The sequence below is a fragment of the Brachyistius frenatus genome, unplaced genomic scaffold (genome assembly GCF_029030835.1).
Source record: "Brachyistius frenatus isolate BFR_SWC_R1_liver_20210118 unplaced genomic scaffold, ASM2903083v1 Contig_63, whole genome shotgun sequence".
Lineage (NCBI taxonomy): Eukaryota > Metazoa > Chordata > Actinopteri > Embiotocidae > Brachyistius > Brachyistius frenatus.
The window spans coordinates 200,489-272,577 of NW_027210662.1; the positions used below are offsets into that span (position 1 = coordinate 200,489).

The 72,089-nt window shown below is 40.4% G+C and overlaps 1 protein-coding gene across 2 annotated transcripts; it reads left to right on the forward strand.

Moving 5' to 3' along the window:
• Window positions 1-10,012: 10,012 nt before the first annotated feature.
• Window positions 10,013-52,846, forward strand: rtn4r (reticulon 4 receptor). 2 transcript variants are annotated; one of them, XM_069706469.1, is made up of 3 exons: window positions 10,020-10,107; window positions 10,332-10,555; window positions 50,781-52,846. In XM_069706469.1, exons 2-3 carry the CDS (start codon window positions 10,534-10,536, stop codon window positions 52,160-52,162), a joined length of 1,404 nt encoding a protein of 467 aa, XP_069562570.1. In that variant the 5' UTR covers window positions 10,020-10,107; window positions 10,332-10,533; the 3' UTR covers window positions 52,163-52,846. The 2 variants fall into 2 exon arrangements, with proteins under 2 accessions (XP_069562569.1, XP_069562570.1); XM_069706468.1 differs by having other exon boundaries at window positions 10,013-10,555.
• The last annotated feature ends 19,243 nt before the right edge of the window (window positions 52,847-72,089 follow it).

Genomic DNA, 72,089 nt, shown 5'->3' on the forward strand with positions numbered 1-72,089 from the left:
GTGGAGGCCGCCATCTTGTAGCTCTCCAATCTATCGGTATGAAGTCAAGCTCAGCAAATATCAACCAACCGATACGAATTCACAACAGCAAGGCTTAATCAATCAATGTCCAGTATTCCATGTAGAAATAAAGCATGCCCATAATCAATGGTTGTGTTTTGAATAAATGCAACAAATGATCAAAAACATCATTTCAAGTGTTTTTTTTTAAGTGCAGAAATGAAGTGTCTTTAAAAGCTGATGCACATTAATTTTGCACATCCTGAAGTTGTGTTCCTACAAAATAAAATAATGCTACTGATGAATAATAGCAATTCTCTCTACACGAAATGACCCACAGAGTCACAGAAATGCTGATAAATGGTGTATCTCTGCGTGGCGCCCGGCTGTGCAGATGGCAGGTTCGTCAGTGACTGCAGGGCATGTGACGGGTGTCACGTGTTGACATGTGAGTCATCAATCACTTCTGAATGCTTTGAGAAATGACACACAGGCAGTAATAGAATACAAGTCAACACCAGGAAAGTTGGACCATTTTCAGTGTATTTTTGTCTTAAAGTGGCACAATTAATCAGTGTTTTCCATATATACTCCCTGGGGCATATAATGAGTAATGTAATATATTTCAATTTCATTAATTTTTACAGTAAGCATGAAGCTTATAAGTGCTTTGTGTGATGATAGAATAGTGTTCTACTTCAGTGAACATGCTACTTGGTGTAGGAGTTATGATTCCACGTATAATGTTGTGAACTGGTTTTAATGTAAATATTGGCAGCCATAACTTAAAAAAAACCAAACAAACAAACAAAAAAACATTAGTTCTGCCTGTCGTGAAATGCAAACTAGCCCTACTTGAAACCAAAACAAAAGATCTTGGATTCACCATCATCCTGTTACTTGGATCTCCAAATAGATTCCTCAGGCTAAACTCCTCATGACTTTCAATCAATTTCGTAGGCAAAGCTGTGCAAAGTACATTTAAGTGGATGCATCCTTCCATGCTCAGGGCTACCCAGCTTCCTCTTTCATTTCCTACTCAGGGCTACTTTGAAGCCCTTTGTACACGTGCAAGTTCCTTCAAATGGAATGGACTGCCTCATCTGAAATTCATTTGGGCAGAGTACCTGTGAAATGGGTAAGGTTTACACAGTGTTTCTGCGGGTGAGATGCATATTTATATGTTCTGCTAAGATGCTTTTAGTTTAGCAGAAAGAACGTGAACAGTTCTGACTGGACTGGCAGATTACTGACAATCTGAGCAATATAGCATGTTTTTTTGTGGTTAATAATTGTGCGAGGGCCATTCTTTCAGTAGCTACGGGGCTACAGTCTTGATGCTTAGGTCTTACCATCTAAGCATCAAGCTTTAAGATGTAAGCTTTAAGAAAAACAAAGATTTAGATTTTTTTTGCAAGATTGGTTCTACGCTTTCGCAGACTCTCGATATCTCACAGGAAACCATAGTATTCAGAAATATTTAACAGCCGACAACATTTGAATTAGACCGTGGATATGCCATCAGACTTTATCAATCCTAGTCTATCGCTGTGCAATACATGTATGCCACACATTATTGATGTCACAGTATGATGCCATCTGTATACGTAAGGAGTAAAAAGATCTAATTATATGATTTTACATCATAAACTCAGTAGTATTTGAATTTTGAAACTGGACTGAGATGGATTGAATGATCTTCAGCCGGTAAAGCTCTCTGAAATCACTTTGTGCTGTATCGTGCTAACATTTTCTGAAAAGGAATGACTTTAGACGGTAATTGTCTTGAGGAATACAACAAATCTGATTGTGCTGTGAAAAAGCACTGCATCATTGCACACTCCTTGTGATGCTTTCCCCCAGACTAATACAATGAGAGAACAGGAAAAAAAAAACTGACTAAGCTCATAATCCAATCTGTTTCTGAACTACAATGAGATCTCAGCTTGTACAACAGAAGCCCCGAAACAGCCTGGAATTCAGTGACAAATCTGAGACTCCCCTAATAATGTGATAGGTGGTGCAGAGTTTAACTGTCGTGTTTTAACCACTTCCTTTGTTCCAGTTTTGGAATATAGTTTCTGTGTCTCAATGACTAGATTTTGGACAGTTTTTCAGTTTCTAGATTTGAAAAGATCAAATCAAATGAGGGAGCAGTTGAAGTGAAGTTGGCGGTAGAGATTACGCTGAGTGAGGTGAGGTAATTTACTAAATTCCATTGAGACGTGTGTAATCGACTTAATCTACCATAGAGATGGTATTAGACTCCTAAATAATCTTAGATGAGAAGGATTTACAAAGTAAGGATCTAAGAGAGTGGTACCTCAGCTGGTGCTTGTCAGTTAACCTTGTTTTTATCTGACCTGTAGCAACTTGGGATCCAAGGGCGAGCAATATGGCTTAATTATGTAGGACTCCATTGTTCTGAGTTGTTTCTGTGTTCAGGACTAATTGTCCTGCCTTGACCTGTGTCCGTTTCACAGTAACACTGCACAGACTACATAAAAGACAAGTGTTTGATCTCAAGAGTGGTTGAGGAGCTTGTTATTAAAATGCTATGACCACACAAGAATATATCCTTGTTCTTCATAACAAATCAAGCTTAAATTAAATAAACTCGAGACCGGGTTCACAGTGAATGGAAGACTACGATAATGTGTTTAAAATATAATATTTAGGAGGTTTTCACATGACTTGAACAGAACACTGCTTTGATTCATTACTAAATACATTAAGGACGCCCACCTCAGCTGTGCTGTCACACTAATTAGCAAATGTGAGCATGCTAACATGCTAAATTAAGAAGGTTGATGTGATAATCAGTGTACCTGCAGAACATCAGCATGCTCGCACTGCCAGCGTGTAGTTGACTTACTATCACTAGCCTTTATGACTTGATTCATATGGCATGTCCCAAATGCACACTACATTCTACAAATAATACAATATTACATACTAGTTCTTATAGTGCACAAAAAAATGAATGTATTTTATACGGACAGGAAATGATAAGAGCACAAATTTCAACGTTAATCAAACTATAACTTTGGAATGCCACTGATGAGTAAACAGAACAATCTTCCCAGGCTGTCTTTTTTTGTAGCTGTCGGCAGCTTCTCCGTTGTTCATTTGTTGCAGAATTGTACCCATTGACAGCATATTCAAAACTCAACTGTATGTGGTTCAGACAATAGACTGTACATAGAAGTGAATGTAGCTTTACTACCGAGGGCCTCTACGGGTTGGTTCCAAAAAGGCTCTGCTTCCATAGACTCCCATTCAACTTCTCTCATGAAATACAAAGTCAATCTCTTTTTTTCCACAAGTTGTAATGGTGTCATTCATAAAGCCATTCCTTATTCGTTTTCTGTCAGTCCATATGAAAATAATCCCATAGTTATTTAAATATTAGGCATCAAAAAGTGGTATTTTTTAGGGCGTGTCTGTTTGGTTGACAGGCCTGCAGTCAGGTTTCTGCAGTAGGTGAGCTGGTGTTATGTCCTCTGAGATCGAGTCAGATCCACCTCAGCTTATCCAAATATGGCAAGATGGCTGGAGGCTTCAGAGTGGCAGTTTAAAAACCAATGGTTGACGTCACGATTGGTTACCGCTTGGTACAGTCACTGCATGGTTTAAATGTCCTTCATTTTGTCCCGTTTTATGTATGAACACAACATCCTGACAATCTGCTTAATATCAGTATATAGAATGGATTGGGAACGTGACTCCAGTCTTGGTCATTTTCACTGTTATCTTGAAAATTATTATCTTGTACAATCCAAATAACTGAGTCCATTTATGGTCTTAAGGAAATAAACTCTTGTGTTTTTAACAACCCTATGTCCTCTGCTCTGTAAGGTAAGAATGACAAAATTATGCAGGTGTTGTTCTAACCTTTTAATATTTCTGCATAAGGCATCAATGTAATGTATCCTTTGGAAACAATCGACCTGAAGCCTTTTTTTTAACTAATGAAAATATGAGTTTGTGTATTTGCCAACAGATTCTTGAAAGTTTGAGTTTTTTTTTTTTTTACAGACACATTGGTGACCCAATCAAAATCGACCCACAACCTACTTTTGGGTTGCAATCCCACCAGTTGAGAACCAGTGCACTGGATAATACTGCATTAGTGTCAAATTTGACCTCCCATAAGAGTGAAAAGCAGGATGTCTTAGGTTTAGTTGAATTTGTTACTTAATGTAAGTGACGTACTTATCTTGCTACGATGGTTTTTGTGTTTTCACAGACTTAAATATCAGTTGTCTTGGTGAAAGTCCCATGTTTGTTCCATCCACCCACCCCTAAACTATTGGACATCATTAATCTTTGTACTTTGTCACATGATCCTTCCTCTTGACCCTGAATTTACATGCATGTCCTTTTCACGCCAAGGTGATGAAAAACGTGACAATGACACGTTATCCTCTTGTGAACTGACAGATGTATTTCACAGTTCGAAGTTCAGGATCTGATCTGGAGCTGTGCTAATCTCATTAAATGCTCCCAAAGGCTTAATTTGTACACCAATCTGTAGCTCTTGGAGATTTCTTGCTAGCAGGTAGACAAGCACATCTATATGCAAAGTCCTGATCTTCTTGCTCCAGGTAATAAGATGTCCTCAACTGCAAATGCATATTTTCTCACCAAATCTATGTGGTCTTATTCTCATGTTGGGGAATTTCACCTTACAAAATTTTCAGAAATTATTTTTTTTCCTATTTCCTGAAGAGATTATGTACAGTCACAATGTTTTGTACCAAAAAAGGCAGCAGGAAGAAGTCATGGCTGACATCTTCTATCTGTGCTCATATCACCCAGTAGACAAGATCAAATCCACATGAGACAGATGCACAAAGCCTGTGTTCAGCCAAGCATCACTCTTTATTTCTCTCTCTATCGTTCTTATTTTCCTTTTTTTTTTTTCCCCCTCCTTTCCGGATCTCACTTGAAAAGGAAGAGAGAGAAAATCAAGGTCGGGCAACTGAGCATGTGAAGTTGCAGGAGAATAAATTTCCACATACTTGTCCTTTCCGACCCACTGACAGTCTCAAGGAATGAAACCTTGCCAAGCCAGGTAATATATGACTAGTGTAGACGCATGGCATGTTTGCATGGGGGCCCTCCTTCACTGTCCACCTTCCTTTTCCTCTCTCCTTTCTCTCCTCACTCACACGTGACACTCACATCAATGTAGGAAGTGATGGGTAGGTGGGTGCTTCATTTATCAGTCAAAAACAAATTCACATGGTCAATGTTTGAGTAGAGGGGAATCTTATTAAAATGGCAAATGGAAAGAGAGGAGAGGGAGTGAGTGAGAGAAGCAGAAAGAGTGAATCAGCATAATTACAGCTTAATGCAAACAACTCCATATTGTCTTTATTCCAATGAGTTAATGAGGTTACAGACTGGAGAAAAAAAAACAATTTCATCACTGCTATTGTCTTCTGCAGGCCTCCAAGGAAAATGAGCTGTCACCCGATCTTAATGGCAACAGAGTTTTCACCCAGGCCAGAATTAATATCTGACTCCCAGGCCTAATGATCAGGAGCTGGGAGAGCAGAATGGACTCTTTGTCGTGCAAGTTTGGAGAAGAAAAGTGGAGAAAAGCACACAAAAAAATACATACAAATAAGAAATGGCTGGCGCAGAGAGTAATGGCACTTGTGAAGGAATACGATGTTGTGATTGGATTCTGCTCCTCAAGGGCCATTTTAATTCAAAGATGCACCATCAGCGTGACGATCTGAAAATTAACAATATTCTCAATGTGTTTCACTTTACACTGAAAAACTATATAGAAAGGCATAATTAGTCAGTTGTGGTGATAAAGTTGATTGCAGCTAATGTCTCTGTTGATGTCCACCATGAGCACCTTATATAATACACATCATAAAGAACTGTTTAGTTATTCAGCATATGCATAAATATCCATAAACCAAGTACAATGTGTTCTTTATCTGTAAAAATGGTCAAACACTGCAAGAGCAAGTATGTGCACACACATACAGCATACAGTGTATATGTGCACATGGTTTTGGAGTGGTATCACCAAACAGCTGTTTTCTCTGAGCTGCTGGAGCAGCTGAGGATGTAATCTACATATCTTTGGGGTTAGTATTTCCATTACCACAGTCACATTACAGAGACTTATCTCCTTAACTTTATTCACACAACTTTTATCTTATTTCAATTAATTTTGTTAAATACATTTCTCTGACATTACAGATATATTACAGTAGACAGCAGGCTAAAATACTGCTTGTTTTTTGTGTCCTTATCCAAAATGTCTTATTCAAGTCAGAGAAGGTGGAACCTTCTTTAACAGCTTAAAACACACTTTACATAGTTCTTTCTTCTGAGTACTAGATGATTTTTTTTCCTAATGTTATGATAATTGCTTCTAAACATACTGTAGAACTCATCTTTCAGAGGATGGCTGCATAAAATTACACATTGCATCTGTTTGGGGTCTCAGGCCACAGCTGTAAAACATGGTTAAATTAAATGGATTTTCACCTGTTTTATACTTTTGGTTGCTTTTGACAGTTATTTTTTATGCAGTACTGCCTCCAAAAAAGTCTGCAGGACTCCTCTTATTGCAGGTTTAGAAGAAGGTGGAACAGGAAATTAGCGCTTTCTGATACTGACTCCCAAAAATAGGAAATTAATATGCTGGATAACTGACAATCACACACATTCTTTATCTACAGCTGTGTATCTCCATTTACTATAGATTACATCACTCTGTATGTGTGTGTGTGTGACTGTTGTTTGTTTAATGTGGCCAACAGGAAAAATCAACACATTTCTTAAGAAATATGCACAGAATTACAAGACCATGAAAATAACCCTTATTCCAACAATTAGTGTTAAAAATCAAATAAAAACAACATAGCATTGCCTTGTCCTGCTTTTACCTATCATATTTCATAAACACATACTGTGAAACTCAGCCAGCAGGGATTCCCTCCCTGAGGAGGATTTACATTTTCTTTCTTTGTGCAGACGTTTTTTTTTTTTTTTTTTTGGTCCTTTTATTAAATTCAAGCATTTTCATCCTAGCTGCCCCACGCTGTTGGTTTGTCGGGGAAGCTGAAAAAAAGTGGTATTGCCTAAAGTGCAAAAATGTACTAATCCAGTTTAGTTACGGACTAACGATGGCTAAATGCATCAGAGAATGTGTTATGAAGGCAAACAACTGTCTCTCTGGTACCATTCATAAATATGTACGTAGAGTGAAGAGGACATAAGGAATGTTCAGTCTGACTTTTGACATACCAGTAACAGGAACCACCAATGTTGTGTTCTACCTGTTCAGTTTGTAATCTAAACTGAGTTAAACCCTAGAGTTTAGTTTTCATTCATACACTGTGATTAACACGGACTCTACTGTAGTTCCTATGGCAGTGGGACACAACTAACTTTCACATTACCAAAGGAAGTCATTTATGCCCCTGTTCTCCTTTTGATCTGTCAGACTTGTGATGAAAAGAATAGTAGAGCCTCAGCCTAGGGATCCGCTGCCTTTGAGACTCGACAGCTTGACTCATTTCATTACTGTCATGAATTAAAGATCCCCAATCTCCTTTTTTCCATTCGCATGGCAATGATCTGCCCTTAGTTAATTTACAGTCGCTCGTTGTGCAAAGCCTCCAGCCTCAAAGCTCCCATGACAATTTACCTGTGTCCTTTTTACTTGCTGGCGCATATCATTGTGATATACTATAATAGAATGAGTGGGGGACTCGGCAGTGAGTGGGCATGTTGTATAATGAGCAGGGGGAAGCATAGTAATCAGCTGCAGTGCAACCCTCACTTCCTGGCATATGGAGACATCTTAACCACTGAGCCAAATGAGTATTTTTATTTTTTATTTTGCCAGGGATATATTTAGGAATGGTTATACTCTGGGAATGTCTTGTTGTGGCAAATTTTTTTGATCATGTCAACATTGTATAATGTGTCTTAATTAAGACCCTTTTTTTTATATATGCAACTCATGTTCTAATCTGTTTAATGATGTTTCTGTTAAGAGTTATTTACCCTAAAACAAAAAATATGTTTTTCAACAGAAGTATGTAAACATGTCTCCAGAACTGGGTCACTCTGGAATGCAGTTTCTATAGTCCATAATTCTGTGCAGTAAATAAAATGTTGCGCTCAGAAATGCACACATTTAAGGGCTTTCTGTTGCCTTCCACTCGGATTAATTGTTATGATAACTGTTCATCATTATCATATTTCTCTCATGTGAAAGTCCTTATACAACACATCAAAGAGGCTACCTGTTACCGTGCACACCGGGACACAAAAAGGCATACAAAAGCATGGCATGATTACACACATACATGTGTTTGGCCACACGGATGCATCGGGATAAAGCAGGGAGAGACAGAGACAACTGTGAAAGGTGACAGCATTTCCTTTCTCACGGGGTGACCTCGTTCTCAGTGGGTTGCCTGTGCCGGCTTTGGACTGTGTCTCCACTGGCCATCTGTCCCTGCCGGTCTCCACTGTGAGCAAACACCGGGGCGAGTACAGCTCTCACTGACATATTCTGATGGTGTGATTCAATATTGGTGGTAGTTGTAAGCTTGGGATTAGCTGACTGCATCCCCCATTTCACTCGACTAAACCACCCACCTGGCTGTGGTTTCCATTCACCTGCTCCCTGTGGTAATCTCTTGTATTTTTTCCTATCTCAATATACAATTTATACTGCAATTAATGCAAGCATTTGATTTTGTTCCAGTGTAGTGTCTGTATGTGTTTCCATTCAGCAACTAAACTGCTATTCAAGACTGAGCAGTGTGAGTGCAATTTGGAATTTCCCCAAAATCTATAATACATGTATCTACACTCCAGATTCTCTATATAGGATATGAAATATATAATCAACATAATATCCAAAGTAAATTCAATAACCTGTCTGCTGGAGCATACAAACACATTCACAGTGTGATTCCTTGTTGTCTTTTAAGCGAGGAGGGAATCATCATCCAGAGAGCAACTTCTCTGTCTGGTGCTGGAAGTCTTATTTTTATGTCTGCCGGTAGGGGGCGTGTGGTACCTATAGATAATAGCCCGGCGCTGTGACTCCAATCCTCCCGGGATTTCAGCAAAAAAACTCTGCATAGGTACAGACCGGAGCGACAGTGAATTTGTTTTCGGTCCAATCAGCATTGACACTGTGCGTTTTTGCTGTCCAATAGTCTAATCACGTTGTTAAAGCAAACATCTAATGCATCTAAAAGGAATGTATAATGTTGAACTCTGTGGACAGTTTCATAAGAGGTTATGAGAAATCAATTTAAATGGGGGAAATAAAGGGATTTGCAGTGTTTTAAAGTAAAAGAAACAAACAAAAAAAAAACTATTATGAAAATAATTGTATTATTCTTTCCGTCCAGCATTCCAGTCTTGGATCTCAGGTTTTTTTTTTTTTTTTTTTAACAACTCCGCCGTCAGAACAGCCAAACTGTCCCACCAGCAGACCCTCTGCCTCTCCGCCGTCTTTTGGGGATGTTTTCGTATTCATGTGCGTGCCTGGCCGTGTCCTATCCAAAAGGATTCGCCTCACGTCACCTCCCCACCCACCCACCCACCAACATCTCCTCCTCCACCACCACCACCACCAACCCACCGCCCTGCACATAAAACATTCATTACAGCGCAGCGCTGCAAGAAATGTCTGTCTGAATAAGTCATCAAGTCTCACATTCACTCTCATAATCTTGATATTCCACCAGTTATGTGACATTCTAAGTTTATCCATTTATGTTTTGTTTATTTCAGAGATTTATAATGCATATTTGGTAACGATAAACATGGCAAAGATAGGTATCCTTTTCTTTGTCATGATTGATGTGAAAATGATACTTTGAGAATTCATATTTTTTGCAGCGTGATACAGTCCCATAAAACATTCATCTTCAAATGCTCTCCCTCTTTCTGTCTCTTTCCGCCAAACGCACCTCGCCGCCCCGCCCTCCCTCCCTTCCCACCTCTCCACGGTGAACGCACACTGACGCGCACCAGTGCGGCCGACATCCGTGCTCACACACCACACACTTTTCTCCGTGTACTTGGGAAATATACCACGGGGTAAGTGATCGGACTGGATATGTGCTGCGATTTCAAAAGATGGATTCAATACTGTTTTTTCGCCTGTGTCGCTGATTCTTCGCTTCTGCCTTTAACACTTTGAGCTCTTCTCCGGAGCTGTTTGCGCGTCCTATATTTTGGGGAGGTGTCGAGTCTACTGATCCCAATTTGGATGTTTATTGTTGACTGTTTTTTTGAATCCCTTGTCCACATGACTGAGCCAGGGTGCAGCCGGAGACGTCGCTCTCCACTCGGGAAGACCTACGGCTAAAGTTTGAGGGGTGCAGGGGTGCTTCAGTCTGTCTCCTGGATTTGCAATCAGCCATTAATTGCAATAAACAGCGGATATCCGACCTATCTCTACACACGTTGGGATTCATTCGACTTGGATTTATTCAGCTTCTGGATTTCAGCCCCATCCAAACCATGAAGACCGTCATTATTGATGGTGAGTACACATTAGACAGCAGGACATCTTTGTAAAGTTTTCACATTACGCAGACATGAGGATCCCGCTGCTTTACTGCGCATTGATAAAATCCACAACGGTGCGGTGACACCGCTCTGTGGAGAATAGACACAACCAAATATAAATCAGGTGTCCTAATTGGAGTTTACTCCTCTGGCACCCCCGCTGTTTGGTTAAACTAATGCAGGACTGACGAAAGACACACAAAAACACACCTTTAATTTGCGCTGTAAGGATTTATCATTTTAATTTTGTATCGGAGTAACAAGAAGCGCAAATGGATATTGCGGCTACAAACGACCTTGACTCATTGGGTCCTAATTGAGTCGTAATTCAGAGCAGATTTTGTGCGCGCGCCTCACTTTCTCTCTGTGTATGCGTGCGTGTATTAGTGCGCGGCGAGTGCGCGTAAGAGGCCATATATTGGTTGTGGCGGTGAATATGCTCTGCATGATATCGCAACTTAACCCGGGCATCCGCTTCAGCCCGTCTGGACGCTGTGGGCTGAGCTTTTGATGAAGTCTGCAGATGGTCCGCTTGGCGGCCCAATAATCTCGCTCGGCTCTCCAGCTCCTTGGCATATAATTGGTGTTTTTGTGGCATCGTCCCACTCAGGGTGCCGCCCGAGTGACAGCAAACTGGGCCTCGTAGCTTTCACCGACTGGTCTTGGAGCTATTCTAATGAGGGCAGGAATGCTCTCCCATTCCCGCCAGAAATGGCTATGAATTTAATTTCTTGGCAGGAGCATGGTGTAGGCTGTGTGAATGAGTGGTTGTTTGCGTGTGCGCGCCCACACATTAGGAGGGGCAGGGAGGGAGGACGAAGCACCTGGCACGACAGTGTGTGTCTTCCTGCACCTGATTGTACCCAGTGTGTGTTTTGTAAATACCGTGTGTTTAATGCGGTGCAGAGAGAAGAACATTGACATGGCGTGTGCTGTTTAATAAGCAGCACCGTGATAGATAGATAGATAGATAGATAGATAGATAGATAGATAGATAGATAGATAGATAGATAGACAGATCGACAGATCGACAGATAGCCTTAGTACATGTATGTAACATGCAGTTTCCAAGAGCTTGTGGAAAACCCCCATTTCCACCCCGCCCCACCAGTGCATACACTGCCTCAGCACACACACACACACACACACACACACACACACACACACACACACACACACACACAGCTTATGCAACATGCTGTACACACTCTGTCGTCCTCACGTTGTTCATTACTTGACTAAAACTGCAGGATTATGGTAAGAAAACCGCAGATTATTGTGGGCCTACAGAATAACTTTGCATTTCACAACTAGGAAAATCAAAGAGGCACATCTGCTTGTGCATTCTCTTTGATATGTCACAGGGTGATGCAAATTCAAGTGCACACCCCTTCTTTGGCAGAGAATGGCTCTGGGTCCCTCAGACCCTACAGGCAAGTTTTCATCATCCGACTGCTGGTGTGATTTAGCCTCTGACACACACCTATGTCTGATTTGTTTTTTTTTCCCAGCTGCAATTCTTATTGGTATCCATCTTTCAGGCTCCTGATTAGGCTGAGAAAATATGGCTTGTCGTGTCTTGTGTTTAAAGTGTCAGAGTGAGGAGGGACTTTAATTTATACTCTTTTCACCCAGTCAGCATATGATCAAATGCGTCTGTGAGAAAGCTGTTGCTCGGGGGTGCTATTGCTCCCTGTCTACTGCCAAGCAAAGCCAATAAAGTCCAAATGAACAGATAAAACCATTATAGTGGAACTGAAAGCTTTCTCTTCGTAAGTTTTAAACTACTACACAATGAGGGCATTTTTTTTTTCAATTAGTTAACTGTTATTTTTTTGGCAGTGTCTTGCCAAAAACTCTGCCCTATTTTCTAAAATAGGCCAGAAGATGCAGCTATCTGAGTTGGCAAGATAATAGTTTAGAATGTATTAAGTCATAAAAAAAGATGGTGCACATACACACGTTAAAAAAAAAAGAAGAGAAATAACAATAGCTGATTTGCATAGCAGCATTAGGTGGGATCAAACATCATGAAATTAACTGACAAGGAGACCCAGCATCTTCTGCACCCTGAAAGAGAATGTGAAATTGATCCATCTCTGTGTATGGGTGTTTACACAAGCGCAGGGGGAGGGCTGGAAGGGATAATGTGTGTGTGGGTGTAGTGTTCTGTGAGTTTATGGGGAGTTCTGAGGAAGGGAGAGGCAAGAGAGAGAGAGGCACTTAGAAATACATTTTCGAGTAAAGGTGTCCGTGCTGAACGGATGCTTCAAGCAAACGAGAGAGGAAAACAATTTGTAGGATTATTGGGGATGTTGTTTACATTCTGGAGAGTTTGAGTGCAGTTTATTCCTCTTAATTGGTCACGGTCAACAATGAGACCAATAAAAGCACCACTTATCTCATGGGGTAATCAGATATAGGATTTTTATATGGATTCCTACAGTATAGACCATAATATATCTGTGATGGCTGTTGATCAATGTAACTGGTTTATTGATTACTCTGCTAGATGTGGAGATTTCTGGCTTTCATTTCTATTTTTGCTTCTGGTTTTTCATGCTCCCTTCCTCCTCAGTCTCATTTATTCACCTCTTCCCAAGTCTTTAATAGTCGAGGATGTTGCTATGAACAAGCGCTTTAAGCTATGAAGACTAATAAGTCTCATTACCTGAACCAGAGACCTGCGCAGCTACAAGAGGAGCCGGCAAGTTAATGTTGATCATGCTTTTGCAGTTCCTCCTGGTCACCAATAGAGGTTGATAACAGTCATAGTTTGGTTATTGTGCCTTTGGGGTGAGGTTTGGGGCATCAATGTGAGTCAGCACAGACCATAAAGAGAGCAACAAGTGGTTCCTCTTCAACCCAAGTCAATGATGGAGGTAAACAGAAGTCTTTGCTTGGGAATTCAGGTGTATTCAGCAACAATACACACCTCTGTATTGCCATTGGAGGCATTGAGGGTAAATACAGACAGTTCCCCCCCTTTGGCTCCAAACAGTGCAGACAGCAGTCTTGGTCTGCTTTAATCTCTGTCTTCTCTGAACAACACTGCTTTTTTTGTTTTGTTCCATCACAACAAAGTCCTCTTCCCATCCAGCTCCTCATTCACCTGTTCAGCCAGATTTTATATAGCAGCAATTAGCATAATAAATTGTTTGATAATTGGTATTGAACTCTTGCTGGAAAGAGTTTTAATCCCGCTAATTGTTTCCAAAATGTAAATGTTCTTGTTATGCACTATTGGGTGATATAATAACATCTTTGGGGAGTTATGAATTAAAACAAGAGGCGCTAGTTTTAAGACGCAAGAGTTTTATGTAATGCATGACAGCAGATTAAAATAATATATTATAAAATGTTATCACAGTCTATTTCCCATTTAATGGACATTTTATTACAGTTTGGCATTTTGTTATGAATGGAAAAATATCGTTTCAAATTTGGGTTCTTTAATGATGGTGTCATATCCAATTTGTTTAGGACTATAATTGCACAATCAGTCACAACTTACAAACACAAAATACGAGAGTGAGTGTTAAACAATTTGTGATCCACTGTAATCTACTGTTAATTATTGATTCGCCAATGTTAAAAGGATGAAGATGTCAATATTGCGTGCCACAGAGCTCGGTGGTATTAATTCCTTAGTTACAGTGACAGACCGCAGCAGGCTATCTGAGAGTGGATCTGCTGTGTTCACTGCATCCTGATGAGGACGTTCCTTCAGGGGCTTCTTTTAATTGGCCGCGCCCTTCAAGTAGCACTACATTTGTTTATACAGTACACACACACACACACACACACACGCACGCACGCACACACACAAATACATATACAGATTCCCACTGATACACACACAGGCATGTTGGCCTCAGATATCCTTGGAACCATCCGCTCTAGGTTATCCCAGTCTCCCAGCCCTTCACTGCTAATCAGCAAGACAGAGGAACTAAGTGGATAAACGAGCACAATTCTATTTGTTTATACAGAGGAAGCTAAGGGGCGAAAGCACTCGAAATGAAATACACTATTCCCCCAGATTACCAGTCCTTAATCCTCTCTGTGGGTTATTATTGTACTGTCAGAATATTTGGGGAGACAAAGAGCACTGCAGATTCGACCCCCCCACTCCTGTCCTAAAATGAAAAAATAAATAAAAATAAAGACAAGTGCTGGCTCTTGTCTCGAGGAGGGTGTGGGAGAAGAAGGAGGACCAGATGAATTGGTGTTATGCAACTTTAGGATGGTGATGCGGGTGGAGTCTTTATGGGGGGATTTATTTATGCCTTTTAACAAAAATCCATTCTGACACTATCATAATCCTTTAAAGGTGCCTACGCATAACAGAGCAGATCAAACCCTCCAATATGCCTAACCCAACCATTAAAAAAAGACAAGAGAAATTTGCATACAATATGCAGTTGCATCAGAGCTGTGTTGACACCAGAATCATGAGACAAACCGACTGGCTGAGCCGGTAAGAACACAAAAGCCTCCCCTCCCAATGGGAGTGGAAATGCATCTGTTGATTCCTTTACACGGCACTAACATTATAGTGCTGCAGCTCCCAGCATGCACGGGCAGAGCTGGCTAATTTGTCGAACACACTGCCTCTCTCAATGTCGTCTTTCAATCTGCGGTTTCACGGATTGTTCTCGCTGCGTCCTTTGAACTCGCAGTGCCCACTTTCCTGTTTGTGTATCCGTGAAAGTTGCATGGTCGTTCTAATCCTATTGCGAATGCAAAAAGTGTGCGCTGAGCCGCTCGAATGTTGGTGACGCTGATTATACCACAATGGGGAGGCTGACTGATGGCCTAGTAAATTGTTAATTAGACAGAGCAGAAGCTGCTCTTAAATTAGACGCATGAATGGAGCTGTTGTCAGCCTTATAAGTCAACCCTGCTCCTCTTCTTGCAGGCTACAGTGCTACTCAGATAAAGTGGCTGGCTGATCCAAGATGTGAGCAGTGTAAGGCCAGAGGTTCACACCAAAACACACACAGATAGACACTGCAGAGTCAGATAGAGTTTTCAGGTTAATTCTATCCGAATCAAAGCTGTCTTGAGCAGTAATGAAAATATAATGAACCCAACAATATCAGAAAGTATTTCCTGCCTGTTCTGGAAAAAAATTCAGCTCTAGTAGATAAACACAAATGACATTTTTATATAATTAGACACATTTTCTGACAACCTGATGTGAAGCCTGCACCGAGTGAGGCTGCTGTGGATTTACAGCAGGACTACAACATGTTCAGCTGAAGTTTTTCGAGGGAGGATATCCTGAGGAAGAACCTTAGATTTTAATTTTTTTTTTCCTCCAAGCATAGATAAATATTCCCTGGTATTTTTAGCCATGTTGATCTCATTAGTGGTAGTGACGCAAAATGAACTCCCCACCAATCCTTCTGATCATACTGAGTGAGTCTGCCGCTTGTTGTGAATAGCTGGCAAACCCGACAGATGGGAGTTGGTGTTTTGATGCAGTGTCTTACTGAATCCTGGGCAGCGCGTTGTTTAAAAGCCAAGGGGTCACCTCTCTCCACTGTATGCATTGTTGGAATCTATTCTTCTTCTTCTTCATCTTCATTCAAAGTGAACTTCTGAAAGATCACTTCAGGGTGTTTTATGTGAAGGACAAATACTGTGTGCTTAAGACTGCATATACTAGCAAGAAATGAACGGGTGGTGAGAAGGGAAAGAAAAAAATCACCTTTTGATGGCTAAACATAAATTCAACAGACCGACAGACTGGCCGACTAACAGCCAGACAGCCAGCCAGCCAGCCAGCCAGACAGACAGACAGACAGATAGATAGGTACTTCCACTTAAGACGTGGTAGAACAAAGCCTTTCAGAAATTGAGTGACGGATTGCACTTTCCGTCACGTTGCAATACATTCACAACAGTAATGCACCTCCCTGTGAGCTCGGTAGTTGGAAGGTGAAATATGTATGGGGAGCCCTTCAAAAGAAATAGGTCATCACTCCTCAGCTCAGGCAAAATTGATCTGTTATAGATGTGAAAGCTCATTCCGTAGGTGCTAAACATATATGATATATACCCATTCTGGCGGCTTTCTTCGGTGGCCGATACCTTTCTTTTATACACACATCAGTGTCCTCTCTGGCAGGTGGGAGTAAAGGGATTTGTAGGGCAGGAAATGCATAATCCTGCAACTACTACGGGAGGGATGGAAGTTTCTAAACATACTCACAAGCATAAAGGTGGAATCAATGAAGATCCCACTCGTCTGCTGCACTAAGAGCAGCCTATAACCTTCAGTTTGAAAGAACAGTACTCCTGTTTATCTGCATGTAATTGGACAGGGCTGCCCTTGGAAAGCAAAACACAGTAGGAATGAAAGGCAACTCCCTCCAAGCTAAGATGTAAGGTCTCTGTTTAGGGATGTCGGTGTGAATCAGGTTTTGCTCTCAGTCATCTCCGGGGCCCAAAGTAGGTTATCCTTATTAAAATGCAAATCTTACAAGTGCACTTCATCTGCACCCTCCTTTTGTCCCTGTGGATTGTCTACCAAATACATATTCCTTCCGATTCTTTGCAATCGTTCCTTTACTCTTGCCTTCTCTCACTCCTCTCGCATTATCTTGGTAATTTTTCTTCTCACTAATTCCATTACTGTCGCACCCACATACACATTGTCGGTCATCTTTCTGTCTTCCCTCTCAGGTGTAAATGCTGATTATCTTGTGTAGATATCAAGCCACAGCAAATTAAATGTGACCGCAGCTAGCCTGCCAGGACGTCCATTATAATGATATCTGTAATCTGCTGGGCTCAGGGGAAGCGGCGGGGAGGGGTGGGAAGATAGAGGGATGATGATGGAGGGGGATTCAGTATGGATCCAGTGGTGGCTGGCAGGAAAGTAGCGAACAAGGATTTCAGCCACTGATGAGGTTTACATGGCCCATATGTCATCCGTGGGTTTAAGTCCTGGGTTTAAGAACCAGCGCACCATCCGAGGCTGTAACAACATCCTGAGCTGAGGTTATGAACTCGTATGTCGAGTGAGTTTTTCTCTTGATTCTGTTTTTTTTTTTTTTTTTTTTTTTCACCACAAGTGTTACTTGTTGCAGTGTTATTGCCATAGACTGTATATACAAAATGGACATAGTGCTGCGATGTCAGCCATAGGAGGATTACTGAGGAGCGTTTTATAAGTGCAGTTCTCTGGCCGCCGCCATCTTGGCAGTGCCGGACCCTGCCTTTCTTCCAGTTAATCCAAAAATAGGCAAACAGGTAGTGCCGGGGTGGAGCTGTGGCTGGCCGAGTAAATCCCGGTTGTCGAAACCTGCAGGCAGCTCGCCAATTGTCATGGCACCCACCTGTCACTCAAAGCAACCCTTTCATTTATTTTGCCTGAAGTCTTAATATGAATGGAACGGTTGAATTATATAAACATTCACCCCTCTTATGGTTTTCATAAATGTTGTAAAACTTCTGTACTTTCTGTACCAGGCTGTACACGTGTTTATTTCTGCTATAAAGTTGGGCATTTTAACATGTGAAATGACCAAGAGGGTTGAATCAAGTCTTAAGTTCGGCATTTCAGTTGTTGCCAACTTGTTTTTCTGGAACCAGAAATGATCATATTTGGACGTGCTGGGATCTGATTCCCTCTCCGAGGACAGTACGCCCGCCCACCGTTGGCAAAAACATGACTCTACCATGGGCCTGTCAATCAAATAGACACGCCCCCAAACATACCGCTTTTTGAGGCCTAATATCTATATAATGATAGGGTTATTTTCAGATGGACTGAAAGATAACTAATCAGCAGGCGTGAATGTTGTGAATGACACCATAATGACTTGTGGAAAAAAGCTATTGACCTATTTCATTGAAGAAGTTGAATGGGAGTTTTGGAGCCAGAGACTTTTTTGGGCCAACCCCAACCAGCCCTCGATAGCATTGCACTTCATGGCCTTTCGTATCAGTCTCACTTTTCAGAAACCAGAAGCTACGTCCTCTTTTACAGTTTATAGAATTGACTCACTTTTGAAGGCAGCCTCAAGGGGCCATTGGAGGAACTGCAGGTTTTAGCACTTCCATGTTGGCCTTTATTTTCAGCCCAAGAGGTTCCCACTTGGTTTCCCCACCATAAATTGGGGTTTCAAATCCTTATCTTTGCATGTTCTCTTTTAAATTATGAGTTTCAGGAGTGTATAATGACGTTTGTTTGCTCAACCATGTTGACAATCAATGATTATGATAATTACCCGCTTTTAGTATTTATTCCAACCAACACTGCTGCCAGGTTTGAAAAATGCATCACTTTTTTGTCACAGATGTTTTTTTTTTTTTTTTTTTTTTTTATGACGATCTCTCTGGGTGTTAAGAACACCAAATATATATATTTTTTGTCTTTAATATGTTAGAATTGGTGATAGTGTCTCTGTATCCACCTGCATGTAGATCCCGCAGTGCAGAATTTTGACACGTCTCTCAGCCCATACGAATAGGCAGTAGATATGTGTAAAAAAAAAAATTCCCATGAAATCCCTTTGACATTGAGGTTTGGAGAGCACAAAGGAAGAATTGATCTGATGAGTAAAAAAGATTGTACCGGGAATATGTCACTTGCAGGCGCGTCAGCTTGGCTTGCTTTCCACACCCTCTAATCTAAAATGGTGCTTGTTTTCATATGCCTGTACATGTTCCCAGTAAAGCCTGTCATCACAGCAATTATTCCAGGGAGAGAGATGAGCGCTGCCAACACACCATCGCGAGCTGTAAACAAATTATGCTGAGGGGTCCTGATGATGTCTGTGTGCGACACTAAATAGTCTGAAACCAATTCTGGGGTCCTCAACCAGCCGGCACTCATGGGAGTGAAACTGCGCCATCACCGGAAGACAATAGACTATTGTAGCAAGGCCTTCCAGATGTATGGTGTATCTGGGATATATTGTTTTTTCGTCTTCCCAACCAGTGATGTACTGCTTTTTGTCGGAGCACTGGAACACACCTGTGACGCGCGCATATACGAGCACACACACGGGCGCGCACATTTTTGGCTTGTTTCTATTGTTGTGTACCCACTGTGGAGGCTAGTTTACAAAGCCATTAGTGCAACCTAGATGTTTTTTTAATTTAATTTAATAAAGTCATGCAAATCTCAATAGTTGTTCCAAATTACTTACTCAAAGTATTGTCCAATTTCAGTCACAAAATGTTTCTGCAAATACTTTACAATAAAAGTCTCATTAAGAAATGAAGGGTTTCTGTCTGTTGAAATGAAAGAAGGCTTTTTTTTTTTTTAAATGGATAAATGGAGTATCAATGCACTTAACAAATGTAAATGAATTGCATCCGGATCAAGAGAACTGTGAAAATTGTATTTCCTCACTCAAAAGTGTTGGAGCATGGTTTCCGGTGCGCTCCAGCAGCCCTACACCTACGTCCCCAGATGTATTGACTCATTTTGCATTTTCGTCCCTTTTCTTTGGATAATGAGTTTTGACAGCAGGTCTTTCCTCTGTTAGCATGAATCAAAGTCTGAAAATGTATGAATTTTCGAGAAGTAGTCGATGGAGATACAATTGCCAGAAGTTTCCATAAACACAATGCTATTCAACTTGATGGCAGTAAGTCAGAGGAGGTTAATTTTATTGACATGATATCATAATTAGCTGAACAACTGTAGGCTTGTGTTTGATGAGTCACGTGTCTGAGCTCGTTTGTCTTGTAGAATTTTCCGGCGGTTTTCAATAAATCTTTCAGTGGTTTTGCCGTGGGTAATTGACAGGTTATGTTTTCTCCCCCTCTATCGCTCCCCTGGAAGGCATTAGCATATTGAGTTTCGTACCTGACTGTGAAGCGATTCCCACCATGACTTTAAAAGGCATTGCATGAATAGGTGGCACATTACACCACAGAGAAATATGAGACGTGAGAGAGAGCGCGTAGTCTTTCTCCACTTTTCCTCTCATCTCATACACACTTCAGCAGGACAAGCTTGACATCTGTGCGTACACAGGTACACACACACACACACACACACACACACACACACACACACACACACACACTGGCTGCTGCTTGAACCACCCCCACCCCACCCCCCGTTGCTTGCTGACTCACACAAAGTTTAACAGGCGAGGCCGTATTTTCAGGAGGGGTGAGTCGGTTTGTGTCACATTCGCATCTCCTACAGTGAAGTCTGGAAGAAAACAGCCATGAAATAGTTACACCTTCCCCTCCAAGTTAAAGACACCTGAACCTCCCCCTTGTTTATTGTTGCTTACTCTACCGTGACACTGAAATTAGGGCTGGAAACTCTACAGAATCTGATCAGCAGTTCAAAATCACACCTGGGAATTCAGCTATTGGACTACTGGAGTAACAGAAATCAAAGCAGAAGAGCAGTTTTCATCCAAAAGTCAATACCAGAGTTAATATCTAATGTCAACAGCCCATTGTATCATCAGATGCATTTCTGAGCAGGTTAATATATTATTTATAATATTATACAGGTTTTATTTCTTGAAGATAAAAGAGGTTTTCAAGGTTTTTACCCACATAAATTACCACCAGAAGGAGGGAAAAGAGCTGTAATTCAAGTGTCCTTCCTGTAAATATCTTCTTATATATGCAAGCCTATGTAATGTAGATAAAGTATGGTTGTCATGTAGAAGACGTGTCATGCATATAAATTGTGTGCAGTTTCAACATCTTACAGGTAGTAAAGAACGTACAAAGTTGAATTACAAAACACTGCTCACATATACGCATCTTTTTCACAGGTAACCTTTAAAAATAGTCTCAAGTGGATTCTTTGGCCCAAAGAGCTTTTGGTGACAAAACAAAATGTTCGCTTATTTTGAAAAGGTCAGTTGAAATCGACTGTCTTTGTACATTCATTACATGTGTGTTCTTTATTGTTTATTGGAGAGCTTTGGTGGAAGATTATAAACACTTTGAACGGCAGATTCTTTTCTGTTCCTTCGTACAGAGGTTTTATGTAACACATTGTTATAATGGCAGTTATTAAAAGCAGATAACATTTTATCTGTGCCTGGTCAGTTTGTGTGCAGTGAGGACCTTCTCAGGGTAGCCAAATTTCATCTGGATGCCCTGTGAATAAATCAACATATTCTGTACATTCAGAAATCCTACAGGGTCACTTGTGGTATCACAGTATTTCCTGTCAATAGATTCGATCTGCACCCAACATTGTATTAGAGACCTGTTATTTCAAAAGCTATAGCATCATGCATTAGAAACCATAAACAGCCATTAGCTTCCTCCAGTGTGAAAGCACTGCACCTCACCACCGGCCAGGCAAGGCATTACTCAGCAAATGGAGACTGGAGACTGGAAACTTTATTGCAGATGAGTGGATGAAAGGAGTATAGTTTACTGACATAGACTTTTGTTGGGCTCTCTTCCTCAAAGCTTCCTCGTTTACTGAGTCTTCTGTTTTACTGGGGGTGCTTTTATTGGGCAACCGAAGCTAAAATCATCTTGATATTCGTGTTGGCAGAATCATTCTGGACATTTTTCACTCATGAAAGACTGAAAACACAGGCTCAATATACGCTGCACCTCTTCTCTTTGTCTGTCACGTCAACAAGGACATGTTTACTTTATAATGACAAGGACCTGGCTCATGATAATAAGCCCTACTGATGCTTCATCAGCGCCGTGGAAACTTTTTCCACATTATGTAACTGACATTGAAACGGCTCCTCTGTAAGGATTCCTCTGTCGCTACAGCAGCACGCTAATTGTCTGTTTCATATCAGAGCGGTGACTGAGTGCTGCCTGTATGTGATACCTTCTTTATCACTGAATGGGTTTATCCGCCCTCTACCATTGCTCTGCAAACCACCCTCCTGTGCACCACCTTCTTAGTGAGATAGAGTTGGAGCAGTGCATATTGGGACTGTATTACAGTATCGACTCCCCATCCACTTACCAGGAGAATCAAGCTCCGTTTACGACTAATTAAAGCCATTAAAGGGGGCACACGCTAATGCATTTTTGCACAGATAACAGGAACATGGGCAACACTGGAAGCCAGCCTCATTTTACTGGCAGGTCAAGATGAGAGTAATTAACTGCATATTAAAGTCACAGCGTGACGCGTTCGAGGCGAGTGAAGTTGGTGGCTTGGGTGCAAAGTGCTGATATGGGTGTCATCAACATTGTGACAGATTGCTTCTCGCACTTTTTAGCTCAAAAGCTCTCCTTAGGATCCTTCAAAATATACATGTCTATAATGAACAAAATTATATCAAATGTTTTGTTAATGACAGGACTAGAGGAAACGGTGAATCCGTTTCCAAGTAGTATTCCTGCTATATTTTTACTTTATTCCAGCCCAGTAGTAATAAGAACATGCAATAAGCTTGCAGCAAATAAAGGTGGAAACACAGTAGAATCACAGTATATGCTTCAAGAGCTGATGCAAAAGCTGTTTCCAAATGTTTTACAACTACTACTGCTGCTTTTGTAGATTCTCATTTGTATTGCAGTATTCGCTGAAACTCTGCCTCACTTTGGAGCAATTGTCAAGAGTAACTCTTGGGAAAAATTATAGCTTACATCATCAACATTTACATAAAACTGTCTGGCAAGTTTTACCCCTCATAGTACAAGTTGTTTCTACTTTATAACATTTTCATGATCTGCAATTCTAATGGAGGATTATGCAGGTTAAATGCACGAAGGTCTTTCATAATGGCATGCTGACATAGTTGATAATGCCCGCAGCCTAAGTGTAGAAAGTGTTTTAGTTCCCCTACTTGGTATACACATATTCCTATCATAGAAACTGCGATGGGGGTTAATCGAAACCTTTGAAAAACCCAGCCAGACAGGTGCGGTCTGTTTCTCTCTGCAGGGTGGGATGTACGAATAAGCAGAAATTACATAGATAAATATTCAGATGTCCATATGTTGATTAAAAAGACAAAACAAAGCCTGGTTTCTGCCACAAGGAGCAAGATGAAAGGCACGGGGCTTTAAGAGTTCCTCCACCTAAGGTAAGCTGTTGCTAAGCTGAGTCTGCAGTTATCTCTTATCCACTGTGCTGAATACAGGAAGAGAGGAAAGGGAAGGGAAAATAAGGGCTAGGCATTCTGTTGCCAGATTGACTCCATCTTCAAAGAGATATTAACATAGCGCCAGTTTCCCTTTTATCTTCCTTTAATTTCAAGGATGCCAGCCCAAATTAAAATGCAATGCGACTGAAATAAACCTAAAACATCAGAGACACAAAGAAAGGAGAGAAGGAAGGGAAATTATGAAAAAAAGGATGACATGCAGGTTGGAAACACTGATCTGTGAGCAAGACAACATCTCTCTCATTCTGCACCATCTTGGCTCGTATTGTCTATTCTGCAATTGTCTACATTTTATCGCATTGAACCAAATTAGGTCAGATGATGTTCCCGTTATGTAAATATAGAATACTGATATACAAATTCGTTCTAAATAGTTGCAGGTCAATACTTTTATTAAATAGCTATCAGGTTCATTAACATTCACAGATAATGTCATGCTAGATTAGACTTCATTCAATTTTAGCCCCACTAAATGGGACACTTTGAGTTGTATTGTTATTTTTTTGCTTATTATTTGAATGTTTGGTGATAGCATAAGACAGTAAAGCTATTAACATTCTAATAACACTGAATTACATTACTTCCTGCACTGCTTTATTTAATTCATTGAATTCCCAGGTGACAGTGCTACTTCATTGGTACGCAAAACAGGCTCCACACACACTCCAAGTGACTGCTGTAATGACTGTTTTCCATGCAACTGAAACTCCAGATTTGCAGCTGTTCCCCACTCAATTTGTTTAAAAAAAATGAGCATCTGATGAGGCAATGTTTCTTGCAACTTGGTCTGAATTCCAAATAGAGGTTTTAGATGAAGTTCATACAAATCAGCGCAGGCTTCTTATAGTCTGTTTGGATCAGCAGGGGAAAGAAAATGGCCTATTCTGGATAAAAATGCCACCACACAACAAAACATACATCTGCAAGACAAAACCCTCATTCTCTGTGTCAGCCCAGCTCCATATATATTTCATCGGCCCTGCGTCTCTTTGAAAGTTTCTTTTGTGTGCTGTGTTTGCATCTCTAAACTTGTAGTCAATTTTAACCATGTCCCTTTGGCAGGGGTATACATCTTTCTCCCTTCTCTGCAGAGCCAGCCAGCAGCATAATGTTAGAGATCGAGTGTCACAACAGCTTCCTGAGCTTCTCAAAAGAAGATTTCAGCTGCTCCTTCCCCATGTGACATCTCTGTCACAGACATTGCATGTTTAAGATGAAGCAGGGAATAGAGGATCTTGGAGGATGATGTAGCAGAGCTGGTGATGGCACAGAAGATCACACTGCAATAGAGAACTGTGGGAAATGAGAAAGATGGAGAAAAAGAGGAGAAGCATGCATACTAATGCTTCCCTCTGCATTCTTGTCTCTCACTCACTACTTTACATAGGGGGCTTTACTTCAGCTGTAGATTCCACTCCATTTCGTTTAATGATGGCTCCTATACAATATTCCTGCTTCCATAACTTCTCCTCCGAATCACTCTTGAATCACCGAGCTCAGGTTGTTTCCTTTCTGTGCCATCAATCTGTCATCCCAATTCCCATCCAACTGCCTTCACCTCGGTGTAAACCTGATAGAGGTGCGCAGCCTAGAAGTAATTTACCTATGGTATAATGTGGGTAATAACTGACACAGCATATTGACTGGGCTAATTGACTTGGAAATCATGGTAGTAAGAAGATAAATAAGGCGGTGTCTGAAGTATATTCGTGCCATTAGCTTCATACTGCACCACAGTGAATACCGGAGGAGAAGCTCAGATGGGTTATCTATCTAAGAGGAGGTGATGAAAACAGATGAAGGTGACTGATGCTGACTATCTCTCAGTTTGGGAGAGGTGGGGTTACAACAAGTGCTTTTTAAAGTCCCCTATAGCCATATGTAGACAGTATTTTAAGATACACCACAGGTTCTTCCATCGATTTTGTCCTTAATAATGGCAATATTGATTGATTTCATATTAATTACAAGCTGGGCCAAAGGGGATTGTTTCACATGTCTTGTTTTGTCTGACTAAGTCCAAAGAAATTGAATGTACTGTAATGTTAAAGCAGATAAAGCCTCACAAATTTAAAGTGTCTTCGTGCTTCGTTATTGCTGATGTCTTTCAAACTGCACAAGTCTCAAAGCCCAAGAAGAAATCACCCTTATGTTTCAATCAGGGCTGTTATTTTGGACTGTGTGGCACTACCTTCAAAGCCACAGGAGACATCCTTCAACTATTTTGACATGCTAAGTACTTATTATGACAAATAAACATAACCTGAAGAGTAAAATTAGTTGAATGCAACTTTAAGTCTGCAGAGGCTTACTTTTCTGTCACACTTTCTGTCGTGCTGCTGGACTCAAGAGGACTCAAGCCCAATTGAATAAATACCAGATTTTATTTACACCTCAAAATCCTTTTGCTTGTTGAAACTGGAATAAACATTGGCAGAAAGGTATTTTTAAACTAAATGTGCAGTGTGAGAAGACCTGACTTGACTTTTGTAAAAAAAAAAAAAAAAAAAAAAATGGCATCGTTTAACTGCAGGGTTTGATGTTGGACAGGAAATGTCAAAACACAGTTCAGAAAAAGTCAGAGATTGGCATGGGACCTCCGTCTAAACACATCCACACCACCAACACAGCTCCTCAAAACAAGCTCCAGAACTCCTTAACGACACAAAGGCAGTGTGCTTCTAAGTAGCTCACAGACGCGTATTCAGATTTTGGGTGACATCTGTAGTCAACAGGTGCCAGAACACAGCTGCTGCTGCTGCTGTGACTCGGCTGCTCTGAAGTTGCCCTGGGGAGCCTAATGCCAGAGCTGGTTTGGGCTCATCACACGTCCCGTTCCTCCATTTCTGCAAAAGTTATTTTTTTTATATGGCAGAAATGAGACGTGACAATGAAGAGTCGGAGGGAAAGTAGAACTGGTCTGATACTATCCTCCTTTTCATTCAGGAAATCACATTGCATTTGATTTCTAAGCAGATGCTGCTGAGAGACACTTCAGAAAAAACAGCTTGATTTAAGGAGATAAAAATAAGGTGAGCTAATTTTAGAAATAAGGAAATATTTGGTTCTCAACAGCAGTGAAACACCCAAAAGTTCTTGAGGGTATAAAAACCTGTTGACCCATCCAAATAAAAGAGAGGGACAAGGTCTCCATTTGGCTCCTTTGGTGCCTATTTAAGGAGCCGCCAGTCTGTGCTCCCTATTTCATCTGAGCCACGGAGAGGCTATTGGAGTCCACATGATTGATGTGGTCTCATCTCTCAGGCTGTCACGCTCGCCTGATGAGCAGATACTTTATCGACTTTGTTTTTGGGAGTGTGTTGAGTCTCACCACTCACAAGAAAGTGTAAGCTCTTTAAGAAATAGACTCCAAATAGTGACCTCAGTCCTGATCTTCAATGTGGTGATTTAAGTGTAAGGTTCCATCAGATAAGTTCTTCTGGAAGGATTTTAGTCTTGAGGATGAGGTAGAAACCAGCACATCCTATTGATAGAACAGGAAATACTGCAGCTTGAACAATGGCATTTACTAAGGTGACAAGCTTCCATTGATGTTTACTTTTGATGTGGAGTTTGTTTTCACCTTCGCTACCGGCCCCATTCTGCTGCCAATAAGATCTAGCCGGTCAGGTCGCAGTGAATATCAATACCGCAAGCTCGTCAAAGAAATAACTCTCCTTTTGTATGCACACATATGGAAATGCCAAACAAGAAAGTATTTCAAACACAAGCGGGCCTGATAATACATTTAAATATACAAGCGGATTTCCTGGTTTTGTTTGCTTATCCCTGCTTTGTGCTTCAGTTTAGGGAAAAGAAATATATATATATAAAAAAAAAAAAAAAAAATAATAATCCACAAAGTCTCTCCTTCCCTGCAATAAGGTGATGGCTTTGCATTTTCACTCCTAAGCTCCGCCGGCTGTATCAGAGGGCAGCCTTCACAGAGGAGATTGTATAACCCCATGTAATAAGCCTCCTCATACATAAAGGGCAATTGCTTATCTTGTCCATATAAGACCCGTTGGTCAGGCTGATCTGGTGTACAGACATTAGGTCATAACCCTCATGTCCAGTTGTGTGTTAGAGAACCATCTCTATGGCAGAACAAGCTCGAGCGAAAGAAATACTGTGGAAAAATCCATTGAATTGAACGCTTCCTTATGTAAGAATCATTTATTCCCATGCACGTTTTCCCCTTTTGTATCTTGCACTGTGTAAGACAACCAATTTGCTCCACTAAGGGGAGTGAAAGTCTTAGATAAGAGGTCTAAGTATCAGCGGGGTTGGCAGCATCATTTGTCTTTGCTCTGTTAAATCATAATGGGAAAACATAACAAAATACTAAAAGTAAAAAAAAAAAAAAAGAGGTAGAAATCAGCAACTTTTCATTAGGATTTACAAGGACATGGCCTTCGATCACATCACGCTACCAATGGTGTTTGGTCTGTCACATTCCTCCTTGTATTTACAGCACTGCTTCTCTGGATGACTCATTAAAGAGTATTTCATTCTGCCATTTAATGTAACAACTTTAAATTGTAGAATTTTCAATTGTGAGATCAAACAACCAAAATAAACAGATTGTTGTTGTTTTTTTTAACAGAGATGCTTGCATGTAGGTGTTTCCCGTCCCAAACCAAGAACTGGCTGGCATGAGGCAAGACTTTTGACTGGAAGCCAGCAGTGTAGACGGAGTTTACAGCGTTATAATTTCCAGTCTGCAAAGCCTATGAAAGGAGGAAGAAGAAATGAAAACACCACAGAGTAGCACAGTGATAATATTGCACCATTCAATGCAATTGAAGGGCCCCAAGCCCTTTTCTTGCTGTGAGGAGACATTGCTGACCACTGCTCCACTGTGCCACCACTAATTTATAAATTAGTCCAAATAAACAAGGTCTCTGTCGTCTGGGCTTCACTACAGACTGGATGACCCTGTGTCCCCCACCATCTCCAGCTAAGCAGCACACATCTGGCGTCAGGCTCTGAGGGTCGACGGCCTTGATGTCAGGCTATCCGTTGACACTCTGTCCTGACCTGGAACTTGTAACCTTAACATTAAACCTTCGCCCTGGTCGCTCCCCATTCGCTCCCTGTTCTCTTCCAGTCAGGCAGGCAGGAAATTGAGGGAAACGGCTGCATTTGTACAACTGGCAAAAGTAACAAGTGATGAGCCCTTATATTAAGAAAAAGAATATGCGACATTACTAGTTATTGCCAAAAGTAGTAAAATTACAAAACACATAAATTGAACCTGTGTTGGAAGTAACACCTAACGCATTAATCCCAACATTGGTTTCTACATAAGTGTCTGTATTTGTGTATCAACACCACGATGAAGGCTTCCAGATGAAATGTGCTGGTGTCAGCCATGTAATATTAAAGGGTTTTCATCATTATACCTCTAGACTCTCGTGCCTTGGATTTTTCCCTTTTGTTTCAGCCTCTTATTTCATGTACGTAGATGCCTTTCCTGCCATTATTGTTGCTACCCTTTTTTAAAGTAGCTATGTGCAGCCTTAACATAAAGTATAGTACTTTCATGTGAGATGCCACTTTTTTTTAAAAATAAATAAATAAAGTCCATAACATCTAATGGCTTGACTTACTCTTTCTAGCAACTGTAGTCTACAAATAGAGGATTAATCAATCTTTTGTCCTTTTCTCCGATAACCAAATCACGTACCCAAAGTGAAAAGTCATTTCACAAAAAGGTACGAATTTAGGAATGTTCCTTAATTGGGGTTATTGATATTGTTCACTGGCATTTTTTATAACCACCATTGATAACCGCTTTAAGCCGATGTCAGTGAAGTCACTGCTGCCACTTTGCTGTGATCTGCCTTTTATTTCAAGGGCCTCTGAGATTTGAGCTGTCAAACGGTAAAATCTTGTTAAAAACAAAGAGAAACAAGAGACCAAAAAAAAAAAAAAAAAAAAAAAATCAACAAAACGTTCTTGAGGGTATAACGACCTCTTGAACTCTTTAAATAAGACAGACGAACAATGTCATTAGTTGGCTGCTTTGGTGCCTGTTTAACAACTTGCTGCTGATGTTTACGATCACTTCCTCGCCATACCATGGAGCAATATGCACACAAGTGCTTAACCTACGGCAGGTACTTCTTAAGGAGGAGTAGAGCAATACAAATACCACAACACTCACTCAGAACATACAGTATTTTGTATTACCACAATGAACATGGGTACAGTTCTCTTGTTTTTCCTTTAGTGAAATTGGTTAAACAGTTCTCAAAATGACCAAAACCTCCCTTTGTGCCTACAGATTGCGGTCGACCCAGGTTCCGGCTGTTAATCAGTTCAATTCTTTTTCTTATTTATTTCCTTTATTCTGTCCTTCATGTCCTTTTCATTGCCCCTTCAGTACCATTCAACTGGGTGAATTGGGGTCTCGGTGGCCTTAAAGTCAGGATATTCTATGCTTCTCTATGGGATCAGTATATCTTTCACAAATCTAAAATCCATCCATGGCATGATATAGCGTAAAAACTCTGTAAAATGCTCACCGTTACTGAAGGAAACTAATGTATTGATGTAATCTGCGTGGTTCGGACTACCTGGACTTTCAATGTAATCCGTGCCAGATATTTCCTCCACGTCCCAGACCTTGATAGCTGTCATATGCGCCTCATGTCTTGTATGTTTACAGCTTTGTCAAATTCAAATATGGCAGGTCGCAAAGTAGCCTTATTTTAACGTTTTAAATTTGATTTAGTTTTGTGACACTATCGTTACCACTATGCTCCTGATGGAGTCAAATACGGAGAGAATCGACATGCTAAACAACAACCACAACCAAACATGTTGGGCAGAATTCATAGGACATGTCAGCAAGCCGTGAAGGATTTGTGAGTCGGCTTGTTCCTTTTAGCTGAACATTTATTTAAATAGAAAACTTGAATGGGCAATTTCATTCAGAAACCTTATGACTTTACAGATCAACTATTGTTAGCTAACATTTTACATAATGTTATATTAATATGCAAACAAAAATGACAAACAAACAGATCCAAAAGTAAAAAGAGAAAAACAAGTCATAAGATCAATAACAGAACTTTGACCAGTTGCTCTTTGTAACTATTTGCATTTCGTTCAAAAGTTCATAAACTTTTATTTTGTTTTTATCTTTTCATCTTTGTGTGGTTTGTTTCCTTCCTGCTTTTTCTGCTGCAATTCTGCTCCCTCGTTCTACTTTTGACTCGTTCTGTTCTCTCTCTGAAGGTCAGTTCATACCTGTGTGTAGAATCTACACCACAGCTTATACCTTAAGATCCTGACACACAGAGGCGTCATAAATAAATGACCCAAAAATCCAAACCACTCGTGGCGCATATTTCACGTCAAATCTATCCACACCGGCAGTGATGCGTATTTGTGGCAGTAGTTCAAAAAAAGTTTCAATAAAAATGTGCGCTGTATCATTCTTCAAAACTCATTCTTTTCTGCGTTGCACTAAATTCTGTATAAATAACTGTTCAACATGTATTACCCCCAACTCCAACATGAACTGCTGTGTTTCAGTCGCCATTGTCTGAAGCAAGAAACACAGTGGCATAGAAATCCCACCGCCAATTAACATTTTAGCAGTGTTGCTGCAGAGTGACACAGACCCACAAGCGCACAAGCATGATCAGTCACAATGTTGTAGGCCATTTGCATTGGCTATGCGTAGGCTCGAGGCTATGTACAACTATAACTCACTCTTAAAAGGGAAGCAGTTATATTCTTCTTTTGCTATCTAATGCTGTCACTGCCCTTTGCAGGACAGACTTTTTTTTTTTTTATTATTGCAAATGGTGAATAAACTGGTTATATTACATTATCCCTGCTTTGTGCTTCACTTAAGGGAAGCAACATTTAAAAAAAATAAATAAAAACTGTAATCCATAAAGTCCCTCTTTCTGTGCAATAACATGATTGTTTTGCATTTTCACTCCTAAGTCCACATAAGATCCTTTGGTCATAGGTCATAACCCACATGTCCATGTCTTCGTCAAGAAAGTGTCTCATTGGCAGAACAAGCTCTCTAGTGAAAAAAACAGGGAATACTGTGGAAAAATCCATCAAATTGAACGCTTTCTTTTGTGCGAATAATGCTTTCATCCCGTGCCCTTATCCCCCTTTTGTATCTTGCACTGTGTAAGGGAGTTGTGGTTAAGACAACCAATTTGTTCCACCAAGGGGAGCAAAAATCTTACATAAGAGGTCTAAGTATTAGAGGGTTGTTGTCAGCATTGTTTTTTCATGCCATGTTTAATAATAATGCGAGGACATGACAAAAGACTCAAAGTTAGAGGAGTGATGTAGAAATCAGCTACTATTGATGTGGATTCACTTGGACATGACCTTCTATTACATTGTGCTACCGAGGCTATCTGTTTAATGCGGTTACCATGGAAGCCTATCACATTAATCCCTGTACTTACGCCACTGCATTTCTTAGTTGACCCATTAAATAATGTATTTCATTCAGGCCTCTGACCTGAAAGCTTTTTTTTTAAGAATTTCAACTTTGAATCATACAAAGAAAAGAAGCAGCTGGTTCTAATACAGTCTCTTGTTGCATGTAGGCGTTTCCCGTCCCCAATTTTTTATTTTTTTTACTGGAAGCCAGCAGTGATGAAAGAGTTTAGTGTTATGAGTCCCAGACTGCAAAACCTGGGAAAGAAAGAAGAAATAAAAACACCGTAGCACAGCACAGCAATTACAATGCGCCAAATGGCCCACATGCATATGTTAATATAGGATAATATACAGTAGAAATAGGAGATTCTGACAAATGCAAAAGATTAACAAATATGGAAATGAACAGCAACCATGCAAAGAGTGCTGCAGATATTTATCTGCATTCAAAATGATCACAGTTTATGCTGACATGTCGTATGACACCAGTGTTTGTTAAATTAAACTGCTTTTCGAGTTGGGCTGTTGAACTTTATGATTATTGTCGTTCAATCTCATTAATCTACGGTCTCAATCCAATTCAATTCCTTTAACAACTTCATGTCATTTCTTTAGTCCAAGTATGTTCATTATGAATGGCTTTGTGTGTTTTCCTTCTTTGGCTTGCCTGGTGCTGCCATTTCACTGTTGAATCATCGCATATTATTAAATCAAATCTGCTGCTGGAAATACAAATTGGAGAATTTCTAAAGTGGAGCGGAAGATGGTCTTGTTAATGGATTGCATTCTTTTTTATCTTTCAAATAATGAATCTTTCTATTAATGTAGTGCTGACTTTGATGTTGATCCACAAGCGTATGCACCATTAGTCATGAGTCTGTCTACTTCTCACGTGGCGGTTTTTTTCCCCCACTGTAGAACATACTTTTTTCATGGCCTTTGATGCCGGACTGCTTTATTCAAAAAAATATTACCAAAATATTCTAACATACAGCGCTCCAATTGCTACAGTTTCTATCTATCTATCTATCTATCTATCTATCTATCTATCTATCTATCTATCTATCTATCTATCTATCTATCTATCTATCTATCTACCTATGACACGTTTTTAAATAAGTCTTCATGTTCATAATCAGGTCAAATACTAGTACTATTGTCTTGGCAGACTTCCTTGTGCTTGCTTTAAGAACATGATACGTAATAACATTGTATTTTGTTAAGATTATCAGTACTTTGCACCGTGTTGTTCTAATGCCATAAGGGAGTGGGTTGAACACTAGGGGGCAAGCTTAAGCCTTTCTCACATGTCCATAGCATATTTAGGCAATCGGATCTCCTTTTTTTTTTTTTTCCTCTTCCAGTTTTTAACACTTCGTACTGTGTATGTGCTTTTACTTCACAGTAGTATGTGCCTGTGACAGACTGTGAACTCACACATATTTGTTTGGGTGTGGGCTCGCGTGTGGTGAACCACCCACATTAATCTTAATCCAAAAATAACACACAAGACCACTTAGTATTCGGATAGAGGCAAGTTGTTTGGACTTCTGGCATCTTGGATTAAAAATGGACTGCATCCCCACATCTTTTTTCCCCCCTCTCTTTCTTTCCCACCCTCTTTCCCTCTCCATGTGCCCTACTACAAACACTGTCAAGTCTCTGTTGTTGCATGCTGTCTCTTTAGATACGCTAGCCATTCTCTCTTTATTCTATTATTTGGCTTTTATACAATGTGTCGAGGCTTCCTCGTTGTACGGGGACTACATTCTCTTTCTTTTTTCTCTCCCTCGCCTCCTGCCTCGACCCATCGGCTCCCTTTCCCCTGCTCCCTCGCTATCGAGACTCTCTCATTGCATGGCGGCTCCTTTGCAGTGTCTGCCTCAATTTGCATCACTCCTCAGTGTGCGGTGTCAACTCAGGCCTCCTGATCAAATCCTAGCAGCTGATGACTGCTTTCATCACATATTTAGCCGCCTTGCGTTTGTGTGGCGAGCGTTCCCTTTCCCACAATGCTTTGCTGGTGCTTGGAATGGTGGCCGCCTGTGTCTGCCTGTTCTGTCTGCTGCGTCGGTCTGTCTGTTGTTTGTTGCTGGGGATTGGGGAACAGATGGTGCTCTACGTTTCCCCCTGCAGAGGGTGAGTGCTACATAGTGCAGAATCATGCAAGATGGGTTTTACTGCAGAAATCTCATCTACTGTGTGTCCTATCAGCACAAATAACTACTACATTATGTTTGACACACCAAGTCCTTTCTTTATATTTCCCCATATAATGTAGAATGTTCTACCTTTATTAGGGTTTATCAGAGTATTTTTTTTTTCTCTCAAATTTTTAAATATTTAATTAAAGAACTCTTCAAATGTAAATAGGTGATCTGACAGCTGAATCATTGGGGTGCAGACCACATGGGCCCTCAGCAGTGACTTGCCGTTCAATTCCCAGACTACTGGACTTTTATTGCATGTCGTTCCTGTCCTCTCCACTGGCGACTTGGCCTAGGTGTACCCAGTCAGCTGGGATTGACTGTAGCCTAACACCCCCACCTTGTGACGATGCACAGGATAAAGCGAGTATAGAAAATGGATGGATCTTTTTTTCTTTTTCTTTTTTTTACACCAAATTAAAGCTGCAAGTCTAAAATGATTATCCTTGAGTTTTTGTCAACCAATGGATTCTTAAGAGCTTTGTGAGGGAGCCTTTTTTGTGCTACAGTCGTCTGAGGGCCACATTCATTTGAATACTGGAGTTCTGTAGAGATGCTGGGCTTCAGCAGATCTCCCCGGGCATCGCTGCAGTAGCTAGAAATATATTTGTAGGGAACTAGCATCTGTTCGAGCAGGTAGGCAGGACACCCTCCATCCCTCCCTCACTCCCTGCGGGAGGATGGGTCGGCTCAGTATGGATGGTAACTCTCAAGAGACAGCTCTTGCTAAAATATTAACAAGGTGGATGAATTAATTTCACTTAAAATACTTAATTTAATTTCCTGCCAATGTCTGTTGCCACTGATATTACCAAAGCACATGAAGGGCTGAGATTGGTAGACTGGGTGATATAACATGCAAATAGTTGTGCCACCAACAGCAGCAAGTGCATTTTTAACTGCTAATGAATCAGTTGTGGTTGGGCCAATGCCAGGCACTCAGAAGCCAAGATTAAAACTGTGCTCTTGCTAATCATAACAAAAGCCGTGGGATTAGTCATTGAAGATAGAGTCAAGGTCCTAGCCCACACAGCTAATTGAGCTCTTATCTTGGCCCAGCTGGTAATGCCATTAATCATAAATGACATGTCATGTTCATGAAGAAGTGCAGAAGCATGAAAAGTGCATATACAGTCAAGCTTTGTTTTCAAAAGAAATACAGAACCTTCTAGATACTGTATGAGGAATAGCCAGGGTGTTCTGTTTAACTTGAAGTCATGCAAAAAGGTAAAACCAGCACCTTATGATTTGTTGCTCTTCATGTGTTCATTGCAGTACAACTCGTATCTTCCATTTTTGCCTGCTAGTGAGACTAATGATAATCTGCAGGAGCATCATTTGTTGCTCACAGCAGACATGGAGTCTCTATTTTCTTGTTAACTCTACTTTACCGCAGGCGGTTTACCATAGATATAGCCAACACAAGTGGAAGAGCAAACATGATCTATTGTTAACCAGTGCAGTTGCTGCACAGCTGCTGTTTCGAGATGCCCCGTAGAAATGCACTGATGTACCTGTGACTATGTAGCTCCTGTAGCTCTCTCTCAGATTTTTTTCTTGACTCCAAGCTATTTCCCTCTTTGAAAATGTGTGCACAACCATGCTCTGTTGTCTTATGACCTTTGATTGAGCAGATTCTCCCCCAGGAGGGAGCTAAATTATTGTGTTTTGTGCTCCAGTTTGAAATCGTGCTTAACTTTAATTGCTAAGCCAATGATGGGGTCTGTGAGAAAGCTCTAAAATGTGAGTGCTCACATCAGCGTGCGCTAATAAATTAACATGACAGTGTCAGGTGGCTGCGGCGTGAGGAAGGTGGAGCCGGTGGAGGGGGACAGGGATACGAACTCAGCACAATGATTGAAATCCCTGCTGTCAGGTGATGTGGCACAATGCTAGAGCCTCTCTAAGCAGAATGCATATGAAGGGATAGAAGACTTCAGAGGTTTTCATATGAGAGGGGATCAGGAGGGATTTTGTCCCATGCTGTCTGTTTCTTTCTTGTTTTTCACGAGGGCCTTGTGCGATGCAGCCCGTAAGTGCACAGTATAAACATAATGCGAAGAGGCATGTCGAAAAACTACCAGCTAGTACAAATGCATCACAGGAATAGAAGAGCACACATCCTGCCACATTAACACAAACAGTCAGAGGATATTAAAAGAGGATTAACTTGAAGGACTTGATGGGCTCTTACAACAAGGCCCTCAGATGTGTCCATATGAAGTGAGCAGTATCTTGGAGGTACAGCATCAGTTTAGACCAGGATATGTGAATGATGATAACAGTGGTTATCTCAATTGTCACAGACCCATGCAACTTATTTTTCACACACCTCATATCCGTTTAAAGATATTCATTCTTTCTATTAAGCTTGGTAAGTGGGTGGTTTGCTGCAAATAAAGAACGTTTCAATTTTGAGGAGGTTCCAGTTGATGATATTTCATACATCTACTTCTTACTCTACAACAATTGTGGTAAAGTTTTAACACTGACAATTTCTTCCACACTTTAAAAGGAAACTCATACAAAAAAATATATATATAACCGATGCGTTAAACAAAAGACTGTCTTTAAACATTGTTTTTTCCCCTGACATAGTATGGTACATAGTTTTGGTATTTAGGTACATCCTCATATAATGCACAGACACAGAACTGGCTGATTGCAAATTTAATAACTCAACTCTTAACTCTTTATTTGTATAGCACTATAGCACTCACATAACACAATTGATCCAAAGCACTTTACAGCACATGCAGAAGAGACCCCAATAAAAGAAAGGAGACAAAACAAAATATGCAGAAAAAAAGATCCGACTGATCTCTCACTAATATTATTTTGTCGATCTCTGATATGATTTTCGTTCTGTATTTAAACAGAGACAAGATTCTGCATTTAATTGTTGAGGAATTTTGTAACTCAGGGACAAAATGTCTTCAAACGTATACAATATTTAGTCCAGCTTTTGCTATGAACTCACATGCTTGTTCAGTTCCGTGTATGTAGCCCCTGAAATCGAGACCGCTAAACTTTCTCACACTTTAGTAATACCAAAAATGTTTCCCTCATTCCAAATACTTAAGTGTTATAAGCTGACAACACACTAATAGCACCTCTCTGCTGGTTAGTTGTTGAACTTACACGTACAGCGTATTACTTTGCACTGTGCGGAGCATTAAGTCTAAAGCAGCGGGGCATGGATGGACCAAGAGTACCATTAAAAGCCCCATAATGCATTTGTATTATTCAGACATATCAGGCCCATTAGCACAAGCACTAGAAATGGCATTCATATTACAAGCCACCAAGAGCTTACAAGCTGGAGCTCCAGGGAGAAAGGAACAGCTGAAGGATGCAGTTTAAAAATACCAGATTGTTTTTCTCCAGGGCTGGGATGACTCATTACTCAGGCAGCAAAGCAGGAAGTCGTGTCACTCTGGTCGTCCCACAGTACAGTGACACACAAATTGCGCCAACGCATCATTTACAGTGCTACAGTCATTTTAGGACTGTAACAACAGCGATACGCACGTAGAGTTGTAGGCAATATACGTCTGTGTTGGAATCCAGTAAAGTGATGTGTTGCAGATTGCAGGAGGGGTTTGTTTTCTTGGAGGCAGCGCAAAGTCTCAGTTGGGTGCCATATGCTGGTGCATTTATTTCTTCTACCAATCTTCACGTGTTCAGAAGTGAGGTGTGTTGGGAGATAGCGAGACCAAGCCATCGCTCAGACACTGCACTGTACAACTGCCACTACCGGATCCTCACTCATTTCTTATCTGATGGCTGCCGACGGAAGGTGTGAGGGAGACGCCGGATGGGGTTAGAGGGCGTATTGGGGACAGGCTGGCCTGGCACTCAGCCTTGGATCAGCCCTCACCTGGGAGATAAAGAGCAAGAATGATGACTTCCCAGCATGAACTGAGCTCTGGGCCAGTGCTCGACCTTTCCGGTAAAAAAGGTGACTGATCCGTGGAGGCCTCCCTCTGATGTAAAGAACTGCCCTTATCAGGCCAACAGGGAGGAAGAGGAGGAGATAGTAGACGGGCTGATGTGAAGAAATTTAACACATTCTGGACTCGGCTAATGTCTCTCTGTCTTCATCCCTTCCTTTTCTGTTTTCTCTCATTTCTTCCCTCCATCCTTCTTATCTAAGCTCCTCTGCAGAAAAATCCATTTTCCTGCAGTAGGCCGCTTTGTCTGCGCAGGGGTGCGGCGGTACTGAGGCGGGTGGTAAATAATGCACAAGTCTTTCTCTTTTCATTCTTCCAACGGAGGGAGTGCTCACTTTAAGACGCTCTCTGAAGTGGGCTTATTAAACCAACCAGGATGAAGCCATTTTTTTCCCTTTTTGGGGGGCAAGGTGAGGAAAAAGTGAGAATGTCCCGAAAAGAATATCTCCTGCAAAAACCCATTATCCCAGTCTCTCAGCCGTTACCCATTGAAACCAAAGAATATTTCAAATGGAAGCTATGCTGCCATGCACTCAATGTGCTTTTGCTGTGATGCACTGCTGCTATCCACTCAGGTTGTACCTGATCTTGAGCAGAAAGATAAGATGGCTAACTTGCTTTTAGATTCTCTGACAGCTTTTTACTTTGCAAGTTTTAGTTTATGAGATTTACATCAAAACATCTAAAAGAGAGGAGCAGATGGCCCTGGTCAGAGCAATGAACGATGAAATTCAAGTTTGGAAAGCGAGCTCACCTTTCCTCACAGGCAGAGCTGTAACCTTGACATGAAAGGACTGAAACTTACTCTGGCATGCCCCTGTTAGGCTTTCCCTCTCTTTTCCGAGCATCATTATGGAGTTTTTCCCTCGAGTTACAGACCAGTTCCTCTATTTACTGTACAAATGAAGATGTTTCCATTACAAGAGTCTTGTTTTCACCCACTTCTGTAACTCCACTGCATAGGTGTTTCCATTTTAAGAAGGGTGATGGGATGGTTGTCATTTCTTTTTAAAGCATAGCAGAGAACAGATGCCTTCAGTGCTTGAAGGTCTCTATTCTCTGCTTTGCTTATACAGTAAATAGTGAGTCAACAGAGGCTGGCCAAATTTAGTTTCAATGCTTTGGGTTTAAGTGGAAGGTCCAGGATAGAGAATGAATCAGATGTATGCGGAGGCAGGGGAAGATATGAGAACCTATACCTCACTAATGTCAAAAATCCACCTACATGCGCTTACACAGAGTATTACACCCCCCTACAAATATTTACCAGATTTTCAATAGTTTCATTGCGCAACAAAATCCCAGTGCATTCCTTTGACAACAGTATTTTGGAAAGAGGGGGGAAAAAATCCAATGTGATTGGAACAAAACACTGCTGAGAACACGGCTCTTGTTCCAGGGCAGAACAGCAGAAGTAGGCCTCGTGATAATTGCCCTAATACATTTGCTTGCAGGAACTGACTCAAAAGATGAAAGGAAGGGAGAGGTTTGTCTTTTTCAGGTCAACATGCCTCCGGGGCTGCCTACACATCCAAAATAGCTGGATCTACAAGAGAGCTGGACAGAATTAGTTAAAGCTCACACAATGATCCACCAAATTTATGAATCTATTTTATTCTTTTCATTTTCTGCTGGTCTCAGGACATCTTTCCTCCTCTGGCGATTTCTTTTAGATGCTCTTGGGCATGGTCCGTCTCCGTATGCCTTCCACTGTGTGTCTGATGAGTCATACACAGGGGATAAAAAGGAATTAAAATTGTTTGAGATTAAGGGTAACTAATGGCTTCGTCATGAGATGATATGCATATGTGTTGTGTGAGATGCAGTAATTGAATCTTCTGTAAATGTGACTAAAGAGATTTAACCTGCTGATATTCTGATGTAAATACCATCAGCACATATGCAACCACAACAAGCATGTGTCAGTCATTGCAAACTGCAAACTGGGCACCACCTGCCCACCTCATCCCAGTTATCTGTCTCATTCATCTTCTTCCTCTTAAGATCTCATCGATTTTCCTTTCGCAGGTGGCAATCCAGTCACTGTCCGTCATTCACCCATCATTGAAATGTCCCAGTCTTTCAGAGGGCACCAGCCGTATATCCCACGTGATTCCCTTTTAATCTTTTTCAAGTGTATGCTCTCCCATATGTCACAGTGTAGCTACACTGCATTGTGCTTGCTATCACAGATAGTTAGCACTTAGTGAGCACTATGCTGTAGGACATGTTTTCTCATAGCGAGCTTCTGTCTGTCTGCTCTTTGTGTTTTGAGAATAACTCTGAGACACAAACGGACTCACTGAGAGAGTCTGCACTTTATTCAACCAACATGTTTCAAAACAGGGTGTTTTACACAATGGGTATAATATCCGTTTCGTATAATCCAACGAGGCCTCCACACATGGTTGGCTTTTGGTTGCTGCACTTTTAATGTAGAAATTTCAAAATAAAGGTACATAATAACATTTCATATAAATGTTGAAACTATACAGTCAAAACAAGTCACAAATAGGGAAATATTGATTTAAAATGAAATCTAAATTAGAGTCCAAACTACCAATCCTTCTGATTACATAACTCGGAAAAATAGGTAAATGTTGAAATGGTTATTCATCCTTAAAATCACCCTAATAAAGACCCTTTTTGGTTGAATAATTATTACATTTGGAAGTCTTGTTACTCAAACCTGCATTAACTGATGATTTTTTTTTTTTTATCCCTTCAGTGCTGTTGAAACAAACACCAATATATAGCGTTACGTTGTGTTGTATGGCTATCTGGTGATTGTAAGTCCAGTTATTATGCTCCTTTTATCTCTGTTTCACTCTCCATCAAGTCCTGAGGGAAAAAAATCTGGCTCTTTAGCTGTTTCAGTTCTCAAGTATGTTCCGCCAGCTGCCTGCTGTGGTTGAAAACAATGCAGATGGGAGGAGTGAGACTGAACAATAACAGTCCAGTTGACGACTTTAATACCAAAACAATTTGAATTGGTCGGGAACAAAATAATAATGGAATGCTCTGTAGAGTTGAGGGAAACAGCAGAATTTAGCGATCACACTCTGTGGGAGCATCACAGCAAGCAACCCCTTTCACATTTCACAGTTATTTAAAAATATTGATTTTTGAAGTTTCAAATAGCGAGTTGACTTGTGTTGTCACAGCCCATCTGTTTCACGTTATGGATTTGGGATAGGGGTGCCTTCTGGTCTTTTCAGTGAGGGATAATGCAATATTTTGCACCCATAAATTAGAAAATAAAAGACAATATAAACATACGTGGTTAAATATACATGGATATTAAGATAGGACATGCAAATATGTGCTATAATATTTGTAACCATATGAATCTGTGTATTTGTGTTTTTTTTCTCTCTTTTTTTGTGAATATATACAGAATGGGTTTAGTATGCCTTGTATCTACCTCAGTAAGAATGAAAGAATGAGTCCGATGATGCTTGAAGCCACATTTGCTGGTTAAAGCATGTCTTGTCTCAGCCTGTCTGAGATGATTGCAGATGGCACATTTGCAGCCAGTCTGCATAGTCAGCTGGCCCATCAGGCAGAGTGCAGTATTGCAAAACTGGAGACGATTGAGGGAGGTTAGATGACCCATTATGACAGTAAAAAGAGTGTGAATAATGGTTTGCCTTCTTCAAGTATTCTCTGGCTCATTTTAAACAGCCCTCGCTCTCAGGCAGTGGAAATACCTTTGTCATTCATTGCATTTTCACCTGAATGAGAAATCTGGCTTCTCAAAATACCCCTCTGTGCTGTACAGTACGTCCACCAATGCATAACCCTGGAGTGACTAATGTGTGTGCTTGCAGTTGTTTTTATCCTGGGTGGAAGGGCTTTGCAAGGTTAAGTTGAGCGCCCATGTCAAGGCAGAATAAGATGTTTGCAATTTAGAAATCCTTTTTTGATTTCCCCTACAGCTGCTCTTTCCTCCACAGCAATTCTCCAAAACAACTAAATGTATTACTCGACAAATGACTTTGGTTTAGTCGAGACTGGTCAAAGATTAAGTGCTTGTTTGATGTATTTCTTCTTCAATTGTAACTCACAAACACAACACTTCATCCCGGGCTAGTTTCTCCCCGACAAGCACAACAAGTGCCAGTCTAAGAGGGCTGCTGCCAAACATGGGATTTTGTTGTAATGAAGCTGTCAGAAAGATGTGGAGTGGATAATGTTTGCAGCCCCTCTACTTCCAGGCCTGGACAGGAGAATATACAATTCTTTGAAAGCTGAGCTACAGCAAAGACAGGCTACAATGACATCAAACTAGCATCAAACTGTGTAACCACTCATTACAGCGTGATCTCTGCTACAACCACCTCAATGTGTTGTCTTATCTTCACATGCACAAACACACAGTGCCTGCCTGTGGGTGCTGTGACTGCTCTCTCACTCTCCAGCTGACACTTAACATGAGGAGGTGTCAACATTATCTGAAGCTTTCATCCAATATTTACTGGGGCTGTTATCCTTTTCAAATAATACAGCGGTGATTCATCAAGCCTCATTTGCTCTCACGCCAGTGCGATGCATTAAGTGTGAGGGCATGCAATACTCACCAGTTTCAAATTGTTCACACACGAGCCCCAATACGGCAGGAAAGACCATGACTCCGTTTTTTAGGAATGGTGAATCATGTTTCTAAAACAGCTGAAAAGTACCGGCAGGAGCTGGTGCGTAAATATCATCGACTGGAATCAGCACCACTTATTAATTCTAGTGATAAACATGTCTGTTGACAATAAACATAAATAAATCAATTTATACCATGGACTACAGTGCAAAGGCAGAAATACCATAATATAAACAAATACTTTTCACCACTCACAGACTCTAAGGTAATAATATATTGTAACAGTTTGTTTGCATCACACAAAGAATTTTGTAAATTGTTGGGACATTCTAATGGAAAAAAGAAAAAGAAACAGCAAAAAAACATCTATCAAATCTGTCGTAATAAGATCTTTATTCAAAATGTCTTTCATATTACTGGAACAGTGGCATTGTCCTCCTCTCACTTTTCATTTGCCATTAGCTGTGGGGTGTTAAAAGTGTTTGGAAACTCTAATAGTACCTCTCATATACACAGCAGTGGCATTTCAAAGTAACTTAACCTGTCTTGGAAATACTCAGAAATGGCCTGACTAAATAAAACATCAAATACCACTGAGTTAGTTCAGTTAAAATGTGATATTATAAGTTCATGTACCTACTGATAGAAAGCTGCATCATTGTTTTGTATTTCCTCACAGGATGTACACAGATGCTCTAAAATATTTTATGACACTATCTGCTTTAACAAAAGAAAAAATGAGATGCCTCCTAAAATGTTGTTAACACCTGCACTAAAGTCAGCCCGAGAGCTAAACAACATCTAGACACATAGGGCATGTAATGTAGCAGCTATCCTCATTCATTTTCTTTCCAGCCATTTGTAGATAAGATAAAGCCTTACACACTATGTTAAGCAACAATTCCTGGCTGCACTGCTGGCAGCCCGCGCGGCACAAAACCTTAAAGTAGGGCATTCAGAATTTTCAGTGTTCTGTGGCTTGAGGAGTGCATCTGGACACCCCCACATACTCACGCTCGGGAGATGCCATTATTTTCAGCTTACATTACTTGAATTATGCATTTTACATGGTTTCACATGTGAAAATTGCCCATGTCTGTGACACGTGGGGGCGGGCAAGAAGCTGGATTTGAGCCATTCTGTAAAACCTCCCGGGTAGACTTGACTCCCAACGCCTTCCTTGCAACATTTTATAGTGAGCCGTAGCAGCACTGAGGGCCACTTGGTTTGCTGCCAACTATACAATAGAGTTGTGAGCAATACGCCATGTTTGCCCCCTAATCCAGTGGCACTATTCCACCACGCTACAATTAATCCACTTTAGTGCCATTTAAGCATATCTAACTCTATTGCATCTATCTTTAACGCAACTTAGAAGAAAAATCACTGCCATTTTAGTCACTGAATTAATTCATGGTTGTAGGAGTGCTGCTCATGTACACAGTCAGTGATGTAAGAAATATCCATCATTTACTTAGGGGGCACGAAGGATAAGCTACAAGTTGTATATGTCATAGGCAATTCAATGGTTGTGAGGAATTCAACATAGCTTGAGAAAACAGTGGAATAATGTTTTTTTATGGGTCTGCAGGAGTCTGAGAACTACCAGCTTCACATCAACCCATTTCATTAGGTGAATTCTTCTTTGAAAATGTATCAATTTCCATGAGCAAATGATAGTTTATGTGTAAAATGTAACTAACTGTAGCTGTGACTACATACAAAGTCTAACAAAATATGCCATTTGAGGTAGAAAAGTACAAACAACTTGTGGTTATTATAGTACTTGAGTGCATGTGTGTTTATCAATTTAGTTGCTTCCCACCACAGCGACAGTTGTGCAAATGTTGAGCAAGCACAGTCTGGAGTGATGACACGGGCAGCTGGGAGGTCATTGCATCATTCAGTGGTCAATGGTAATTTGATGGCAGTTGTCGAAGGGGAGAACTCTTCACTTCCTCTTTCTCTTCCAATTGCTGAGCAGTTGAGTGGGGACTCGATCCGACAGCCTTGTGATTGCAAGCTCATTCTCCCACTGTCGGGATATTGCCAGCCCTGCCTATTGTTTCTGCTGTCACTTCTCAGTAGTTTGACATGACTTTTCTGTTGAGCCAGAAATTTCCACTCTATGTTGCTTCGCTATTGATGTTATTCACCCTCGCAGACAAGAGGAGACTGCCATGTATGTACACCCACATACACGTAAACCCATGCAGAACCCCCCTTTTTTTACGTACACACACTGTTGCCTGGCTCTGTTTTTCTTTCTGCCTGCCGACCTCCGGTTCCCTCAGTTATTCATGAGCCATCTGCTTGGGCAAGTGCTGTGTCAGATGCGTGTCAAACAGGACCTCATCTGCCCCCCGCCTTCCCCCCCACTCTGTTCGTCTTCTAATTGTGTCCTCGTCTGCATGCTAAAGCTGCCACTGATACCCCTGCAAAGCTCCATGGTTAGCTGAGGGACTCCGACTCAGCTCTCTGGTCCATCATGTCCTAAATAACCTGTTTGATCTGATGTGTGCATCTTTATTTAAGATCATAGCATCTGGTTCATCAAAGTTGTAAGGCCAGGCGCAACTCTGCCTTTGTGTGCTTGTCTGTGTGGTGTTTTTTTGTGTGTGTGAACCTTCTGGGAAGAGGGTTGAAAATGAAAGAGGTCCACACTGGGAAACTGAAATTTAGGCAACTTTTTTCAATAATAAACAATAAATCAACTCATTGTATAAGTCAGAAGTAAATAAAACACTATTTATTACAACCAGTGAGTACACTATTGTGATAGCTATAAGATAGAAAATTAAATTAGACAGTATTACGCTTGAAAAAGTACTGCAGTGTGAGAGTGATGAAATATTACTTGACTTGGAAGTAAGATTAAAAACATTGAAAACCAAGTAAAAGAGGAAAAGTATCTCTTTTGAAACCTATGCTGTCAGTGACAGGGTAAATACAGGAGCAATGAAAAGGCCAATGTGGTCTTCTGATCAAAGCTTTTTCCATATGAATATGGCTGACCCAGCCATTCGCCTGCAATTCAGAGGTGCTCTTGAAAGTGAAGACCATTTCTTCTCTGTAATAAAACTTTTCACTGGCTTATGAAGGAAAAGAGGTTCAAAGCAAACTTAAATGGAATATTCCCCTGGTCTTCCATGACAGTGTGACTGCAGGCCACTGTAATTCTCACTTTTCCAAAAGTAGTACTTTATAAAATTTTTTTTTTTTTAAAAAAAACACAGGACTTCTGCGTGAAATTAAAAGTGCAAATTTTAAAAAGTGTTCAAAAAAGTTTAAAGAGACAAATCGGGAGTTGTTTGCAGTAACAACAATGCATGAGTCGTTTCTTTACATGAACAGAATGCACACAACAAAGTGCTTTATGCTTTTTTCTACAGCAGACAGTTTTGAGTAAAGTGTCTGACTGATCCCACTTATCTCAGAGAAGCATTAGCATAGAAATATTAGTTTTAAGTCATTCACCAATCAGGATCACCTACTGAGGAACTTTCTATGAACTTTGATAAAATCACTGGTGTTGTGGGTGTGTTTGTCTGGGGCACAGTTTTACATCATTACCTCCTTTATGCACACTTTATAATGAATTTCATTAGGCAAGAACAATAGAGTTTCCCTGACAAACATGTTGCTTGACAGCCAGTTAACCACGTCACATATTTGTTTCGAGTAGAAAATGGCAAAGAGGAATGAGAGTAGAGCAAACAGCCCATGATGATAAATTAAATTTAACATAGAAAGAAACAGTACTATGATACTTATACAAAGGTGCTACTGTAGAGTTTCTGTCCCCAGCTTGTTAAATGAAGATGCCACATTGAAAAATACAATTCTGCCCCCTAAAAATATGAAATAAAGTCAATGTGCAGTTTAAGGAAATATTGAAACTACATTCGATTACAATTGATATATCTCAAAAAATTATTAAATCATTATCTTTTTTTAGGGATGGAAGGCGATCTTTACATTTTTGTGTTCACTTCTCACCACAACTTTGTGTTTGTGACTGTGTGAGTCTGTGGTGCATCAAGTTGTTGCCCATCACTACTGTCAGCTCAGAAAGTAATTTACAGCTGCACTGGCTGTGCTAAAATTGGCCTCCATACAACTGTCATATTCTGTATAGTTTCTTTAAGTTATTGATTTCAACACTATATAAACACAATTTATGTATGCATGGATGAATTCACACAAGATACATGACCTTACAGAGAGGAATCATAACTATATTAAATGCAGGCCTGCCTCTGAGCAACACAATAATGTATAATTTCAGAAGCAGGCCAGGAGGTCCCTCTGGAGAACAACTGTGATTCATCTTTGACAGAGACATCACTTCTACTCTGGGCCAAGGGGATAAGACTGTCATGTTAACTGTCCCGGCCCAATCCCCAGCCCTTCAAAGTAAAGCCACCGTGATGAATCGGAGCCCCTCTGGATGTGCTGTCCCAACATGCCCTCTGTGTTCAGCGCGGGGTTCAGGAGTAGGAGAAAGCGTTTAAGTGCATGTTGCATTAAAAGACAAAAGAGTGCTGAGAGTCTGTTTGGAGCTGCAAACATGCCAGGGACATACACAAATGACTGAGTAGTCTGGCTAAGTGGTGCACTCACACAGCAAGTAAACAAAGCTGTCTGCGCCTACTCACTCCTGTGGATGTGTCTTTGTTGTTGCAACTGAATATAGTATCTGCTAACTACTACTAAGGCACTGATACCAGTATTGTTGCACTGAAGTTCCTGTTTGGTGCTATTATTTATCCATAGCACTGACTGCTTTCATGCCAGATTTTTGTTCCCCCTCTGAATATTACGTTTTTCTTTTTGACCAGAGAACAAAACTCACCTGAAACACATATGATTGATATTTAGTCATGTTTTTACTTTTCCACATTACTTTAGGTGAGTTGTTACAGAAAGACACAGCAGATTTCAGGTCTGACAGACTATCACACCTGAAGTTGGATGAATATAGTCCCGCTCGGTTTCACGCCAAAGCATGTAATACACTCGTCCATCCATAGTGTCACGTTTCTGTAAACCACGGGTGAAGGAGGTCACATGACAATTTACAAAATCTTGGTTGGGTTGAAGTCGAGGTTGGTTGGATGGAACAAACTTTCATCTGCATGACTGGTGTTTGTGTTCATGTGAAAGCAAAAGTCAACCTGGATTTCTTTAAGGAACATACAGTAAGACATGTACGTGACATATGTAATGTTACTTACGTAAAACCTAACTCGAGCATGATCTTTTCGTAAATCTAATAACGTGGTTTTTGGTGCCTTAACCTAAGGCACCTTAGTTTTTACACCTGGGCGCAGCAAAACGTGACACTGACACGGTATCACCTGGTGGACTGAAGGGTATATTACTTCTTTTGGCCTGATATTGGATTGCAAAGTCATACCTTCACCTCTAGGATACCACCCAGCTACACTGAGAGGACAGTCTCCAGTTTTTGGTAGAAGAACGATATCCATCCTGTAATGTTCCAACCAAACTGTCCTCAGCCACATCAAATGATGCGGACAATTTGATTGGTCAAGTAATCACTAATTTATACTGATCACCTATAATTCATCAACATCCACTGTGTTCCTGTTGGAGAGGAAGGTGGTTGGAGGAGAGGAAGGTGTTGACATTATTTACGTTACTCAAAGTTCGAGGGACTAGAAGTGTCACAGGAGAAAACAAAGAAGCTTGTCTCCTCTTAAACAGAGTGATGATTGCTATTGTACAATAATATACCTCTCAGAAAGCAGACCACTGGCAGGGTCTGAAAGAGGGAAGGCAGTGCTCCGAGCCATGTTTTGACACGGGAGATAGGGAAAGATTAAGTGTTGAAACCAAAGCTGGCAGAAGACGATAAGGAATGGATGTTTTCTTTTGGCCATAACCGGGTCGTATTCTGTTTGTGTCAACAACGACTATCAGGACAAATTAATGAAAGTTGGTTGGTTTTGTGTAATATTTGCTCCCATTAAGATTTTAAGCAAATACAATAATGTAAAAATGGAAGTAAAAGGGGCAAGACCAGCATTATTAATCCATCAATAGTGTGAACGACTCTTCCATCAGCAGTATACATGTCTCTGGAGTGAAAGGTGAGAAGTGTAACTGTGATGTCATGCAGATATTACTCAGAAATGTCATTGATTGATAGACTGAAATATTAGAAAGATGTCAGGAAGCCATGACAGCCAGATGCCTGTTTGTAACATAAGGTAACAGACCCAGTGTGATGCAGATATGAAGATGCTACTAGTGAGCAAAACAATTATTCGCATTGAGTTGATGACATTGTGGGGTTACGCTGTCATTCAACAGATGCGAACAAAGACAAGACATATTACGTCGAGAGCTGAGGAAACCAAACTTTGACACACAATGCGTGGGTGGAAATAGCCTGTTAATGAATCGACAGCAGAGAAAGGAAAAAAATGAAGACGGCAGAGGAGATACATGGAGCGTGCTGTGCGATAAAATATTGCTATTGTTAGGCAGTGCTGAGGGAAAAGTGCTGCGATGCAGAAAGAGTGGAAAGTCTTGACAGCTTTCCAGTGGCAGTCTGACGGCTGAGCAGGGAGATTGGAGGGAAAGTGCAGCAGAGGGCTGCTGTCAGGCCACACCAGAGCTCCGTTTAACAAGGTCCAGAGATGAGCTGCACCATAGCACATTGCCAGGGAATGAGAAGAGGGAGAGTGAGGATGGAGGGAGGGCTAAGGAAGGCTCATGCATTTTTCCAGAGTCTCACTACCTGTCATGCCTGCAAGTGTGTGATTCTTCACATGTGCATGGGAGCAGAGATTGGAAATCCTCAGTAAGGACAGGAGTGGGAGAGGATTCAGAGATTTGGAGGAGTACCTACCGTTATATGATGATACTAGACATGCCTGTGACACTATGACACCTTTATCTCTACATGAAGAATGTGTGAGCCCCAATAGATACTTCATTCTGACTTCAGCTCTACAATAGTACTGTCAGAAGTGATTGTTTACTCATGGTAATCCAGCCTATTTTAATTACAATGGTATTTTGTAGAAAGCTCATGTGAACCATAGCGGAGGACAAGCAGAAATAATGAATGCGAGCAAATGCGGAATATGCCTTGTTTAAAACATGGATGCCCTCAGGGCAAACACATACACGGATCTTTACAAGCTTCGTTTTGAGTGCTAACAGACCTCTTGTATATCTCATCTTCATGCGGCACTTACAGAAAATACTACAGCCATGGCTGCAAAGTGGAAACTCCAGCAAGGCGTCTGTAGTCCTTTTTCCACCTTGGCCCCAGGCATCGATCCCTTAGCTTGGTATGAAAGCTTATCTCCCACCGTCAGGCTAAATGTCAACCTCAGGAACGTCGAAACACCATTAGTTATGTCCGTCCTATTAGAGCAAGATAATTCCATATAAAAGCTACTCCCCCAATTTTAAATAGGTTTCCCTTCACAAGGCTCTCTTCAGCTGCTTAGGTCTCCATGTGATCAGTGGCAGCAGGGAGGGGATGTATCCCCAGCTCCAAATAATATCACTGCTAAAATGCTTGCTGAATCACCATTATGAAGAGCTATTGAACTATTCTGTAGTAATGTGCTGTACATTACACTGAGTGCAATGGAAGGTTTTTGATTTTGTCTGTTTTGTATTTTGATGTTGTTCATTATCACTGGCTTAAATTGTCTAAAACAAACCGTATACCTACTTTATATATAGTTGTTTATACCCATGTGCTTCCTATCAAGTTAAATTGCTGTCTGAATGAAACGCACACAGTTATTTGAAGGGTTTATGTATATTACAGCCTGACCTGGATTAATCTATTTCCACAGATTTCTATGACTGAGACTTTCTGTATTTACATACATTATTCACTAATTCATTGATGTCTTTTTGTGTGTCTCCATAGGGGGGCGACTCCTTTTTCTAGTGATGTGGCTGAACCTTGTGCCTCAAACTGACAGCTGCCCTGCCAAGTGTGTGTGCTACAGTGAGCCCAGGCCCACTGTGGCCTGCCAACAACAAGGACTGTTTTCCATCCCTACTGAGATCCCTGTGCGGAGCCAACGGATATTCCTCCAGAGCAACAAGCTGACAGTGGTGAGGTCCACCAGCTTCAGTTCTTGCCACAACCTTACTGTCCTCTGGCTCTACTCCAACAACATCAGCTACATTGAAGCTGGAGCCTTCTATGGCTTGGAAAAACTGGAGGAGCTGGACATTGGAGACAACAGTAACCTCCGCACCATCAGCCCGACAGCCTTCCGGGGCTTGACTAAGCTCCACACCCTTCACCTGCACAGGTGTGGCCTGTCAGAGCTCCCGGTTGGGGTTTTCCGAGGAATGTTCTCCCTACAGTACCTTTACCTGCAGGACAATAACATTCTAACCCTGCATGATGACACTTTCCTGGACCTTGCCAACCTCACCTTTCTCTACCTGCACAATAATAAGATCAAGATAGTAACAGACAACATGTTTCGAGGCTTAATCAATCTGGACCGGCTGCTGCTACACCAAAATCGGGTTATCTATGTCCAACCCAGGGCTTTTAGTGATCTTGGTAAGCTGAAATCCTTGTTTTTGTTCTTCAACAATCTTACTGTCTTGACAGGGGAGACCATGGACCCACTGATTTCCCTCCAGTATTTGCGTTTAAACGGGAACCAGTGGATCTGTGACTGTCGGGCGAGGACCTTGTGGGACTGGTTCAAACGTTTCAAAGGTTCCAGCTCTGAGTTGGAGTGCAACATTCCCGAGTTCCTGGCAGGAAAAGACCTGAAACGACTGAAAAGTGAAGACTTGGAGGGATGTGTAGAAACACCTCAAATCCAGACCAATCTCTTCAGCTCCAAGGCGCAGTCTGGGAAATTCCCATCCACTGAAAGCCCTTTGGGGGACACCATTCCCAGGTGTTGTCTTGGAGATAATGACAAGTCCTCTATCCTGTCCGGAAAAAGTCGCCAAATCACTAACAACCCTCTTAAGGAAAAGGAGAACATGTCCAAGACTAAATATAAGGAGCCAGAAAGAACGAAAAATGAGACTCAGAACAAGCAGAATGATGGACCACTGGGAACCTTGTCCAACACCCTGGACAAGTCTTTGGAAAACCTAAACCCTGACCTTATAGACACTCTGGAATCCTCCACAGCCTCAAACAAAAAGAAAAAGAAGTGTTCCAAAAAACCCAAATCAGACACCCACTGCATCAAAGGCCGGGGTTCTACTTTTCAAGTGCTGTGCTTTCTCTTCATTCCCATGACCTGGATATCTCTAGCCATGTCTTAGGACTCTAATCTCACTCTGAACACAGGACTCAAGAATGTTGATGCTCATGACAATGATACAGAAGATGCAGTGACATCTACAACAGGCAGTGACTGAAAAGCAAGAAGTCACGTTGATCCGACGTTTCTGAGGACAAACAATAGTGAAGACGTTAGAGTACATTTAACAAAATGGATGCCTTTACAGAACACTACAGATCTAATGTAAATAATGAATTGGTGCCCAGAATTGTTTGTTCTCTATGTACTCAACTGTACTGTGTCTAAGATACACTTTGGACACTCCTCCCTTTTCCCTTTGAGAAGCTTTTACTGCTTAGACAGACCACTGGAAGACAGAAAAAAATGACAAGAACAAAAAACAAATACAGGAAATCAGAGACAGAACGCACATAAAGAATGTTTGGTCTGTTCAATGAAGATAAACAATCTCCTCCCCATTATTTATTCAAAGTCATGCATTTGTTGGGTAATGTTTTTGTTTTTTTTATGTTGCTGAAAACAGATGTTTTACCTTCCCTGATTTCAGTTCTATTTTCATGACAGAAAGGATATATGGGTTGCATTTACCAAAAGAATGCTGTCGGTTTGTTCATGGGGATTGCAACGGAACCATAGATATGCATTTTATTTTACTTGTGTACAAGTATGAATATATTATGAATAAAAGTTCTTATTTCGTAAACCTTGTTGATATTGTGTGGTATTTTCCAGAATGTCAGAACACATCTAGCTCTCGATTGTGTATATTTGCTGCCTTTATTGGTCTCTTTGGTTGAAAAACGTTTGAAACTATTATTTAGAAATCTAGAGATCGTTCTGTTTATTTTGCAGTTTTAAAAGACATTTTTTTATAGGCATTTTATTGACTTAATAATTGCAAAAACAGTTAATAGTTTAATTTAAATGATCTTTTGTTGCTGTTACCTTGAGAAAAACAGTAGAGACAATTAGTGGACTTCTTGCACTTTGTACTGGCTGCTCGTGAGGATCTTCTCCGCTCCATTGCTGGTGTACGGTTTTAATGAGGTGCAGGGAAGCTACATTAGAGGGGACTTTATTCTAAGATTGTGTCAGCAAAACTGTTCTAAATGAGTACCAAATGCATTTGAATTCACAACATGCATTTGAATTTAGCAATAACAGCAGCTCATGTGGCATTATGTCACACTAACCATAATGAGAGCCAAACAACACCCCTTCTCCCAAACAGATGGCGGGGCCCAATGTGGAGCCTTCATTGTTTTCAGGATTGTTGTAGAGTGATGGCTGGCCTCATCCCAAACCTCAGGCATCCAGATTTTGGTTCTTTTTCTCCTCAGCCTCCTCAGGATGTTGGCATTGTGAGGTTTGAATACCTTTTTAAGTAACAGTGAAATAAAGAGACAGAATTAGTTACCCTCCGACTGATATATATTGTGAACTTTTCATCCCCCTCTTTTCAGCTAATGTGGCCGCTTATTTTAAGTTTGATCTTATATTGGTCAATAAATCACAAGTCTAAAAATATGTCACACTGGAATTAAATTATTGGGCCTCTGTTTGATCTTTATTACTTACATGTTTTTTTGGTACATTATCCTAAGGCTTTCTGAAAGATCAAACAAATCAATGACTATGCTCTGATTTGCAATTTAAAGCAAGGTCAACAGCCAACATCAACATCCATCCTTGCAGTGTATTTACAAGTCTTAAGTGACTGCTGCACATGCTCTGTGATAATGTTGAATGAATAGGCCCCAGGCACCTTCATAAAATTCAGAATATGATTAGACCTAGTTTTGTATATTACAAACATCACCACTTCCCGCCTAATAGTGAGTGAATTATTAAACAATGTATGAAAATGATGTTGGAATATTCAAAAAGTGAATCCTCACATCACAACCTTGACTTTGAGAGTAGAACAGACCTGCAAGGCATCCTATTAAAACGTGCTTTGCTTTGTTGACATGGAAAATACAGTATGAAATATTTGAATACAAACTAAGTTAAGCTTTGAAATGCCTCCTTGTCAAACAGCTCCTGTGGCTTCTTGCTGGTGTGTCCACATGGCGAGACTAATGAAGAGTTATATTGTGCACCAAATTAAGTGAAGATCTTGTCAACAGCCCTCCATTTATCTTGCACAAAGTGAAAGCATTAGACGGCAGGGTCCCCACAAATCCCCGGAGCTTTCTATTTTCGTCGATTATCCCTGGAAAGTACGAAGGCTGAGGGGGACCTGAGAAGATATTGATCTTAGTAGGAATCAACAGGGAAAATCAACAAGTGCCCTCCAACAGTCCTGCTTCTGCTGATACACAGGCACCTGCAGGCTGAGAGGAAGCCGGTAATTGTGTATGACTCAGTCAACCCTCTTCTGTATATTTGCTCAGACAATCATCAATAAGGTACTCCCTCTCTGAGCCTGATTCCCAGGTTAAAGTGACTGTCATGTGCATGAGGGCCTACTAATCCTCCACTACAACTAGACCTGTACAGTAATGTTTCAAAGAGATTGACACGTCTGGGTCAGTGATGACAAAAACCTTTCACTGTATTCCTTACATTCTCCAAACAGATCTGACATATTTATAATATTCACTATAAATGGTTTATTCAAGGTAATTATCACCTCTTCAGAGAGTTTTGATGCAGTTTACCTTTAGTTTTTGACTTTACAGTCAAAAAGTAAAAATTAAATAAAAAATGTTTGCATACAACTGTCTGTCACTGATCACACTGCCACAATTTTTTTTAATAAAGGTCAACATTTCTGTTCAAATCATAGATATCTAAATATTTACTATTATTACAATAGGCATTTTCTAAGAATTTAGGGCCTGAATTGAAATTTCTCCGTCTACATTCAGTAAAGCTCAAAGAAAAGTATGTTTTTGGACATGCGTGCCTGATTGATAAATATATTTAGAAGATTTGTGACCTGCTCATTCTGTCTCAGCATCCCTCCATTTCCCTCCATTTTGGTTTTCTGTCTCCAAAGAGGAAACCCATGTAAACCAGATTCTAGTTTGAAAATCCTTTTAGAACGCAAAAGATTAAATCACTAATTTTGGTTTGTCATCTGTCATTGATTCAGCTATGATTCTGCTTCAGTGGCATATCACTGCTAATGCTACTGTATGTTCTTCTGTTTATTTTTTTTTAACAAATCGCTGCTGCTCTTCTTCAGTTAAGAGATATCATAATTTATTCCACTGCAAACATAAAACCTTCAGTAAAGTGCACTGGAAGAAAGCCCTGTGTTCTGTGACACAAGCCCTTGTCCCGGATTATCACTTAAAAAGCACTTCCCTAATAAAAACATTATGAAATGTCTTGACCTCAAGAGTTACACTTTTAAATTGGCTTGATCAACAGAAGCGTTTCTATTCTGGCAAACACGGGGCCTGAGGATTTGAGACTTTGAAAAAGAGACTCATGCTGAGAGGAAGCTAAAGTTCCTCCTGGCATGAAAATGTTGAACATTTTGCAAGATACAATGATCCACCCTTACAAGTGCATCTCATTCACTCTCCCGATTCCCTCCACAGTCACACATAAGAATTGTGTTTCATGGTCTCTCTCAGGCTCCCCATTCCTGATTTCCATTCTGCTCTCTCCAGATTTTTGTGTGTGATTTCTTTCACGGCTTTTTATATTTTGGCAATAGTATGCAAGCAGAAATGTGGAGTACATTTAAATTTAACATCCACATTTTGGGTATAGTTATACTATACTGAAAATACTTCCAAATACACAGAACGAGCCAATGGAAGGCAGAGGGTCATGTTTTGTGATGTGGTGCTCATCCAGGGCTTCACAAAGGATTTTGTTTCCTAATTTCCTTTATAATTTGGATGACTAATTCCTTTACTGTGGTCCTCATCACTGGAAACCTCACTTTGCTGGAGTTCTACTTCTCATGTCAGTATAGCCACAAAGGTGCATGTGACATAATCTCTGTCAGACTGTAGATGCTGAAAAATATATGAGAACACATCCATCTACACAGAATTGCATTAAGGTGCATAAAGCATTAACAGAGCTGCTATCCGTATCCATGTCTATTTTGGTACATGTATATGCAGAATAGTAAGGTGCCTTATAGGTTTGGGACCAAAAAACAGGTGGTTAGGTTTGAGAAAAGATCATGGTTTGACACGGTCGCCACTAAGTTTGGTTTAAACACCAAAACGACCTGGTTAGTTTCAGGAAAACATCTTTAAAATAATGACTTTTACATAAGTAGCGTTACTTACTGAACTTAAGTTATTTAACATACGTTACATAAGTTGAATATGTTATGTTGCTGGATGTAGATAACTTAAAATACTTTAAAGAAATCCACATTGACTTTCGCTTTCTCACATACTCCAACACTGGTTGCCTGGGTGAAAGTCCTGTGTTGTTACATCCATACTCCCCTGATTTACTTGGACATTATCACTTTGTTCAAGCAAAATATACTCTGGTGGATACAAGGGTGTATTACATGCTGTGTCTTGATACCTGGGTGCTATTTGCCTGATAACAGGGAGTTTAAACAGTGTACAGGTGAGTTCAGACAAACATTTATACAATGTTATTTTATAGTTTACCTGACAGGATTGTGAAGAAGCTGTAAAAAGTTGTAAAATTGTGTGAAAGTTTTATAATAACTTGCTAAACTTTGATAAACCTGAGGATGTAACTCAAACTGGATGTCCTAAATTGTAGCATTGTTGCAACGTCCCTCACGAACACAACCTCTCTAGACACAGTGATAGTTTTTGATGCACATAAGTGTTACAGATCTATTCTATTCTATTTAATTTTATAATTACAAAGTATATATGTATAGACATTATTTACATCCTCACGAATTGACCTTTTAAAACTACTAAGTGTGTGTTGTTGTCACACCACACTATGCAGTCACACAGGATTGTTCCGATTTTCTTCCAGCTGTCTGCCAAGGAGACTAAAAACCCATCAGCCTTGGCCTCTTTACAGGACCCTAAAGTGCCCAGTGGAGGCTTCGAAGCCTGACAACTGTGCCACGCCGGGGCCACAACTCCATTTAGGAATGCCTTGAAACATGATGACCTGAGGCTACCGGCTCCTGTCGGACGTCAAGAACTTTCTCATCAGACGGTGCAGCAACTACACTCCACTTCTCTGTCAGAGTGTATTTCTGGGTCTCAGTCACAGTTTTTACCTTCGTTTTGCACTTCTGAAGGGAAATGAAGTTAATTATGGACACTCCATCTGCAGTGAGGGTCCGGATGCAACATGGATTAGCATCTTGGCAGGGAATCAAAATAACTACAGGCAATGGAAGAAACTCTGGTGGAGCAAAATAATAAGCAAAGCCAAATGTTGCATGTAGTCAGTGTTCTTCACGCTGCAGCTGACATTCATGTGAAGAATGCTTCCAGCATAATAAACAGCCATTTTTTAATTGCATATATAAAGTAATATCAAATATATTGGTGTGTCTTGAGAAAGAATATTTTTGTATAGAAGAAAGCACTATTCACTCTTACCCAACCATTTTGATCCCAGAAATTGAGAAAAATCTGTAGTGTAAAATGTTTTGAAATTGTGGACCTCATGACACACTAAAGTACTTCACATCCATACTCCAAACCCAAACCTCTTTTGTATTTTGATGGAGTCTCAAAACTGCCTTGACTTTTTTTCTTTAGCAAGGTTAAGGCTGATGTTACTAACTGCCCCATCTGAATCAGGCTGAGTAATAATGCGTTAGAAAGGAGAAGTCAAGGATATGTTAATAATAACAATAATAAACTTTATTTGTATAGCACCTTTCATACAAGAAATGCAGCTCAAAGTGCTTCACAGCAAGATAATGAAATGCCGTGTTCCACATAAAAACAGACACAGAGGAACACCCAAAAATACAGAACCCCCCTCCTCCCCAAAAAAACAGATAAAATGCACAAGAACAGATCAAATGCGTGAGAAGAGATCAAATGCATATTGCTCATTTCATATTTTGACTATATATTTTGATCTACTCGTATTAAATTTATGCATTTTATCTGTTTCTTATGCATTTGATCACTTCTCATGCATTTGATCTGTTCTTACGCATTTTATAGTTTTTTTTATTGGGGAGGGGGGAAAAAACAGATCAAATGCGTAAGAACAGATCAAATGCGTGAGAAGTGATCAAATGCATAAAGAGATGTGTGTTTTGAGCTTTCTTTTAAAGGTATTAACTGAGCTAGCTTCCCTGATATCTGCAGGTAGTTTGTTCCACAGCTTTGGAGTGTAGCTGACAAAAGTTGAATTCTCAATTTTCTTTCAGCTGTTGCTGGGAACCTCCAATAAACCAGCAGCAGATGATCTCAGTGTTCTTGAAGCAGCATAATTAACTAAAGAGTTAGAGATGTAACTCAGTCCGAGCCCATTAACAGTTTTGTATGTGAGGAGGAGAAGCTTAAAGACAATCCTGTGTCTTACAGGCGGCCTGAGTAGCCAGAACTGGACTGATGCTTTTCTCTTCTCTTGGTTCTGGTTAATAATCGAGCTGCAGAGTTTTGGATGAGCTAATGTCTCTCTGTTGTTTTCTTTGTTAGGCCAGTAAAAAGTGCATTACAGTAGTCCAGTCAGCTAGAAGTGAAGGCATGAATCAACTTTTTAGCATCTGTCTGATTTATAAACGGCCGCAGCTTGGCGATGTTTCTAAGGTGGAAAAAAAATAGTTTTCGTCACCTTGTTAATGTGGACCTTGAAACTTAGATCAGAGTCTAAGATTACACCAAGACTAGTTACCTCTGATTGTACCCACGGAGTTAGTTGCCCCAGATCTTTTTCTACGATTTCTCTTTTTGTTTTGGGGCCGATTAGGAGGATTTCTGTTTTATCCTCGTTTAATTTGAGGAAATTATTGCTAATCCGTTTATTTTTTGCTAAAAGACATTCAGGGATGGAGCACATAGCTGCATCATAATTTGGTTCAGTGGCGATGTACAGTGGTGTATCATCTGCAGAACTATGATAAAGACCAGTTGGGGCCATGTGAATGTTGACTGGGTGGATATTTATTAAAACAAATGGATGAAAAGTGACATTAAACAAAAGTGTAACTGCCAAAATTCAAATAAGAAAACAGAGCACCATCTTATACCCTCTTCATGGGTGGTGCTTCAGCCCTGTACCTGACACAGAGGATGCATTGCATGATAATGCAGCTCTTTCCTGCAACAAAAACTTCTAATAAAATCACAAAGATTGTAATTTGTGACTTTCCTCCAGAATGGCACAAATTCTGCTGTGATACTCCTTTATTAGCAGAATAACATCATTTGTCGGTGCACATTACTAACTGCTAGAATTAATGTTTGGTTCGGCTTTGATTTAGTTGGGTTAGGATAAGAAGCAGTTTGAAATAAAATAATGGTATTATAAGTAGGAAATCAATAAATAAACAAACTGTGGTCTCCCATGGCAATGTCCCAGATTTTGTTGAATTATCCCTCCCAATGTGGCTGTACATTAGGCAACTTTCTTTGTTCATACCAACAGACAAGATTCTGCAGGACAGTACACCTGGCCCAAAACCGGACCAATGTCTGACATAATGCCATAATAAAATAAAGAAGAGGAACTGGACAAATGGTTGTAGGATGGAAGTCAAATTTTTGGACATTTAAAACAGCTAGTGATATAAAAGCTATTGATTGAAAATTGTACAAATAGGTTTGTAAAATGAAATGTCTACTTAGTTAACAGGCTTACCTGGCAATTGGCACCATGTTACCTTTGAGAGCTTTATGTTACTCACCATTAATTGCAAGAAATGGTTTACAATAGTGGAGAAAACATCAGAGGGAAGGACATGGTGTGGTAAAAAGAAAACAGAGAAACTAGCCTGACTACCTAGTGTTTGTGGTTATCTCACCAGGTACCATAATCCAACAAAAAGCCAGGCAGTAGTCATTATATCACAACAGTACCAATGACAAATGTTTTTTGACGTCGATGGTAACGAAGGTGTACAATATATAGGCCTACAATAATTTTGACCACCGTTGAGAGCGTACCAGTAATTGTCTAGTCCCACTTTGCTGTCTTGGCACACCTTATTTCCTCATTATTATTGTTCTTTTGTTCCTGCTCTATGGTAACATTCCTCTTTTTTTCTCCTCACTTGTATGCATGTCTACAGACGATAAGACACACTTGCTTAAACACTAAATTAACCGAATATGTTATTTTCAGTCCAGCCAAAGTCACACAAGTCACACAACCATACAACCCTTATCCACTATTGCAAGTGCACTTGTAATTTTCCTGTCTCTCAGTATTATTTTGTCCCTGTGTAAAAAATAAACAATTGACCCTTTTATGAAGTGACAGTAAGAGTTTGGTCAGATTTAAGCACAAAACTATCTTGGTTTGTTTCAGGAAAAGACCAAATTTGGGCTGAAATACATACTTTTCTGAATGTTAGAGGACCTCCATCTATCATCCATTCACTGCAAAAGAAAACACGATAATTTACTGTAAAGATTTAAGAAAATAATTGTCAAGCTGATTTTTTTGTTTCCTTTAAAACTGACACGGTGAGAAGTCTTAACTGGAAGAAAGAGAATTATGTCTTCATCCCTAATACTCATCTTTAGATTTCACGTAGCAATATTTACCCGCGTAAACTTTCTTCAAAGGAAGTGAGCTTTGCAGCAGCAAAAACAACGATTGCCTGCCTGTTTCTGGATGTCTATGTATTCACTGAAAATGACCCGCCTCCAACTCCTAATGCAAATTCTATCAGACGTTCTATGTCTCCTCCAGAAAACACCAACCTTTGATCACAAGTAATAAGACATTTTTTCCTTAGCTTCAGCAAATGTGACTGAAATATTTGAGTTCATGGCTTGAGGCGAAGGCTTATATGAGAAAGTTTAGTCCGCTCACTGCAGAGGAGTCCCAGACTCTGACAGAGGGTCTAAAAGTGTTTGCCTTCTGTTCTGCATACTAAACGCTCCAACACTATCATGCTCCCCTTCTATCAAATCTCACTCCATTTCCCTCTATATTGCTGTCTATTTATTTCTGTCGCTCTCTACCTCCTCCCTGCTTGCTCACCTTTCTCCACGAGCACACACCGGCTATAATTCATGTTTGGAGAATCTCTTTGAGTTGTATCTGAAGCAGCAGCGATTTGAATAAGTGTTTGATGTGTTTTGATGCCATTGAACATTTGCAGTATTTGTAAGCAAAGCATGAAAATTAACCAAAGGGTCGCAGAGGTTGGAAGAGTTTAATTTTCATCTACAAGAAAATATTTTACACAAATTGAGTTGTTCATTCAAATGTATAAGTAAAACATGTCTAAAACAGTAAACACACCATGTTACATGTTGATTTAATGCTACATATTTACCATATTTACGATCAGTGACATCCACCAAAAAGCACTGCCATTGTAAAGTCCATTTTCTTGCTCATAAAATATTTGAAAAGCCAAAAGTTTAAGTATTTTACATCCAGTAGTATTTACTTTATGTTTACTAGCTTGCAGTCTTCTTCCCTGCTTCTATGGCACATTGTTTGCCACTGTCTGCTGCATGGTGGAACAGTGTGACATTCCACTTCGTAGGACTGCATCATACAATGTGCATCCATGCATATGCATCCCAATAAACTAAATGAAGAATCATTGATACAAAAACAATACTAGACATCTATAACTGGGATGGGAAATTTCATGTTCTCTATATATTGATTCAGTGCAAATCTAGATTACAAAACCAGATGCTGTGTGAACCAATTTTTCCGGCTACTGTGCGTGCCTCACTATGATCCAAACATTTGACTCATTATGGAACCTTCCTCGTGGAATACTGAATCCCAATCATTCAATCTTTTGTGAATGGGATCTTGTGATTCAACCGCCCTTCATCAGTTTCAGTGGTCTCATGAGCCAACTTCAGAATTGTGACTGTATTGGCTTCAGCCTCCAGAGACCACTCTAAAGGTCATATCAGCAGGACCTTCATCCTGATCCTCTTTTAAACGATGAGGATCATGGTTCTATTTTTGCCATTAGTGCTATCATAGCATGAAATGCTGCAAAGGGATAATCTTCAAGCATTTTAGAAGGGGTGGGGGGTAGAGATGGGGGGATGAGGGTGGGGGGTGGGGGGTTTAGGCTTTCACCATCCACGGAAGGTCAAAGTCTATGAGGCTATCACAATGTTTATACTACACTGGAAATGATGCAGGGATGCATTGGACACAAGGTTGGAAAACAATTCTCAAATATTGCAAGATTTATTAAAGAGAGGAAGACGAGGTAGATGGCCATCAATACCGAGGACCTTCACCTGATGAGGACCGTCCTCTCTGACTCATACCAATGTTTTAACTTAACTTGTTTTGTCCATAAGTCTGTAAATTATATATATATAAAAAAAAATTGGACTTCCTGACCAGAACAGGGGTGAGCTGTGTATTTCAGAGGGGGATAATCTTGTTATTTATGTGGGCTTAGCCGCTCATTATTTTTCAAACACGCCTGGATTTGGGAATGTAGAGTGGCAATTTGTTTTCAATCCTAATTCAGCCAAATTAATGCACGTATGTTCATACCCAGGCCTGAACCAAGGGACAGCGAGTCCCCACCAAAGCTGCAACTGGAAGCTGCAAAGCTTTTTCAGTAGATTAGGCCGATATCCAATAGGATTTGGTCTCGCGCACCTCATGAAAGCACTGTGTAAATGGGTCCATCTAATGATCCAACTTAATATGATTAAAAGGAATAAAGCTAACCATATACACATGCAGCCTTTTCCTCTCTGCGGGTCAGTTCTCTCTCTCACACACACACACACACACACACACACACACACACACACACACACACACACACACACACACACACACACACACACACACACACACACACACACAGAGTGCATTACCCAGGGCCTTTCACATTACCCGGTTCCATGCCAGTTTGTGTGGCAGCAGCACACGCAGAGTCCCGTAATCGGCCCCAGACCAAATGTCCACAGTCTGACAACAGACTCACACTATGCCCACATAAAAAACACCCACTAGCGCTCGGAGTGGCTAATCCACTGTAACGTAACACACAAACACAAACCAGTTGGGATGAATATGAAGTGATACACTGTAAATTCATGTGTTATTTATGTATGCAGAATTTCTCTTTTTGTATGCATTTCCTGAAGCGGTTTCTTCTGTGCTAAATGGATATGGTTGGGAGGGTTTTTGCGCTGCAGATACAATAACATGCTACTCTGAAACTGGTATAGCAGCTACAGTTCCTGGAACGAGTGGCCCTTAACTTCACAATACCACATTCAACTTTCAACTCTGAGCTTTAATTTGAATGGGTTTAAATCAGTATAGATAAAAGCGTATGTAATGTAGCACCCAAATTGCAAGGGTTTAAAAGTAATTTGACAATTACCACCTAAATGTTTCTTTGGCAAGGGTGTGTCAAAGTTCATTCACAGTCAAGCTCACACTCAGACCTGATTGAGAATTGAGAGTTGCAATTTCCTTTTAGGTGGAGCTGTCTGTCAATATGCAAGTGAAAAGGATACGAAAGAAGCTCAAAAATGTTGGAAGGTATAGTTGGTTCTTCAAATTAAACAGTCAGGTAAACTTTTAAAAAGCACAGGCATGAAGGAAAAAATTAAAAATGATCCCACATCTGGTACAGAGGAACACGAGTCATGTATATCACTGGAAATATTTTTTTGGTGAAGAAAATAACTTTCATGACTAAACAGCAAGTCAAAGGGATGTAGTTTCCTTGTGTGGGATCAAGACACAATTTCTTGACTTTACCTTAAATAAATCCACCACAATAGGAAAACTCCTTGTAAACCCAAGTGGCAGCAAACTGTAATATAACCTAGTGGTTTGTGAAATGCCATTTTAAAACCTATGCTGTGTTCCAAATGGTGTACTTAAGTAGTTACAGTCACTATTTTGAGTGTAGAAGTGTGTTCACACTGTCAAGTATGAACGCATGCAGCTTAGTGTAACCAGATGGTGGACTTATAATGGTCCACAAATTGAGTATGAAATGATGGGCATTTTTGACACTAAATGATTGTCTTTATAGCTACGTAGATAAAAGGGACGGACCACCGACTTAAAGTATTTTCAAATCAAGGTGGCCAAGGAAGCTGCAGCTGTTGCAGAACACCACACAAATGTGTTTATTTTTCATTAAGTCCCACCATAGTGCCATTGGACACGAGCCATCAGAGTGTTCATTGAGTGCATGAAACAGAGGGCACAAAAACACATTCATATCTGGGTAAAGTAATAATAGCTGGCAGATATGGTGGCGGGTGAAGCATTCTAATATTAGTAGTTAGTTTTGGTAAGTGCAGAACAGCAATGTGTGGTTTGAAACCACACTACCCTGTCGAAATCCGAGTACTACACAAGTAAGTGTACTAACACATAGGATTACTATAGGTGAGTGTACCAAGGGAAATACGTCATTTGGAACACAATATTTAATGAACGCCATCTTGTTTTTTTGGAGCCAGAAGGGACCACATCTGGACAAGGGGTGAGTCTGACTGGGAACCCAGAGGACACTCTTTCTGCCCACCTACACCATAAACCTGACTGAACCCTAGGGATGTCAAATTAGGCACGCCTCCATACATCTCTCACAATTTCCCTTTTAAACCCAATATCTGATTAATTATGGAATTATTTTGAAAATCCATCTCTGTCCAGGTGGGCTTACATTACTTACAGTAAAGTGGGTCTGTTGCCAACTACCATTACTGGATGTTTAGAAAAGCAAATGGCACTGCATTTGTACATGTCAAATTACATAGCCCATGAGAGCGAATCCCAAAAAGATAGCTTATTTACATTATTTACGTCTATTTAAAAATATCATGAATCATCTTAAATAAAACGACAGGGTTGAAAAGTGTCAGTCTTTTCATTAAGACCAGCCACTGTCCAAAACCATAAGTCACAGAATGAAATATAACCACATGACTCAGGAGTAACATGTTGCATTAATGTACTCTCTACTGCTAAGCCATCTTCACAGGCAGAACATGCTCTTAACCGGGAGAGCTTGGCAAGCCAACGTTTCTTGATGTACCTCAGGGGCTTAGGGGGACTGATGTCCAATTCTTTACACTTCCATGGCTCCAATTTTCACTCTCTAATGGAGTGAAACATGTTTCAGTACTAAGGAGTTAAAAAAAAAAGAAAAAAAAGGAGCTCCTACTGCCTACAGCACTGTGAGGCGTTAGTCACAAAACAGTGAAAACATAAAAGGATCTTTTTATTCTGTTGATTCACTGATTAAAGAGTGATTCTCCTTTAGAGCCAGTTTGCCTGAGCCGTACTTTATTATTTTTCACTGGTTTATAAAAACGTCCACAATGTATTTTTTTTTAAAATAAATGTAAACAAAGCCTCTTTCTGTCAGTCAGAACGTGTTTGTAATCTTTTTTCTATTTCTCACCAGGACTGGCTCTCAGTTCCGCTCCTCTACTGCCAATAACCTACTAGTGCCTCGCCACAGGGTGAATCTGTCCTGCTGTTCACTCCTGTAAATATGACTGATTCCTTTTAATCCGCACCATTGTGTACTCATTCCTCACTCAGGTTCTCCCAAATCTTTTCATTCTGGGGTTTAGACAGTGAAGAAAGCAGAAAAGGAAAAAAAAAAAAAATGGGAGGAGGCAGGGAAGGAGCAACTCGTGATTGCTGGAGTAACTCTAGCCCAAACCTATCTCATTAGTCTGTTTGTGATTAAAAACTACTCTCGAGCTGATATCATTAACCTGCCCACACAACCATACAGTCTCAATGGGGCCTTACAAACTAGCAAAAAGAAATGAGCTTGCGCCTTCTGCGTGAGATCTAAATTCACTCACTTTATTCACAGCTGCACAAACATAATCATGAACGGTGTTTTTTTTTTACATAGTGGTGGAAAATAAACAGGCATATATATTTTAGTTACTGGTTTGTTATGTACAAAAAGCAGCCTTTGACGGGGGTAAAAGAGGACATTTGCCATCTATCAGCGATTATAGTGGAATCTATAGCCTTCTCCCCACTGTCACCATTTATAATCCCTTCCTATTTTCCCTTATCTGATTGCGAACCCAGTCACAAGCTTCTCGGTGTGAGATTACAAACATCTGGCGGGTCATCTACACTCAAGCTGTTATGATAAACTCGGCAACAGCGAGGGCTTCTGGACAGCCATGGGGAAATTTAGTGATGGAATATCCCGTGCAATTGAAGTCCTAATGTAATGCTTAGTCATTGCAATGAGACCCACCACCTAATGCCCTGCTGGTGTGGATATGTGATTAAAAAGCGTAATCTGAGAGGTCTGTATAGACTGATATGCAGTATATCACTTCACAGCCAGAGATTCTCCTCGTAGCTGCATTTTTTTCTTCATCGTTCTCCAGTCGAGTAGGGTATCAGAAATGTTGTATTTAGACAGTGTTAAGTGAAAGAAAAATATAAGACCGTGGAAGTTAAAAGAAAATATTGAAATGGTGATGGGAAGAAGAATTATACGCTCCTCCCAAATGTTATAGTATATGTAAAGCCATTACCATCCTCAGATCAAAAAGGCTGTTGAATCTCATCCAAAGCTTCCAGTGCACAGGATCTGGCAAAAGATCAAACCAAGTTCCAAATGGAGAATTTAAGCTTTTTAGAAAGTTCTTGCAGGGCTGGGCTGCTGACAGTCAAAGATCATTATGCAAGTTTACATTAGATCTTGTGTGCTAAATATCAATCTTTAATCTTTAATCTAATTGTGCGGCTGAAAGTTGATGTAGTTTGATTTAATCCATAAAACAATTTAGCGAGTCAGGGATGTAGAGGATGGATCCTAATGATCTCCTGACTTTCATCCTGGTGACATCAGCAGGTTTAAGTTTTTACATTTGCAGTTTAATATGTTAGACCTACTGGGTGGATTGATGTAAAATTTGATCTAGACCTTTGTGTTCCTTGTCCAATAACTGTTGTGATCCCTCAACTTTCCACTCAGTCAGGTCAGAATTTGTCCAATACTTTGGTTTATGATTTAAACACCTGCAAAGCTCATGGCAGCCTCAGCTGTATTTAGTTTTTAGTGCTAAATTGCAAAAGTGAGCATATTCATCCTAAACTCAGATTTTGATTATGGTAAGCCATTCACCTGCTTAGAATCAGTATGGTACTCTTACTTTGAGCATGTGATCATGCATTTAACACAAAACATTTGTGTGTTTTCAGTCCGAGGCTCCTTCAGTGCCGCTGTAATGAGGACCATCACAGCAAGTCACTCATCCTGCCAACCGCAATAACAATATACTGGATAATGACTCCTCTGCTCATCGTTTGAGTGGCAATGCATTTTCTATCCATCTACCTATATCTGTCTGTCTGTCTGTCTGTCTGTCTGTCTGTCTGTCTGTCTATCTATCTATCTATCTATCTTTTTTTTTGGTCTTCTTTTTTTTTTGCCAGATGAGGCTACATGGCTACATGTCTCACAAAATATGTTTTTAATTTCCCCCTGAATCTAAAGAGAAGTGTATTTTCATTACTAATTAATAATAATTTCAATAATTTCAGAGACAAGTAAGTAAGTATGCAGATATCTGAACAGCAAAATGTGGCTTTGACCAGCTAATCAATTCCCGAGTGCTAAATCGAACTCTTTTAATTCCAGTTTCCATCTACTTTCATCGAGGCTGAAGAAGGACAGCTGCACCATAAACTGAGATTTTACACCGCGGGCAAAGCTGTGACTCCAGCCAAGCGCGTGTACTCCAATGAGCACCTGAGATACAAATTATGCATTCATGCTCTCAACCCACACTGCTTCATCTCCTTCTAACAACTTCTTAGACATTCAGGAAACAGAATTTCACGAACACCAAATAAAACTCTTGAGTGTAGTGTGAGACTCGACCAAGGAAACTTTCAAATGAATCCCCCTGCTAAGGCACCCCGCAAGGTCTCTATCAAATTTTTACTGTTACCTCACAGCTAGTAAGCACTGCAGTGCAGATGCAAAGATTTTCCAGGAAAGCGGAAATGAAGGGGAGGGAGTCAAACACAGTCAGAAGGAAAGAGACATTAATAAACAAATCGTGAATCCTCCATGTCTCTATTATCCAACCCTTTCTTTTTTGTTATTCTCACCCAAATCTAACAGCTGGTGGCACACACAGGGAGAGTTTGTTTTGATGTTTGTGAAGAGTTGAGGCAATTTATTGGACAGGGATTTGGCAAATCAGAATTCATTGCAGAAACTTTCTGATCCTGGAGGTTCAAGGGCTCTGGATAAACAAGACTGATTGTTTCAGAGACATGCATATATTACCCCTATTTGAGCCTGAGCTATTACACGCAGACAGCTATGGGAATATAAGCCAGACTCATATCGAAGGCATTTTGCAGGAAAACATGGCTCGATCAGTGGATTTCTTTATGCAAGTGAAGCAGGAATAGAGAGACGTTTCTTACAAAATGCTCGAGCCTTGATACATGACAGATGTGATGTTAGATGTCTTGAGTCCTGCTCAGACAATATGCATAACAGAGTAGTTCGTCAGGGGCCAAAATGAAAAGAACAGCTGTCATGTTGCCTTCTCATCATCAACGCTTGTAATGATAGCTGACAGCAAAACACTGGAAATATTAAGATGAGACTTAAAATATCACAGCCAACATCATATCTATCCTTTAAGATAACCTCAGAATTCAATGTGTGTGTGTGTGTGTGTGTGTGTGTGTGTGTGTGTGTGTGTGCGTGCGCGCGTGCGTGCGTGCGTGTGTGTGTGTGTGTGTGTGTGTGTGTGTGTGTGTGTGTGTGTGCGTGTGTGTAGGAGGCGGGCATCTCTAATAATACCACGCATAAGGTGCTGACAGGCTGAATTCACATTTTGCCACACACTTCAGAGGACAAGAAATGTAATATGTATGCAGTTCACGTAAGGAGCACCCAGTTAGTTCACCAACTTTCCTCTAAGACTGAGCCTGCATTTGAGATCATCTTTTTCCAGAGCACATGCTCTCAGTGAGGTTATTTAATTTGCAAGCTTTGTCACCGGTAAACGTCCCCTATCAGACACGTGGAAACTACCTTGAGTGGCGATAAGTAAAAAATGTTATTGCCCCATTGCACCAAATGTTCATAATATATGTTCAAGGAGATAGCCTTAATGGGGTTGTTGATCAATACCAATGACTCAACGATTACTACGTGCTGACATTTCTGGCCTTCCAAAATAGGAATAAAATGTCTGGGCCCAGAGGGATCTCAACTGAAGTTGTGTTTGTGCTAAAACAGGAGTTTATTGTTGGTTTAAGGTTGGAATAAAGATCTCGTATCACCACGACTCAGCAATCAGGTGAGGTACTGTCCAACTCTACCACAAGAGGTGGATTATGTGCTGCCAGATTAAAAATACAGTATTTGTCAGCCATGAACCCAATCTGGCTGTCAGTGGCCTGATATTACATTTTTTCACAGCAACATATTTCAACTGCTAGACCTTCAGAGATGTAACATGAAGTGCAAATGCTGCAGTCGAAAAAAAAAAAAAAACATTAAAAAAAAAAAGGTGCCTGTTGAGTTTTGTTGTAAACACAGAACATTTCATTTCATGTTAATCTCTGAAAAGCATGTGTATCTTTGAGGTCTAACAAATGTGTTGAATGCATCTTCTCCCTCTTACAGATTTAAAGTTTTAAACTCTTGTTGTTTACATTCCTGTTTACTTGGTACCAGTCTTATTATACCCTGCCTTTGCTGGTGCACTTCTGTGTTTCTTGGCTTGCTTCCACCACCTGTAGATGAGAGCAATACTCTGAAAACATTGGCGTCACCAGTGAGCTGCACAGGAACAAACAAAACAGTTCTCACTCATCAAAAATATTGATCCATAGTACGACCGAAGGGGAACCGTTGTTCATGGTAAAATCATGACAGCACATCAGATATCATATCAGTAAAAAAGGAATTCTGTTCACAAATATAAAAGCGGACAAATGCAAGTGAGATGTATACTCTATCAAGGAATTCATGAATGCTGTGAATTAGCGAGAACCATTTATCAGAGCCAAAAACCTTTTTCATGAAGTGGTTCAGGTCTGTCAGTGATTATTCACAGTACATACTGTATTAGAGCTGAAACAAAAGGTTGATTCGTTCATCCGTCAGTATTGATCACCAACCCTTTTGACTGATTCATTAATTGTCAAGTAACAATGTAAAACAAACAAACACAAAAATTATCTCTTCAAAAAAAAAATTCAAAAATGTGTCGATTCACTGCTTCTCCCTGTTTTAAATTATTTCAAAGTGTATCTCTTCATTATTTATTCATTATCATTGTTTTAAAAGGCAGTTTATACTTCCTGTGGTCGGAGGTTTCCTTACTGTTAAAAGGCAGTTTTACCTCCAAGCTATTACTCACATGGGAATTGTTGAATTGTTGGCCTCCTCTCTATAATGTTGTAAAGTTCTTTTGGATTAAGTGCACTGGGGTGACTGTTGTTGTGATTTGGCACTGTACAAATAAAATTGAATTGAAATTTAAAATAATTAAATAAATAGAGACATTATCTTCGATCGCGGGGAATTTTGATTGGTGTTGTTTTTTTTTCTTTCTTACATTTAAAATATAAATGAACAGATAATGAAATAATAAATAATAATAATAAAAACAAATATTAGTTTGTGAACCTGAACAGAGACTGTAATTTTGTTCTTGTCCTGGTTGTAACTTTTCCCCAACAACATGTTGAACCATCCATCCTCCACCTGTCTCCTTCTCATCTGTTCTATCAGTTCTTTATTGAATCTGTGCATTGTGCAACATAAGCAACTCTTCTCGCCCTCCCTTGTTTCAGTGACGCAAATCTATTTACTGTTGCAGTTACTGATTAATTGGCTGTGAGCAGAATGGCATTATTAATAACATGAGACAGATCTCAACCCCTGGGATGAGGGGTACAGTGGGTGTTCCATTACACTCTGCCAAGCTCCATCTAGCACCTCGGTACACTGATAAAAGCAAACAATATGGATGAATGCGCCACCTCGAATGCATGCATGTCATATCAGATTGTCAGTTTTCTGAATGGCTACCTGTAGTATACAACTGCAGGAGCTTCCAGCAGTGTGTGTATCTGAGTGTCAGACTTTGGAAAATTCCATTTCATAGGTGTCTGAATAAGCTTACATGCCTGATGCATTGTAAAACATCTATTATGGGTTTTCTACATATCATATGCTTTATGTAAAGCTTGGGTAAGAGTTATTCTTTTGCTGCGCCACACTGCATATGATGCACAGTGTAAATGATTGTCCCACCTCTCCACCCCTCACCCCCACCCCCTCCTTAACACCACTCACACTGAATAATCCACTATTTCAGAGAGAGAAAGCATTATCTTATTGTAACAGACTCCTATTAAGCCGAAGACAGAGGGGTCGTTTTTATAAAAACTAAATGGATGATGGCTTAACTTGCACCTGACAGAACATGACTTTTCAATATGACTGCTCTGACTGCAGCCGCATTTCCACCGGGTGTTTTTGCGGAGGAATTCATCAGCTCAGGGAGGTCATCCGAGAGGCATTCACCCCACGAGCTCTTCTTGGACTAGAACACATTAAAGAGGGATGAGTCTCCACTTGGGGAGGAGATTTGCTATTTTCATGCTGTAGGCTGAAATATCACTGTATGTCAGCACAATTGGGATTGGTAGGCATCTCATCCAGAGATGACAAAAGAAATCTCCTTAACAAGTAAAACATTGCCATCAAGCCGCTTTCTGACAGCATGTCAACACTGCATCAATTAAACAGTAAAGTGATAAGCTTATGTACAACATGAATTTGTTAAATTAGTCTGGATGCTCCTTTCATGTGTGTACTTCAG

Bases quoted from the DNA above. Each gene is read 5' to 3' on its own strand.
- rtn4r (XM_069706468.1), top strand. From the start codon at position 10,534: ATGAAGACCGTCATTATTGATG. The intron at 10,556-50,780 runs GTGAGTACACAT...GTGTCTCCATAG, and splicing joins GAAGACCGTCATTATTGATG to GGGGGCGACTCCTTTTTCTA.